The 72,089-nt window shown below is 34.0% G+C and overlaps 2 protein-coding genes and 1 long non-coding RNA gene across 5 annotated transcripts; 1 reads left to right on the plus strand and 2 right to left on the minus strand.

Moving 5' to 3' along the window:
* Positions 1 to 6,403: 6,403 nt before the first annotated feature.
* LOC126683003 (uncharacterized) lies at positions 6,404 to 8,914 on the minus strand. The gene is made up of 4 exons (XR_007641572.2): positions 8,826 to 8,914; positions 8,667 to 8,744; positions 6,992 to 7,065; positions 6,404 to 6,592 (listed from the first exon to the last, which is right to left on the minus strand). It is a non-coding gene; the product is annotated as an uncharacterized LOC126683003 (long non-coding RNA).
* Positions 8,915 to 27,492: 18,578 nt separating this feature from the next.
* On the plus strand, positions 27,493 to 31,087 carry LOC126681279 (uncharacterized). Its single transcript, XM_050376793.1, has 4 exons — positions 27,493 to 30,095; positions 30,184 to 30,385; positions 30,460 to 30,674; positions 30,762 to 31,087. The coding sequence occupies exons 1-4, from the start codon at positions 27,998 to 28,000 to the stop codon at positions 30,806 to 30,808; spliced, it is 2,562 nt and encodes an 853-aa protein (XP_050232750.1). The 5' UTR covers positions 27,493 to 27,997; the 3' UTR covers positions 30,809 to 31,087.
* A 1,646-nt stretch (positions 31,088 to 32,733) lies between these two features.
* Positions 32,734 to 40,437, minus strand: LOC126680185 (uncharacterized). 3 transcript variants are annotated; one of them, XM_050375243.2, is made up of 6 exons: positions 40,287 to 40,436; positions 37,407 to 37,495; positions 33,897 to 37,088; positions 33,573 to 33,815; positions 33,267 to 33,413; positions 32,734 to 33,173 (listed from the first exon to the last, which is right to left on the minus strand). In XM_050375243.2, exons 2-6 carry the CDS (start codon positions 37,479 to 37,481, stop codon positions 32,949 to 32,951), a joined length of 3,882 nt encoding a protein of 1,293 aa, XP_050231200.1. In that variant the 5' UTR covers positions 37,482 to 37,495; positions 40,287 to 40,436; the 3' UTR covers positions 32,734 to 32,948. The 3 variants fall into 3 exon arrangements, with proteins under 3 accessions (XP_050231200.1, XP_050231198.1, XP_050231199.1); XM_050375241.1 differs by having other exon boundaries at positions 32,734 to 33,413; positions 40,287 to 40,437; XM_050375242.2 differs by lacking the exon at positions 40,287 to 40,436 and adding an exon at positions 37,601 to 37,669 and having other exon boundaries at positions 32,734 to 33,413.
* Between the last annotated feature and the right edge of the window lie 31,652 nt (positions 40,438 to 72,089).

Consider the following 72,089-nt stretch of genomic DNA (forward strand, 5'->3'; position numbering starts at 1 on the left):
TACCCTCATATGTGCAGATACACTACACAATTGGTCCCACCAGTAGTAAGCCACATTGGTCAACTGAATAACCTTAAACACCAGCACTTGTAAACCAAAAATGAACGCTCAATCAAAGGGGCAATCAATACCTAGTCGAAACAAAAGCACAAGCACAAAGAGCAAAATAACATGGGTACAACCGATAGGTGCAAAGAAATGAATAATGTACGCATTCGGCATAGAATCCTACGTAGACCCACGTGCGTTATAATAGCGAACACATCTCTCTGGAATTTGACGCAACGAACCCGAAAAGTCCCAAAAAAGCTCGCAGCCGCTGGCTCGCCAACCGGAACTCGCCCAGGAGATCCAGGAATAGCCATCCGAGCACGACTGATATAGGTCCCACGCCTGCGTCCTCCCTGAGAAGACACCAGAAGAAAAAAATCAGATAACCATCAAAGCAAATCTCGAGAATTTAAATACCAAAGAAGTGGTACATACATGTGGCTCTATAGCAGCCTCCTCATCAGGAGCATTAAGAACAACAGGTACCGGACGCCCCGGCAAGCCAACCAGAGACAATCTACCCAAAAGACGGTATCTCACCAGATCATCCATGTAGCTCAACTGAAGAGCAGACATAAGCTCTGTGGAAAGATAACCTTTCAAGTACCTACGAAGAGCAGGCTACCCGATATCTCAACCACACATGATCATCAATGGTGGTTCCTTAGGCACCAGACGAGCACGGGGACCGACCCACTAGCGTAGCACATGCTCACCTAGAAACCAAGGCCGATAGTTTGGGCCATGCATCAAAATAACGCATACTGAACCAACTGATAGCTCCCTAAAGCCAACGAGGGCAGTGCTCCCTAGAAGGAGTATTCTTGGATGAGTGCACCTGTAAACAATTTTATAAATAAACATTGCAGTTCAAATACAAATTATTCAATAACGAGAGTGTCACTTACATCAATCCACACTAGGTTGTTCAGCCAGTTTCTGCACTCAGCTCCCTGACGATGAGTCAAAGTACAAGAAAAATTCCAAAATCACAATAGAGGGATGCCCAGCGGCGGCAGATCACCAAATCCGGTCAAGATGCCAGTCTGGATAGCCCAAATTTGAAGGGAGAGGAATACAATATTCAAATTCAAAATGGGCCACATCCCAAAAAGGCAGGATCTCCCATGGAACCTGGTCCATACTACTGTATAGATAAGCGAGGGCAGTAGATCCCCAATCATAGGACACGAACTGGTCCAAGTTCTCCAGCACCAGTAATACACAAAGAGGCAGAGTCGAACTCGAGTTGCAGAACATCGTAGTGCCTAACAAATAAAACAAAAAGACTCGGACAATTTGATCGACCTCGTGTCTGTTCCTCAGGACGCAGTTCTAATACCTGTCATACAACTCAATATACCAAAGGGAAAGTCCCTTCACATGTGATACAAAGCCCAACATGTCGAAGATATAGTATTTACGCAGATCATAAGTCGTAAGACCACTTTTAAATGGCACCGGCTGACCATCAAAAGCTATCCCAGTAATAGGCGAAAAATCTAATTGAGTCACATTCATCCTTCCCACCAGAAAATAAAAGGTATGGGTCGTATCCATCCACCTCTCCATCAAGGCATGTAGCTAAGCACTATCATTGACCCTCGACATGGTAAACAGAGCGCTAGCCAAGCGGCCAAAACCTACAGCGTCTACCCCAAATTGAATAACAAGGGGAAGAGAACCATACCAGGTCCGAGCATTGGCAAAGTTACCAGAATTACGGAACGTCTCTCTATCCTAAAAACATAAGAGCCTCAAGTTTTTTAATATCAGTAATAGAATCGCCCGTAAGTAGGCAAAAAATTGAAAACAAATCAGCCAGAGATCACGCGACAATGAGGATCCGGCGCCATTACCACATATGTAGTAGTACTAGAAACGACACTAGTTCATAGTGGCGGCGGCGCCACCATATTCTGGCATCGGAGCAAGCCTTCCCCCCCCCCCCCTCCAAGACACTTTTTGACGGGTGCTTGGCCCATTTTTGAGAAATTTCGAGCGGTAATTCGAACATCCAAACAACTAAAACATATTCTTAAGAGGAGAGTTTAGAAAAACGTACCTCAGACCAGAATTTGGTACAAAAATGTCGCTCCAAGCACAGCAAAAGCGGGACCTCCTAGCCCACCTCTAAGAACGAAGCATCCTGTGTAGCATATCATTTTGGATCCCAGCACGACTCCTTGAACCTCCATGGTGGTGCCATATTACAAATCAAACTAAACAAAACTTGCAAATTGAGAGAATAATAAAATAAGAGAGAGATAGAGGTAAAAAGTGAGTAAGGAAACTCCAACTTCCCATGACTTATAAGGCACAAGCCCACAAAAGTCAAAAACTGCTGTAGACACCTATTTTCCGGACATGTAAAAAGTGATTGGGACTAAAGCGTCCAATCATGATTTTTAGAGATATCTGTTCGGGTGACGAGCTACAAATTTGCTTGCTGGAATTCAAGCAGGCGTAATTAGTGTATACCTGCAAACTTGGAGGATTAAAATGTAATTAGTCATAAATAGCCTATAAAAATCCAAAGAGATTGTAGTCTAAGTCTAGAAATTGGACTAATTGCAATATCTTAGAAGTTTATGGGCCAATTTGCAAGTTTTACGGACTAAAATTGACCAAAATCAAACCCATAGGATCTTAGTAGCCCTTTTTGACACTTTTAGGCACCAAAACGGACTCTTAGCACCTTTTTAATTAGCTAGCAAGTCAAAATTCGAAAATCAAAGTTCAAATCCTAAAGTAAATAGTCAAAATTCTAATCCTAATCCTAGAAGCATATCACTTAACACTTCTCCAATCCCTAATCAAACTCTAACAGGACAAGACTGTAAATAGACAAGCGTAAACCCTATCCCTAATTAGACCACTATATATTCAACCTTAAGTCAGTTTAGCTAAAGGTGGCACACAGATCCTAGAAAAAACACAGAAAATTCGATCCCCCCGAGATACTAGCCCTGGACGAATATTCCATACACCACACACACAAAGTCGCACCAATTTCCAGTCCTAAAAACATTAATACGTATTAATTCTCCAAGAACGTAGCAGAAGCACAAGAATCGAAGCTAGATTCTGCATCCACTTCGCTAGCAAACGAGATAAGGACTCAGACCGGTAATTCTGAGGACCCTCGCATTATGTCTCTTTTATTTTCCATTCATATGCATCTCATAATCACTATTAACTGCTGAATTTATATGATTAGGGTGTATGTTAGCTTATTTGCCAATTTTAGCCATAAATTTCCATGCTAGGTTCAATAGCTAGATCAATAAATTGCCATGAAATCATTGATAAGCATATTAATTACCTGTTTTATACTTTTATCTGGAAAAACAATCAAGTAAAACCTCTAGAATGCATGTTTCTAGGTGTTTTTAGCTCTTTTTGCCATAAAAAATAGTTATTTTATGTTGCTGCAAATTTGCAATTTATGGGTTCAAATCACTTTTAAACAATTCCGGAAAGCTATTTTTGAATTTCTTATTCGATTCTATATGTTTTTAACTGTTTTTGCACGAAAATCAGAGCTGAAACGAGTGTGCATTAAGCTAAAAACGGAGTTGTGAACTGCTGAAAAACAGTGCTGCTGACCCACTGCCTACCTCCGCCGCCGCCAATACCAGTGGCGTTACCGCCAGTTGTAATCGGCGACGCTGCCGGTTGTCCACTTCCGAAGCCGGAAGTCCCATCGGCGCCAAGTTCTTCCTCCCTGTCTTCCAAAAAACACTTCCTAGATTCCAGATTTTGATCCCAAATCTTCAACTTAGTTTTACGAGCTCGTTTGAGCTTGGAATTAGGCTCAGTTTGAACCCAAAAGAATTGTTTTTAATGTACTTTATTTATATACAATAATGGGCCAAGACCGATGTAAAACGGACCTTGAAGTCCATTGATGTACCATAAAGTATAAACCGGATCCACGGGTCCGAGGCCTAGCAAACCATCAACTTTCAGATAGATTTCGGGTTAACCAGAACTCGGAATCGACCGTGGTTTGAATCAATAGAACCAGATCGACGAGACGCACAACTCTCGTGATTTGATCATGAGCTGGTTCTGACCAGACCGATGATCAAAACCCGTGCTAGTGCAGGCACTCAAAGTCAATGAGGTTAAAAAGTATTTCTAACCTTGTATGTATACCAACTGCACTTAGGTATGCCAGCAATGTTTACCACTTTCCCAAAGCATGTCAATTAACCGGTTAAAGGACTAATCAAATAAATTAGTTAAATGCAATTCCAGCCCATCATCAAGACATCGTAGGACTGCCATGAAATGAGTGGTAATGGTTGTATAGATTTTTCAAGATTACCTAATAAAATCAATCAATCAAACCTTTACATCCGAATTTAGGCTTTGTGCATGTAAAATATCTAGACCATCCAGATGTAATACCCCGTATTTTCAATTGTCGGTTTTGCCACGTATCGTGATATTCGTAAGCGATATTATGAAGTTTAAATATAAATTTGAACTAAAATAATAATAATAATCATTACTCGGATAATTTATTAAATTTATTGAAGTTATAGTATTGAATCTAAAATAATTTATAAATATTAAATAAGATTAAAGTGATTTATTTGGATATATTATTAAGGATATTTAAGTTAGTGGGAATAGTTTGTGAGCCATTTTAGGCTTTTAGCCAATTAAAAGAAAATAAAAAAAAATAAAAAAATATAAATATGATTCAAACCCAATTCATGAAGCCCACTAAATCACTTTACCCATTTCTTTCGTCACCTTCACCTTCACATTCTTCTTTTTCTTCCTACTATTCTTCTTTTCTGCTTAAAAAAAAACGAGAAAACCCTAGGATTTATCAATCCATACCCAAGCTTCAAACCTCCACCAAATCAATTAAAAATAACAAATTTATCATCCTCGCTCGTCAGTCTTCAAGCAAGAAGCTTCAAATCTTTGATCGGAGTGAGTAGACGACGGGTCGATCGGTGAATACTAGAAGTAATTGCTGATTTCAATCATTAATCCTAAAGAAATTGAAGTCTATGTAAGGACTTAAGGATTATTTGTTATTTTTGGATTGTAATCACTTAGGGTTTATGTTTCTTAAAATTTTATTTTGGTTTATAAGGCTATCGTGGATTTGTTGAATGAATGATTGTTCTCTTTTGCTGTTGATGTTGCTTAAATTAGGGGATGAATTGGTTAGGGTTATTTTGATTTGAGATGATTGTTAATGATGTTGAGTATTAATAATTTTGTTAAATTGATAATTTTGGTTAGAAACTAATCAAGACAATAGGCTAAAATTTGAATGTTAAACTAGAATTGAAAATAATAGCTGGATATATTTTGATTGATTTTTTTTAAGCCTATCGTGGAATATTAGATACAACGGGTGTCGGAATCGCACTCCGGAATCGGAGTGTGGCTGTGCTAATAGAGCTACTGCCGTGCATAAGCACAGCAGCCTGTGCTTGGCTGCAGCCGTGCTAGGCACACTGGATGATGTATTCGATTGCACAAGCAGAATTAAAATATATATACATACATATATACACACACACACACACACACACACATATATATATATACATGCACACACACACATATATATATATATATATATACACATATGATAATTGATGGATACCGAATCCTACAATAAATATAGTGGAGCCGAGTCACAGGAGATCCACTCTCGGGTGATACCGGACTCCCCACGAAGGTCTTAATATATGAAGGAGATACCGAATCCCTTGAGATTCGGTAATATGCCAACAAAGACCGAATCCCACAGGATCCGCCTAAAGCGCGTTAATCCGGGATTCGGGTAGATCGCCAAGTCTGGAAGTATTTTCCTATTCGGACACAAACACCGAATATGGAAGGATAAGCTCTACCTTAGGAAGATAAGACTATTTAGGAAGATGTTCCTAAATAGGACTCTAATCAGAATAAGGTAGATCTCGACAAATCAGGGTGAATCCCTACAATGTAGCCAGATCCCTATAAAGTAGGATTCACTTACATATTACGACTCTACAAGGTATATTCGGCTACTACAAAAGGAGCACGAGGTATGCCTAAAATCACAATTACATTCACATACTCTAAACGCTGCTCAAAGCTCTAAACTGACTTTAGCATCGGAGCGTTAATCGGACAACCACCGTCCGGTTAGCTTCTACCTTGTTTTGCAGGTCTTACTGTCACGACCCATTTTCATGAATCGCGACCGGCGCTAGGGTATGGGTAATGTAGTACCAAAACCCGTAGCTAGCCTTGCGGATAAAAATCAAACATACAAAGTAATATAACAACCTAAATGTAATTACTTACATTGATAAAAAGATAACCAGAGTTAAACAAATAAGTATGTCAAAGCATAAAATAAAGTCAGTCAGACAAATCTGACAAACATCTAATGTAATATGAACTTCTAATTTACTACTGCGGTCTAAGAATAAAAATCAGTTTGACAATCTATATAAAATAAAATAAGCCTCCGAAGAATAAAAGGATCGGAGTGGACCAGCTTTCAAATCATAACCTGGAAAATTTAGGAAAACAACGGGGTCAGATATACTGAGATGAGTTCGCAATACTATTTACATTTATTAAGTTTAAAACCCTTAAATCAAAACAGTTTATACTAATATAGTATGATTATGGAAAACAGTATTGAAAAGATCCCAGCGTAAGTATGACATAGCATACTGAAAAATAAACCCAGAGTGGACGGGAACAAATCCTCGTCAATTTACCAGCGTAAGCAAGACCATAGTCTGCCGATCCCAGAGTATATACTGGTGCACACAGTCTCGATACAAGCCTATCGAGTAGCTCGTTTCAATCCAGATCCATAATCGCTTAAAACAATTAAAAGCATTTATAATACTAAAATATGATGCGGTACTTAATAAAGCGGTAAATAGCACTACAAACTCACTGCTTGCTTATCCACGTGAATCTTGGCAAACAGCTAACCCTGCATAGACTCCGAAGCACGAGCAGTCGACGGGTCTAAAACAATATATAAGTTAAACTCCATTCAACCCCTAACTCTAAGAATACTAGACACCACATAGGACTAGCACAATACCGAGTCAAACATAAACGTAGCAAGAATAGAATGAACAATTAATCACGTAATGACCCGAGTCAAAATGAATCACATCGAGTAACACAATACTCAGATAATTAAGCAAAGTCTATTGGGTTTCCGCTTTAAAATCCGTTCCGAAAAACATTACTTAAATAATAAATAAACAATAACTTAAATCCATTTCCTCAAATATTAGGTTAGCCGAGTTACCAATAACTACCAAGCTACCTCACATGTCGGGTGACCCAAGTCTAACCCGACCCAAAATATTTTATCAAAATATAAACCAGAGTTTAAAATTTCCAAAATCACCTTGATAAAATAAGTATAATCATACCCAATTATAAACCATAGTTTATAATTATAAAATCAATTTTGATAAAATAATAAATCAATATTTAAAACGGAACCCAATATCCTTAACCTCAAGTAACCCGAGTTACAATCAAAAACTTAATCAAATAAGTTCTAAAAACGTTCAAGGACTAAATTGTAATTTAGCCAAAATGCCATATCAAAAGATATTTAAAACCAAATATAATTACCCGACTAATTATATAAATTTAGATTATAAAATAATCTTCGATTTCAATTTGACAATTTATAACTTGAAACGGAAACCAAAGGTTAAAAACATAATTTTAATCACATTGGTATTTAAAGGCAAAAATCTCAATTTGTCAATTAAATAATTAATAATTATTATTATTAATTAAATTTTAAATAACTCAAATATTATTTTTAGGTCTTAAAATAATATAATTGATTTGACGACCTTCAAATTAAAATGAAATCCCCAATTCTCATTTAATAAAGTCAATTTATAAAATCAAAAATAAACTATAATGAAATTAATATTAATTTTAATTTAAAAAATATTAATGCCCGAAGTAATTTCAAATTATAAATACTAATATTATTTAAGTCGCTAATTAATAAGTCGAAATCAATTTCGTAGATTAAAATTAAAAATCAATTTAAAACATTTAAAAGATAAATTTAGGAATCAAAAGATTTAAGGCACAAAAATTCAGTGACCAAAGTCATCAATTTGCCAAAACAATTTCAAAGTAACAAATCGTTCATTGACACGTCATTGCCTTCTCCAATTTATCATACAATTGAAACCCACCATGAACAGGAAAGCATAAACACGTATAACTCAGAAACCAAATCAAGCAACCACCAAATCATCAATTTCATGTCAATCATATTAAAATCAAAACAACAATCAAGAACAATTTCTCAAGGTTGCCGAAACTTAACAATTCAAGGTTCATCCTTTTTCTAAAAAAACGAGTATGGCAGAGACAATAAAATCTGAAACCGAAACCAAAAGCAACCAAACCAGAGATAAATTACCAACTGAGATTTAACACATAATAACCCATTAATCAATCGTCTATTAAACAACAATAAGCAACAAAATCAATGCAAAAGGAAAAGAACACCCAACGACAGTAACAAGAACACTAAGCGATAAACTAACGGCATTAAAAACAAAGAGATTTCAACGTACCAATTTCATAATCAAAACGTGATGTTAATCGAGGGTGATAAGGACCGACAAAATGAAGAGAACGATCTCAGATTGATACTAGTTCAATGAAAACATAAGTTAATAAGCCGCGATATGGTATCGTATTGAAATATGTAAAAAGCAACGTAAAATAGTTACCGGATTTGAGGTGAATGAATGGAGAAGGGAAGTTATGATTCCTGAGATTTGTTTAGAGAGGGATGGCGGCTAAGGTTTTGTAAAAGATAATGAAAGTTTAGGTTAGAAAAAGACCACGTGAAACAGCAAAATAGCATGTTTAAATAAATAGGCTTGGAGGACATGATTGCATAATTAGCATAATTAAAGTAACAAATTGTATGGACCTTTTTTTTATGGCCTTTCATGTTATTAAAAAAAACAATTGGGCCTAGTTACGTGAATAATAAGGCATGGGGTTTTATTTTGCATGCATGGATTATACATTCATTGATTTTATTAGTACAAACCAAACACGAATCGAACCACGAACAAATTAACGAACGACACAAATAAAATTAATTAAAAATATTTAATAATAAAAATAAATTACTTAAAGTTTGACGGAATGTAAAAATTATATTTAAAAAAAATATAAAAAAAATACGGGATATTACACTTACTCACCGGTTCAGAAGGCAGACTCCATCAATAATGTTAAATATCGTTAAAAAAAATGATTTTGAAACTTGAAAATTAGTTAAGTTTTTCAAAATCTTATTTGAAAATAAATAAAAGGGAAATGAGTTTAAAAATAATTAAAATCTCATGTTAAATTATTGTTAAGGAAAAATAATATTAAAATATAACTCGAGAATTTTTTTTTTTAAAATGACTTTTTAATTTAAAAAGTCTAAGTTTAATTTTAAATTATTGAATTTGAGCTCTAAACTTGATAAGTCGTTATACAAGTTCAAATTTTAATATTTTTAAAATTTTATTATGCAATTGTGATTTGTGATTAGAGTCTATTCTAGAGTTAGGATATCGTTGAATTGTTTAAATTTTGACGTTTAATTTATAATTTAGATCCAACGAGCTCGAGAGTCTCGGGATTCGAACGTCAGCAAAACTAAAAGTCATAAAGAGTTATATTTTTGGAAAGCGGTTGACTGTGAGTTTGCATTTTACTTTTGAATATTAATGCAACGTTGTTTAAATTTTTGAATATTTATTTTAAATCGCATTGCATTCGATATTTAAAACCGGTATAGGTCCGATGGAACATGCTTTCCTATTGAGAGGCAATAGGACTGAGTGCGCACCCGTAATGATCATAGTAGAAATAAGTAGTGATTATTTATATGTCTAAGGCAACGGGACATAGCTCACGGCCTAGACTTAACGGAAAAATCTGAGGCGACGGTACATAGTTTACGGCCCAGACCCCGATACAGATCTGAGGCGATGGTACAAAACTCACGGCCCAGATACTGTAAAATAATAAGAAAGTCTGTGATGATGGTACAAAGTTCACGATCCAGACTTCTTTGGAATTCGATTGAGGTTTATTTGGAATATTTATTTATTGAGGTTTAGGGTTTCATTCGGATATTGTATCTGGCTGCATTGCATAAATTATTTATCATGCGATTTATTTTATTTAATGTTCATTAGTAATTATGCGAACTCACTCAGTTTTTACTGACCCGTTATTTTTCACCCATTTCAGGTAAATAGTATTTTGGCGTGATCAGACTGCCATTCCTTTTTCCGGAAGTCAGTATTTTGTATGTAAAGAAAACTGTTGTTTACTTCTAGAGCCGCAGTAGTCTAGTAGTTTAGTAGTCTGGTTTTGCTGTACAAACTCTGATCTTGTAAATACTACTGTTTGTATATTATTTACGGTTACTGTGTAGTAGTTGTTTAACTAAATGGTTTATCAGATATCATTGATATTGTGTTTGTGTATCATGATATCATTATGTTTGTTATAGGATGGTTTGGGATACTTGTTACAGGTGGTGGTTGTAATACCCCAAAATATTTAAGTATTTAACAGGAACATGTGTCCAGTTCTGATTCGCCAGGGTGGCGATATCGGAAATAATTTTCAAGAAATTAAAGTAATTATGCAGAAATTAATGTTATATTTCAATTCTAAAGTTGGAATTGGAATTAAAAGAAAAAATGTCAAGAAAAGTCCCAAACTAGAGTTCAGGGACTAAAGTGGTAATTTAACCAGTCAAGTCCCAAAAAGGGTAATTATTTCGCCAAGGTCTGCGAAATGTTTCATAGTAATAGTGGTAAAAATTTCGGGTCAATTGGAGACCTTTTAAAATTTGGACGCGGATGCGTTTGGGCTAAATTGCAATTTTTGCAAAGTTTAAGGACTAAAGTGTAAATTGGCCAATTTAGTCTCGATAATAGCAATTAGAAGATTATTGTCGGAAAATAATAATTTTGGATTAGTATTATTTATTTGGATATAAATAATACGTATACGTTATTACTAAAGTGTTAATTGATTAAGCGATGGACTAAATTGAACAAAACAAAAGTTCAAAGGATAAAATTGTAACAAATAAAGAAAACAAGGATTTAAGTGGAACTTTAGCCATATTATATAAAGAATGAGATATGAATGATATGAAATCAGATGAAAGGAGAAGATTCCAGAGGCTACGGTCATCTCATCGTTTCTCACCGTCGTTCCTTCACGGTTTCTCCGTTCGGCGTCCGTTTCGGACGATTTTTGCGGCGATATCTCCGGAATTGAATGCTCTACTAATCTTAAGCATCATATCAAGGTAACACTTCAGTAATTGGTGGTGCAATGATGTTTTTATAGGCTGTTTTGTGTAAGAAGTTAGGTTTGAATCGATACGTCGGAAATCAAGTCGTTTTCATCGTTTTTGTTAGGATTCTTGATGGATTTTGTGTATAAATGAAGTGGGTATGAATTGGTACAAGGTTTAGGAGTTTTGGAGCTCCGGAAATGATCCAGGAATGCTGGAAAACGTCGCACACGTCGGTGCACGACGTGCTGCACTTCAGCACGTCGTGCTGGTGCGCGACGTGCGCCATAAGGGTGCACGACGTGCACCACTAGGGGTGCACGACGTGCACAAGGAAGGGCACGACGTGCCCTTCATGAAAAATGAGGGGCACGACGTGCCCTACTTCGATCGTGACCTCCGGGGGACTTCCGGGAGCGAAAATTGGCTTCCGATGACATGATACGGGTGTACAACTCTGACTAATGTCTTAAAATGAATATTAATAAGACATTATAGCAATGAACATTTGCATGATGAGTAATCAAGATATGAATAGAGATCTATAGAGAAAGATATGTTTAGAGCACGACGGTTATGTTTCGTGCTTTTGTCGTGTTAGGTATCTAGTGCAATTTTTAAGAATAGGATTCTCTAAGTATATGTTTTGACAATAGAATCCTATGATAGATGTGACGGACTATCGAGCTACCAGTATGACGAACCAAGAAGCTCGACGAGGATTGACGGACCAGTCTCCTAGAGCTTACGTTCGGATATAAGGAATAGCGGTCACTGTGAGTTGCATCTTACTTTCGCGTATTATTTATAAAAGCTAATTTCATATATGATAAGTACTTCTGTCAAATACATCGCATTTATATGATTTGTTTTGTACGGGATGTTGTTATGTTTGATTGCTTTGATATATCAACTTGGTGGTAATGTCTATGGTCTGTATGAGATATGAGAGATTAGTTCGTGCGATTCGAATTAAATACATCGGTTGGCTTCGCTATCGATGTCAGGCGTATCAGTTACATCGGTTGGCTTTGCTATCGATGTCAGGCATCTATGATACATTGGTTGGCTTCGCTATCGATGTCAGACATGTAGGATACATCGGTTGGCTTCGCTATCGATGTCAGACGGATGATGTTAAGTATGATCGTTATGAAATGAATACTCATAAATTATATTTTGAGTATGCGATGTTATAATTTTAATAATACCGTTAACAATTTGCAAACTCACTCAGTATTTCCCAAAATACTGACCCCCTCACTCTGATGTTCTTCAGGTAGACAGAGTTGGATCAGTCAAACCATCTTCGCTGTGCCAGAAGTCGATTGGCTTGCACAGAGTATGAGTTCCTAGAGCTGCAGTAGTCAGTAGGTGTCAGTAAAAAATTTGTGATTTGATTTCAAACAGTTTATTTTGAATGTAAACTCTAATATAATATTTTAATGTCAGAGTTTTCTGAAATTATTTTGTATATGATATTATATTTTTATTTGCGCAAACTTTATAGTTATTTTAGGCTTGCTACGGGTTTTGGAGTTACCACTCCCATTCCCTAGCGCCGGTCTCGGCTCAATAATTTGGGTCATGACAATTGTGGTATCAGAGCAGTTGGTCCAGTTACCTCTGCTAAGATGCGTTTGTCGGCTAAGTAATCTAGGAACTACTGCAGCTATAGAGTTGAACTTTGTCTGATCCCAGTCGTCTACGTAAAGTGTTTTGTGATTAGTATAATAGATTGACTTGCGAAATGTTTGTGTGCTTCTTGTGATACGTGTATATGAGATATATACACGTATTTTGTTTTCGATTGGATAGGCGCGCATGATATGCCTATTTAGATGAAACTTCTAGGAGATGTATTGCCTCCTATGAATAAAATATAATTGATATAATTGTGATTTGATGACATATATGTGTGCCTAGCATTAGATAATGCGAGAGATGCTATTAAATTCGATCGATCGAAATTTAGAAAGAGTATGAAGAAGGAATGCAAAGTGGTAGAAGTTGAAGAACTTTCTGGATACAGAGTTTAAAGGTCTAGAGAACTTACAAAACTCGAAGTTCATAACTTTTAAAAGTTAATTGTTTATCTGATTTTGAGAGCATAATTGTGCCTAGACCTGATATAGAAATGTGTGATAGCCACGACATTGATAGGAGTGCATCACTACACACATTGCTAATGAAAAGAATAATAAATGAATACATGCATTAATAGTACATGCATCATATGCATTATGCTCAGACGAAAGGTGAGTTGTGGCAACTCTTTGGGGATGAGAGACGTCATCACCCTAGTGCACAATTTTGCTAAGATTTAAACGGAGTTTTGATTTAAATCTCGAAATGAGATGTTTATTTGAGAAAGTTTTCAAAGAGTTTTGTTTTTATGTAAGTATACCTAGACCAGAACTCTGTGACAGAAGTGAAATGCTCGTGAGCAAGCTGCAATCAAGGCTACAAGATGATTGAATACGAGAACATAGGATTTGTGCCTCTAGTTAATGAACTTAGTCTTGATTGAACAAACTAGTACACGATTAGAATAGTAAATGTGTTCAGATAATAATTTATATCCGATTAATAATGTATAGAATATGTATGATGTGTTTTGATACTCATGAGGTTTGATTAAGTCCCTGTGAGCGGAATGCTCGCAAGACTTAAGATGCGATACGTAATCAAGAAAATCTAGGGGACACTGATTTTCTTGAATCCGGTCAACATAGATGCTTATAGCTACGATAGTAATATGCGTTTTAACATATACAACGCGAGTATATGTTTTGGAAATTGGCTAGTCTACGATGAGTCAGAAGACTCAGAAGACCTCCAATAAGAAACGTAATCATATAAGGCTTAAAGGAAGGAGACGTCCCTAGAGTTCAACTTACGTGGACAGCAGTTAGTTTTGATGACTAGTAGGTGTTATATTTTAAGGAATTCATTACGATTCCTTTATATAATCTCTATACGATGAATAAAGAACTACGCGAACGCGTGCTGTTGCACAGCAAGTGTATGAGGCGCGAGAAGAAGATTGAAGTAACAAAAGCGAATGCAACCCAGTCCATTTGGCCAGTGAAGGCAAGAAATGAGATGAAGATCAATGGGAACCTAGCAAGACAAGTGGGAATATATAGGTATCGGAAGTGCCGTAGTGACTGAACGTTGTTATGAATCAGTTAGCAGTAAAAGCAACTGATATAAGAAACTGTATGTCGGTAATAGGACGATTGATAAGTTAAGACTAAAAGAGTTTGGCGGATCAAGCGGTACGCTAGATCCTCCACGAAAAGTAAAGTAAGATGCTTGTACATATCAAGCGGATGAAGGACAAATAGTATGGTCGATCAAGATGTCAATGAAAGGTTTAACCCATGATTAGTTTCGACAAGCAATTAAAGCGGTAAATAAGTCGAATAATATGAAATAAGTTTGTGACCCGACTTGGGGAACTCTTTTTACCATTAGCTCCGATTAAGGATAATCGGGAAAGATCAAAGTAATTAGATCAGTAGATACGATGAAAATGAATAATTGAAGTATACGATAAGAAAAATTGAGACGTGAACGACATGTACTGCAATAGGTGGATTGAGAGTTGAAACTTCCACCTCAAGGTTTCAATTATGAAGCGGAATTGTAGGCTGTGAAAGGTACAAATATAATGAATTCTTGTGAAGTGCTAAACCTTAAAATTCGAATTAGATCAAATAAGAAGTAATGTGATTGATATAGAAGATTGATTATGATCCTTAAAGGATTAAGATGAGTAAGATACGATCAAACTTGTTTGATATATTCCCAGAAGAAGATCCTCATGGAGAGGGCTTCGGGGAAGAAGAGATATCAGACGAGTCCAATGTCGAGGAGTACCAGAGTGACCATTGCTAGTCCAGTGTATGGAAATATCGCAATCTGAGGGAGAATGCAGAGATAGCCAATGGTCAGGCATAAGTGGCCTTGAATTAGGTTGGGAAGCAAATGTGCTCCTTTTCATGAGGAATACTACCAGTAGGACTGTATTCCACTGACTTTCTGTATATGGTCGAGGAATGCCAAAGGTACATGACGTGTATGATAAAGTATAAGGATGCAAAAGTAGATTATGGATAATAAGAAATCAGTCAGAGTTAAGAAAAGTACAGATAACCTGCGTATGACGCAAGGAACTCGATGAAAGTAATCGAAGAAATGAAAAAGAGAAAAGTCATGTGGAAAGTTGACAAGGAGATTAGAGAAATGGAAATCTATGTAGTGGCTGACACATAGAAACAAAGAAAGATAAAGAGGACAGAGATATAGGGTCGAATACACTGACAGTTAAGATGCCAGTAAAGGTACAATAGTACAATATGTAGGTAATCGAGAGCGCACTACATCGATAATTCAGGCAAAAAGGGACTGCGACCCATTGTTTAATTGGTGATCGACATTCAGAGTGCTGAAACAAGAAATATCAGATATGCGAGACGCGATAAAGATGATATCAGCATAGGATCTGCTTTACAGACGGCCATAATAAGAGTACAAATACGATAAGACGATATGTATACGATTGAGAGCACACTACATCGGGAAATTCAGACGAAGAAGGCCACAACTCTCTAGTAATGATCGATGTTGTGGATATTAAGAGCAGTTAGTACACGATGTACAAGATGCTCTGAGGAGGAAAGTAAAGAATGTAATAGAAGAAGATTAAGAAATACGATAAGAGCGTGAACAAAGAACGCAAGAAGAATACCATAGGATCATAGCATTTAGACTATTAATCCTATTGGTTGACTAAGAACAAGAAGTATATCTACGATATGGACAAAAGTAGGAATAACAAGCGGAATAGTAAGACCATGAATAGTAATGAGAAGTAAGTTTAACGTTACATGATGATAAAGAGAAATAGTTTGGAAGCTAAGAGCCAAACTAAGATTGAAAATAGAATGGAAGATATATATAAGAAAGAGTTGGAATATGACGATAAATGCTAAAAGCATCTTTGAAGGTTAAAAGACGAATAATGCCAAGAAGATGACAGAGGAAATAAGACAGGATAATGAATAAAAAGATTAAACATGAAGTAAGTTACGACGTCATCAGAGGACATTCTGATGTAAGTATATAATTGGAAGAGGATTAAGATCCTCATTTAAGGATTATAAGCAAAGAAAGCTTACTTGAGCATAGGTCACACGCTGTCTTATTAAAATAAGAAGTCAGCGACCAATATAAAAATCCTATCTGGTTGAAAACCAGATTGACGAGGCAGATCGACATGAAGTAAGAAGGGACAAGGAGTTTCAAGAATAGCGTGTTACGCTAAAGAAAAGGAAGTAGGTCAATAAACATACGAGATACATTGACACAAGAAGAAAAGTAAATAAGCCCTACAAGGAAAGTAAACAAAGACCTTATAAGGATACGTCATGAGGATTCACCTCATGGATAATCATGATAAGCAGCGATAACAAAGGAAATTTCTTACGAAAAGTGAAGTAACGAGACCAAAGAAGATAACGGATAAGGAGATAAGTTCCTAGCACTACGATGACTAATAATTGGATGACAGCAACAGCAATACAAAAGAAACTACGTAAGTAAAGAAGCATGAGCTAATTGAGTATTCAAATTACTCGAAAGGGAATGATGATAGGATTAGACGTATTGAACAAAAGTAAAGAATCAAGAACAGAGAATCGTAAGTACAGATGAATACGACTAATGTCGTCATAAAAGGGAGATATCGAGTGACGAGGATTATCATTCTTAGTGATAAAGTATCGCTAGAACGAACAATTATTGGATATCAGTATTAAATTAAAAGTTTATAGTATTAAATGTCAGACAAAGGGAAAACACAAAGATTGTGTTATAGAATAAAGAGAAGAAATCAAAAGTAAGATTGTCAGTGATAATTGACATCAAAGTGTGAGAAGTACATAAATTGGAATGACGATTTCTTGCGCTGACCAGCGTCGTAAGACGCACACGGTATCCCTACTCTGAAGAAAGTTCAAGATATTAAAGAGATTAGGATAAGTCAAGAAGAATGTGAAAATTCGAGGACGAATTTTTATAAGGGGGGGAAAATGTAATACCCCAAAATATTTAAGAATTTAACTGGAACATGTGTCCAGTTCTGATTCGCCAGGGTGGCGATATCGGAAATAATTTCCAAGAAATTAAAGTAATTATGCGGAAATTAATGTTATATTTCAATTCTAAAGTTGGAATTGGAATTAAAAGAAAAAATGTCAAGAAAAGTCCCAAACTAGAGTTCAAGGACTAAAGTGGTAATTTAACCAGTCAAGTCCCAAAAAGGGTAATTATTTCGCCAAGGTCTGGGAAATGTTTCATAGTAATAGTGGTAAAAATTTCGGGTCAATTGGAGACCTTTTAAAATTTGGACGCGGATGCGTTTGGGCTAAATTGCAATTTTTGCAAAGTTTAAGGACTAAAGTGTAAATTTGGCCAATTTAGTCTCGAGAATAGCAATTAGAATATTATTGTCGGAAAATAATAATTTTGGATTAGTATTATTTATTTGGATATAAATAATACGTATACGTTATGACTAAAGTGTTAATTGATTAAGCGATGGACTAAATTGAACAAAACAAAAGTTCAAAGGATAAAATTGTAACAAATAAAGAAAACAAGGATTTAAGTGGAACTTTAGCCATATTATATAAAGAATGAGATATGAATGATATGAAATCAGATGAAAGGAGAAGATTCCAGAGGCTACGGTCATCTCATCGTTTCTCACCGTCGTTCCTTCATGGTTTCTCCGTTCGGCGTCCGTTTTGGACGATTTTTGCGGCGATATCTCCGGAATTGAATGCTCTACTGATCTTAAGCATCATATCAAGGTAACACTTCAGTAATTGGTGGTGCAATGATGTTTTTATAGGCTGTTTTGTGTAAGAAGTTAGGTTTGAATCGATACGTCGGAAATCAAGTCGTTTTCATCGTTTTTGTTAGGATTCTTGATGGATTTTGTGTATAAATGAAGTGGGTATGAATTGGTACAAGTTTTAGGAGTTTTGGAGCTCCAGAAATGATCCAGGAATGCTGGAAAATGTCGCGCACGTCGGTGCACGACGTGCTGCACTACAGCACGTCGTGCTGGTGCGCGACGTGCGCCATAAGGGTGCACGACGTGCACCACTAGGGGTGCACGACGTGCACAAGGAAGGGCACGACGTGCCCTTCATGAAAAATGAGGGGCAAGACGTGCCAAGCTAGCACGACGTGCCCTACTTCGATCGTGACCTCCGGGGGACTTCCGGGAGTGAAAATTGGCTTCCGATGACATGATACGGGTGTACAACTCTGACTAATGTCTTAAAATGAATATTAATAAGACATTATAGCAATGAACATTTGCATGATGAGTAATCAAGATATGAATAGAGATCTATAGAGAAAGATATGTTTCGAGCACGACGGTTATGTTTCGTGCTTTTGTCGTGTTAGGTATCTAGTGCAATTTTTAAGAATAGGATTCTCTAAGTATATGTTTTGACAATAGAATCCTATGATAGATCTGACGGACTATCGAGCTACCAGTATGACGACCCAAGAAGCTCGACGAGGATTGACGGACCAGTCTCCTAGAGCTTACGTTCGGATATAAGGAATAGCGGTCACTGTGAGTTGCATCTTACTTTCGCGTATTATTTATAAAAGCTAATTTCATATATGATAAGTACTTCTGTCAAATACATCGCATTTATATGATTTGTTTTGTACGGGATGTTGTTATGTTTGATTGCTTTGATATATCAACTTGGTGGTAATGTCTATGGTCTGTATGAGATATGAGAGATTAGTTCGTGCGATTCGAATTAAATACATCGGTTGGCTTCGCTATCGATGTCAGGCGTATCAGTTACATCGGTTGGCTTTGCTATCGATGTCAGGCATCTATGATACATCGGTTGGCTTCGCTATTGATGTCAGACATGTAGGATACATCGGTTGGCTTCGCTATCGATGTCAGACGGATGATGTTAAGTATGATCGTTATGAAATGAATACTCATAAATTATATTTTGAGTATGCGATGTTATAATTTTAATAATACCGTTAATAATTTGCAAACTCACTCAGTATTTCCCAAAATACTGACCCCCTCACTCTGATGTTCTTCAGGTAGACAGAGTTGGATCAGTCAAACCATCTTCGCTGTGCCAGAAGTCGATTGGCTTGCACAGAGTATGAGTTCCTAGAGCTGCAGTAGTCAGTAGGTGTCAGTACAAAATTTGTGATTTGATTTCAAACAGTTTATTTTGAATGTAAACTCTAATATAATATTTTAATGTCAGAGTTTTCTGAAATTATTTTGTATATGATATTATATTTTTATTTGCGAAAACTTTATAGTTATTTTAGGCTTGCTACGGGTTTGGAGCTACCACTCCCATTCCCTAGCGCCGGTCTCGGCTCAATAATTTGGGTCGTGATAGTGGTGCTTTGTTTTCAGATGTTATGTTGCCAGTTTTTCTTAAAACAGTTTTATAACTCATATAATGTTTTTAAAACGCGAAAAATTTATAGTGAAATTTAGGTTTGCTACGAGTTTCGGAGATACCACTCCCATTCCCTAACGCCGGTCTCGGCCCGAGATTTCGGGTCGTGACACCAGACTTCGCTACTTGTTAGAAACCTCTAAGGTTAGATGTCTGATTAGGAGTACCTGCTACTTGCCTCAAATGCCAGTCCAGATTGAGTCATATGCGGGTCAAACTTGTTTACACGCTTTCATACTTGTTTGTTTCCAGCTCTCATATCATGTGAATTGCATATAATGTTGAGATGCGATAATGCAAATATGTCTGGCAAATAAAACTGGTAACCGATAAGCCAAGCACACGAGTCTCGGGGAGGTCCACGAACCCGGTCTTTTGGTGTAATGTACGGTAATCTTACCCATAAGCAAGTAAAGTTACCTAGTCGGTTTAAAAGGCATTTCCTAGTTGAACTAGGTGGCGACTCCATTTTCAGATCGAGAAATCAGCCATAAGCCTTGGGCAAGCGGCCCCCAAACCCCGCTCCGCTCACAACTACCTAGAGCCATTCTTACGCCTGAAAGAGGTCATACTAGAATTCGAACTTTCAAATCCTCAACATACCGGAGATTAGAGTTTTCAATCCTCAAAACGCCAGAATTCATATTTTCAGATTCCAAACAGACTAGACTAAGTTTTACCCTCAACCGGGCCGGACAATCGGACATCCCAAGTACAAACGACGTAGACAATCAAAGAACCGGATCACTTCACTATTAGAGCACTTCCCCAGTGGACTATCTATACCTTCTTAGTGGAACAGACTATTTGCACTTCCCTGGAAAATCCGAGCAGACTACATCCTCAGTAGATGTACCAGAATATCCTTTAGTAAATCAGAGTAGAGTACCTCCTCAACGGACGGACACGAATACTTCCCCAGACTACACCTACGATCAGACCAGCCAGAATACTAAGATCATATTTCATCCTCGATAGAGTAAGAAGACGAGATCAAATTATAACGACTAACGGTAGAAAGACACCGCCACACCATTATTTGCGGAATGCAACACCCAAAACAACATAACAGCGGACGACCCTACATGAAAGAATCCGAATGGAGGAGAATCTAATGTCAACCAAACATCCAGATATTGTCTGCAATAGTTCAAATAAACTTCAGACATTTTTGATAGTTGTGGAATAACTATGGAATCAGGACCTATGAGGGTGGCCCTAGAGACGGCCAAGGGGATGTAGTTCCCTTTACAAACATAAGAGGCACCAAACAGGATAAATACCAGGCACCTACGTAATAGGGTGCCCTTAGGACGGCCAAGGGAATGACATCCCTTTTATAAACCTAAGAAGTACCATGCATGCTAATTACTAGGGGTCCAAGCCATTGGATCACTCTCAAAATAGCTGAGAGTTTATAGCTCCATTCCACGGGGCACACAACGGGAAGTCCAAGCTCAATGGATGACCTTCAAGACATCTAAGAAGACCTACTTTCGAACATATGCAGAGTAGCCCAAAACTAGAGGGCATTGGACCAGGTGCATGCGCCTCAACCAGTAATGCTCAGGCTAGGGCATTACTAAACCACCGACGAGCGAGTACCTCATGTGGTGGGCAATATCCTTGTTTTCTGTCGAACAACGAGTTTCTTCTTTGATAAGAATTGACCTACTTTGTTATTTCCTGTCAAAGAGGGGAAAAATGTAGACACCTATTTTTCGGACAGGTAAAAAGTGATAAAGGACTGAAGTGTCCAATGATGGTTTCCCAGAGAAATTTATCCTAGTGACGAGCTTGTGGTCCACTTAGTTATATTAAAGCTGGTCAGGTCCCTGCACAATGGCAAACTTGAAGGATTGAAACGTAATTAGATGTAGGTAGCCTATAAAAATCTAAAGAGATTGTGAACTAAGTCTAAGAAATTGGACTAATATCAATATCTTAGAAGTTTTTGGGTCAATTTGCAAGTTTGAAGGGCTAAATTGACCATATTCAAATCCTTAGAGTCCCAGGAGTCATTTTTGATATTTTTTGGACACCAAAACATGTTTTAACGCTCTTTTGCTTAGCCTATAAGATTTAATACAAAAGATAAATAAATTAATCCTGATGATAATTGTAAAAACTAATCTTATTCATAATACTCTATCACTTCATAGACTTTCACTATTCATATACATGTACAACTCTAACTAAAAGACTCTTAACGTAACCTAGACTTTAGCTAGCATCACCCATAATCTAACCTTTATAAATAGGACCCTTAATTGACCTAACCAGAGGTGGCACACATAACCCCCCAAAACAGACAATAAACCCTACGAATCACAATGGTGGCCGAACCACTCTAGCACACACACACAAAATTCGATCAAACAAAGCTGAAACGCTTCAATCATTCAAGACGCGTTGCTGCACATAGATCCAAAACTGGATTCCACGTCCAGATCATAGTGGTGGCCGAACCACTATAACACACACACACACACATCATTCGATCAAACAAAACTAAAATGCTTCAATCATTCAAGAACACATTGCTGCACATAGATCTGAAGCTGGATTCCACGTCCGGATCACAAGCTCATCACCCGGATAAATTTCTCTGGAAATCATTATTGAACGTTTCAGTCCTTATCACTTTTTACCTGTTCGAAAAATATATTTTCTAAATTATATGTATACTCAAAATTATAACATATTCTAAATTATAATAATTTCTAATATTTTACTAATAATAAAAAGATTAACTAAAAACAATAATACAAACTCACCTCTTGTCGTCCTCGTAAAATAATAATAGTATTCCGAAAAATAATTTCCATCTAGTTTCGAAAAAGAAATCCTCCGTCTAGCGCCAAAAAAGAATTCTGGCAAACTTCGAAAAATATCCGTCTAGCTCAAAAAAATGATTTCCGTCTAGCTCCAAAAAAGAATTACGTCGAACTTCGAAAAATTATAACGACCAACTAATAATAATAGTTTATAAGAACTTTTTTTTATTAATTTGAGTGTGAGATTGGTGTGGTGAGCATCCGGCTCACCACACCAATTTATAGCAAGCACAGTCCGCAATATCATATTGCGGGCTGTGTTTGGTCAAGAGATTTCCTGCCACAGCAGGGACTCACTGACGGCCTGTAATATGATATTGCAGGCTGGTGTTAAACTGGGTGATTAATATTAATCACTCAGTTTAACACGAGCCCGCAATATCATATTGCGAGCTGGCCCTCAGCCTGCAATTTCAAATTGCGGGCTACATGTGCCTATGCACAAAATGGGAAGTATTTCTCCATTAGACACAAATCCGAAAATACATAAGGAACGGGGGCACAAAATATTAAAAATCTGTCAAAATCCATTGTAAATTTACTACTAGGCCATTATTATATTCATCAATATATTGCATATAAATTATAATACAATAAATTCGATAAATAAAACAATTATAAAATTTATTAAAATAAATATTATATTTATGTAGAAAATATAAAAATAATTCTTCAAGTTTTTTAAAAAGGGTACATAAGTCATTTTAGTTATTTTCTTACCATTTTAGCCCTCAATATTTTTAAATAATGTAAATAAACCCTTGTATTTGAAAGAAAATAATTGAAATCATCGAAGGACTAAGTGGCAAAAAAACAAATTAAAAGGATTAACGTGGTGTATTTAGTCTTTTTTTTTGCACCTTTTAAGAATTTCAAGAGTTTAAATGACAAAACAACAACTAAAAAGCCTAACATCCTCTTTCTAAAAAAAAATTAACTCTTTATAGATCTTTAACCTTACACTTAATTTAGATTAGAATGTTGTACGTACTTAAAAAATGAAATAATTATGTAATTGAAAATATGAAATAGTATGGAATACCCACATAATTAATCTTCTTATGGTAATCCAATTTCGAAAATTTCGAATTCCATCATCTTCATCATTATATTGCTGCTCATGTCCTTCCATTGCCAGGTTTAAATTTTAACACTAAAAATATATATTATTATATTTTAATCTTTTAATTTTATATATTGTTATTGATAATTACAAATATCGTTTAACGTCATTATTTTTATGAGTTTTTTGATAAGTACGAAACTTCATAATTTTTTTGATACGGCTATGAAAATGTTTAGTAACCGTTTTTTTTCTCTTGCTTTTTGCTAGAATAGTAACTACTTTTCCTTAGCCGCAACAAGAGGGAGGTGATTTTGGCCATTTTTTGGTTCAAAATCACCTCCTTACTTTCTCGTTTTCTGTTCAAATCTCGTATTTAATTTATTTTGCGTCAATAATCACAGATCTGAGATCTGTTGTTATTTTTCTTTTTTTCTTTATGGATGTTTTGTCGTCCTTTGTGAAGTTCTGGCTCTTACCCTTTATGGGTTTTGCTATTTCCTTGATGGAATTATCTACGGAGTGTAGATCTGAAATGATATCAGTAGAAATCTTATTTTTAATATTCTCTCAATCGGACTCATTCAAAGACCAAAGAGTCGATTTGTGGTTTAAAATAACCTTCGAGTGGAGCGGACGGATCGCCGAGTTGCATATTAAAAGAGATTCGTCAATGCAATTGAAGAAATTAGATATGATCTTCTGTTATTTTACTGATGTTCTATTATTGTACTTCTTGAATGTATTGATTTATTCAATATTTGATCAAGTTGTATTTTTATTTTTCTATTAATGAGATTTTCATCATTCTCAAAAAAAAAACGTAACTACTTTTCCTTCATTATTACTTTAGTTTTTCCTTCAATTTTTTAATTTCGTATTTGCTTTTCATGTTTCAGAGTTTCAATTACCATTTTCACAAAATTAGAATTTTAATTGACTCATTTTCTTCTAAAAATAATAAATATCAGAAATTTAATTATTTATTTCCCTTTCTCGTAATTCATAAATATTACATTTTTTTATTTCTACCATAGAGATTATAATATTGAATTCTGCAAAATTTTAAAAATTGAATTTTTTGTCATGTATATCATAATTTGTCCTTTTTTATAGACAAACGTATTCCAAAATCATTTACATAACTGCTAAAAATATATAATTTTTTTTATAGTCTTCCTTTCTTGAGTTTGTTTTATTTTTCTTTATCTTTATTAAAATTATTTGTGGCTTATCTTTTCGTATAGATAAAATGATTAATTGCAAATTAATACACGAACTTTACCCTAATTTGCAATTACAACACGAACTTTGAAACTTGGCAATTTAATACACCAACTTTCATTTTTTTGGCAAATTAGTACACCGATCAATCATACAACAACACGTGGTTGTATATGACAATGTCCACGTTAATATTTTTTCAGTTCGGTGTATCAATTCACCAAAAAATGAAAATCGGTGTACCAATTTGCCAAGTTTTAAAGTTCGTGTTATAATTGCAAATTAGGGTAAAGTTTGTGTATTAATTTGCAATTAACCCTAGATAAAATGATTACATTCTTGTCATTTTTAACCTTTTTAAAAGCAATAATTTCTATCACTGTTATTATTTTGGCGTGATTTTATATCACTATTTTGGCATAAGAATCACGGATACTAGAAAACACAAATATTTTTAAATTTTTAAATTTTTTTATTCGGAAATTGAAAACAATTGAAAACTCATTCGAAATCTTATCTATCATTATAAAATTTATTATTCAAATTACCTACTAGATATTTCATGTTTAAATATTTGTAAAATTACATATTTTTTTACTCATTCGATATCTCATCTATTATCCATAAAGTTTATCATTCAAATTATCTACAAGATATTTTATATTTAAATAGTTGTAGAATTACATAGTATTTTCGTAACATTTATAAAATATTAACTTCAATTTTTCAATAAAATTTAAAGATTTTTATTCTTTATGAACTTAAATTATAAATTTTCATAAATGCTAATTTCAGTAATTGTCGTAAATATATAAACTAAATTTAGTATATATAAAATTTGTAACTTTTAATATTTATAATAATCCTTATATTTCTATTATTAACACATTTTTTCATATTTATTGTCTTTTGTTTTTGTTTATTTTTAAATGTCATTTGACCTTACCCGTTTTATGTCTTTTTAGTATCCGTGCTATCTAGTTTTTGGCGTGATGTTATATCACTACTTGACGTGATTTTATATCACTATTTTGGCGTGATTTTTTTTTCGTGATTTTATATCACTAATTGGCGTGATTTTATATCACTACATGGCGTGATTTTTCATTATTATTTTAGCGTGATTTTATATTCATTATTTTGACACTATTCTTTTACATGATGAAGTTGCCATTTTTAACACTTATATTCTATATTTTTTTAAAACATTAACAACAACGATAATTTACAATCAAATGGAATGCATTGATTTAAAATTATACTATCTCAACATTTAGAACTAAAGGACGATGAATCAATATTTTATGGATATTATATAGTTATTTTATGAAAAGTGGATAATGTAACTATTATATTATTTTTTTACTAAAACACATGTTACTTGTGTATAATTATTTAATAGTTTATTAAATCATCAATAAGTATTAAAATTAAATAAACAGTTTACTTGTACGTATTTAATGGCTTTTCTATAGTTACTTTATTTTATCTATTTTACCATGAGATGAAAATGATTTCATTTAACGGGGAAAAATGGATAAAGTAACCTTTAATTTGTTTAAATTAATAAAATAACTATAGACTATGTATTGACAAGTTGGCATAATTTTTTTTAGGGTTAAATCCTAAAAAAATTACGAACTTTACACGAAGTTTCATTTTAATCATGACCTTTAAAAGTTGCCATTTAAATGCACAAACTTTCATATTGTTTCAAATTCATCATTTCAGTGTATTTTTATTGACTAAATTCTTCACTAAACCATTAACGAAAGACTCAAATTATTAATCAACATCAAATCTTATTATCTTTCAGATAGAGTATCTAGGATTAGAAAATTTTAATTAGATAAAATACACCGAATTTTAATTTGGTGATAGATTTGAAATAAAATGAAAGTTCGTGCCTTTAAATGACAACTTTTAAAGGTCATGATTAAAATGAAACTTCATGTAAAGTTCGTGATTTTTTTAAGAATTAACCCTTTTTTTTATCTTGGCAGGAGTTTGGCTTTTTCAATTATGGCCGAAGCATTGAGATTTCAAACGTTGATGGAGGATCTGTTATTCAGACTATCATAATTTCATGATGTCGGAAATTCTTCTTTTAATGATAATAGATTTATTTGGGTGATAGCTTTTCTTAATACGTTGTTACTATAATTGAGTGGTCTATTCAGTGGCTAAAAAAGCCCATTGTCGATGACTGCATTTGCAGCTCTCATCATTTGAGTTTGGAATGGCTAACTCGATAGTGTCGATGAGTCGTTTCATTGATGTATATTTTCATATTTTATTTAATAAAGTTTACTCTATGACAAAAAAAAAACAGTATTTTGAAGGTGTAAAATACTGTTACTTATGGTTATGATATTATATTTATACAGTTAAGAGTAGGTAAAAATTATGGTGGAAATTGAGGGTAGAAAAGAGAATGAGAAAAAGGAACCAACCTTTCTTTCCCATCATTTAACCTAAACAGAAAACCAGACCCGATCAATTGGTTGGCTCACAACTGCTCGCTGGTTCATACTCCCGCCCACCGTTAAAAAGGCTTCGGTTGCAATTATCAGATTTCAGATCACCGGTGAACCCATAACCAATTGGCTCAACTCAATCGACTCTCGTCTGCCCTAACCGGTTCGCCCAATTTTCGGTTTCATATTTACTGTTAATTTTATTTTCTTTGAAAACAAAAGCAAAGCCAAATATGATGAATTTCTGTGTTAATTTGCTCGTCTCTGTTACTCAATTTGCTTAGAATTATGGTATGTATATGTCTGCAGTGTATTCATAATCATAATGCTTCTTTAGGGTTTTCTTTAAAGATTTTACATTGTTAAGAAAACCCTGAATTTTGTATCTGAGTGTTCAGCAGAAGTAAAGAATTTAGGGTTTGTGGTGTACAATGGAGTCACCAAGTTTAGGGCATAAACGTGACTCAGGGTGGAAGTATTGTGAAATGCTTAAAGAGGGTGAGAAAGTGCATATAAAGTGTATTTATTGTGGTAAAATCTTTAAAGGTGGTGGAATTTTTAGGCTTAAAGAACATCTTGCTGGTCGAAAAGGCGGTGGCCCTATATGTCAACGGGTTCCGCCTGATGTTCGGGTATTAATGGAACAGGCTCTTGATGGTTCTGCCTCTTCAGCTAAGCAGAATAAGCAAAGGGTGTCTCAGGAAAGGCTTTCTTTAGGTAATAATGACTTTGATAATACTCCTGAGCAGCCACTCACCACCACTAAAGTTACCCGTCATAAGAAGGATTTGGCTTGGAAATATTGTCAAGCTTTGAAAATTGGTGACAGGGTTCAGATTAAGTGTAATTATTGTGATAAAGTATTTAAGGGTGGTGGCATTTACCGATTCAAGGAACATCTTGCTGGTCGAAAGGGTGCTGCCCCGGTTTGTGAGCGAGTTCCGTCTGATATTCGGCTTTCCATTCAAGAGTGTTTGCATGAGGTTGTACCGAAACAAAAGAAGAAACAAAGGATGGTCACTGAGGACGGTACTGATGTTGATTCCCCAACTGTTCATGTTGATACTGACGCGTTTGCTAATCCTTTTCATTACGAGGATGATGAAAATGGAGTCCCTGTTCCAATTGATCCTTATTCAAATTTTCCACTTGACGAAGATGATTTGATAAGTCAGGGAAATACGGATTCAAGGAAAAGGGGAAGAGGTAAAACTCCCTTGGCAGTTGTTGATAATAGTGGTCCTTTGAATATTTTACATTTGAAAAAGGTAGACAATGCTATTCACTCGACAATGGGAAAGTTCTTGTATGACATAGGAGCAAATTTTGATGCGTTGGACTCCACCTATTTTCAGAGGCTCGTAGATATGCTTTCTTCTGGAGCATCAGGGATACTAGCACCCTCTAATCACGACCTTCGCGGCTGGATACTGAAGAAGTTAGTTGAGGAAATTAAAAATGACATTGAACACTTTAGGACTACATGGACTAGGACTGGCTGTTCTATCATGGTTGAAGAATGGAACTCTGAACGCGGAACAGTCTTACTAAATATTTTTGTGAATTGTTCTCAAGGAACTGTGTTTCTGAAATCTGTGGATGCATCACACATCATATATTCTCCAGATGATCTATATATGTTGCTTAAACAAGTGGTGGAAGAAGTTGGACCTGGTAATGTTTTGCAGGTGATTACACATGGTGAGAAGCATTATATTGCCGCCGGAAAAAGATTAATGGATACTTTTCCTTCTCTGTATTGGGCTCCTTGTGCAGCTCATTGCATTGATTTGATACTAGAGGATATGGGAAAACTCGAGTGGATCAATGCAGTAATTGAACAGGCTAAATCTGTCACAAGATTTGTATACAACCATAGTACAGTGTTGAATTTAATGAGAAAGTTTACGGGTGGCAAAGATATTGTGCAACAGGGCCTAACTCGTTCTGCTACTAATTTTACAATGTTGCAAAGGATGGCTGACTTTAAGCTCAGCTTGCAAACTATGATAACTTCTCAGGAGTGGATAGACTGCCCATATGCAAAGCAACTTGGAGGATCGGCAATGCTAGAAATTATAGGTAATCGATCATTTTGGTCTTCATGCATCTTGATAATCCGCCTTACAAGTCCCCTCCTACGAGTTTTGGGAATAGCTAGTAGCAAAAAGAAAGCTGGAATGGGATACATATTTGCGGGAATGTATCGAGCAAAAGAAACAATAAAGAGAGAATTTGTTAAAAGAGAGGATTACATGGTGTACTGGAATATCATAGATAATAGGTGGGATCAGCAACGGCAACCTCCTCTCCATGTTGCAGGTTTCTTTCTTAACCCAAATTTCTTCTATAGCATTGAAGGAGATGTGCATAATGAGATTACGTCAAGAGTGTTCGACTGCATAGAGAAATTGGTCCCTGATATAGAAATCCAAGATAAGATAGTCAAAGAATTACACATCTACAAGAGTGCCGCTGGAGATCTTGGGAGGAAGATGGCAATTAGATCAAGAGAAACTCTGCTTCCTGGTACGTAGTGTTGTATTGCAAAAAGAACACTTCTCCTGTTAAATTTGTTTTTTTTACCTGATCTCGTAATGGCATTTCCTTGTATTAGCTGAATGGTGGTCTACGTATGGCGGAGGCTGTCTGAATTTGGCACGTTTGGCACTTCGTATACTCAGTCAAACATGCAGCTCGATTGGGTGCAGGCGCAATCACATCCCTTTTGAAAAGGTACATGCCACGAGAAATTTGCTGGAGCGCAAACGACTCAATGATGTTGTTTTTGTGCAGTGCAACTTGCGTCTCAAACAAATGTAAGTATGGTTTTAAAGATATTTACGGGTTAACAATAACAATGTTGCTATATTGCTAATTGACTTCATTGTAGTGTTGATGAAAGCAAAAGTCAGGTTTCTGTGGACCCTATTTCATTTGACGATATCAGTGCTGTGGAAGATTGGATCCTGCAAAATGACGTTTGCATGGAAGATTATGAGAGTTCAGATTGGATGGCTCTAGTTCCCCCTTCTGCTAACGCCGCCCAAGTAGCTAACAATATGCCAGCAGGATCTGCAATTGATGAAATTGAAGACTTGGGTGTTGGTAATTGCACTTTCTGGATTTCAAAACATTCATAATATCGACACTTTTCTTTTACTTAATTGATTACAACCTTGGTTCAATTTGCAGGGTTTGCTGACTTCGAGATTTTTGAAGGGCTGAAAGAATTTAAGTAAGACCACGAGTTATAGCGCAAATAGCTGCGTTCATTGATGTCTCACTATGCTTGGCTGACGGCCCAACTGCAGAAAGGTTTATGTTTGAAGCCGTAAAACTCGGATGAAGTAGTGTGTTGAAAGGTGAAGCTTGAAAGTATGAAAATCTTTTGTACTCTGTTTTACATTATTAGAATTTGTTAGTGTTGCTGTAGTCTGATTAGTTCTAATCTGAGGTGTCCAAAAATCTTAACTTGTTGCTAAGATAAAAATGAGTAGAAGTGGTAATCTAGATTTGATTGTGTTGGTCAAGCATTAATTTCACTTAAACCAAAATAAACAATCAAACCGGCTTGGTTTAAGATTTTTATAAATATTTACTTTTACTTTGGTAATTGACCAAAATGTTTATTTCATATAAAATTTATAATTTTATTGGTTTTAACCAAATTAATTGAGTAAAGCAACTAATTTGATCAGTTTGGTTATATATTATTTAGTTTTTCGGTTTGTTCAGTTAAAGGAATCTGAACTGAACCAAATACTCTTGTGATTGCTAACAAAGCCTTGCTTAAAATTAGATTTGATGTTGAATAACACATTCTGAAGTAGTTTTCTAGTTCCAAGTTGTTTTTTTGTATTCCCAATTTTGGTCAAATCATATTGTATGTATGCAGCTATTCAGATGCACGTTTCAAGGTTTTGATTACAGGAAACGATCATCGGCGAACAGGAGATGCAAATTGTGAGTACTCCCTCTACAGACTTGTACTCCATGGATAGCTTTATCCTGAACTGTCTTTCTAATCACAGATGACAAACTTTCTATACATAAGATTAAAAGATATGGTGAAACAATATCCCTTTCCCCGTTTAAGGTAGAATGTCGCTTTACCGTGAAAGAACTGCAAAAAATGGAATTGGTTACCATGAATATTTCTTAATTCTTTTGGACGAAAAAATAATTCAATTATATATTTTCACGAAAAGTAAACATGAGATAAAAAATTCAGTCTTGCGTACTGCTTATTCCGATGAAATACCAGACAAGAAAAATACAACTTGATCACTAGCTAAGACCCCTAAATGAGCGACTTACCTATTTTAATTGTAGAAATTATCAAAATCAATGGCTGACTAGATGAAAGAACATGAAAACCTAAGATGTAGAATAATCAAATTTCGACTTTTTTTCTCTTTATTTAAGAATTTGAATTTAATAAGAAGACGGCGCGTCTAAAATAAAATGGTCGGACTTTCTTTATTATTAATTGATTTTCATTTTATTAATTTTAATCTTTACAGAACGAATCAGTCCTTACAACTAATAAGCATTTTTAAGAAAGAATGAGATTCGTTTTTTTATCCATTCAAAGCTTTCATAAGGAAGAACTTATTAATTCGATCCTTTTCGGCTAAACATAATTCTTTAGATTGCTGTTTCTACATTGCCTCCTCTTTTTTAGAGAGTAGTTATAAAAAATATTATGCTTTTGAAATAATTGCTAAAACTACTTAGAGTTTGAAATTTTATTTTTTATTCTTTTTCTTCCGAATATACTATATTTACTTTTTTTTATTTAATAAAATTTACACATCATTTATCAAATTAACCAAAAACCAAAGTTTAGATTTTTTTTATCTTAATTTCCAGATTAAACTTAATTTAGTAGTAGATTGAACATTAATTTTGTTTGGGTTCCTAGGCCTTCAAATTAGTACTTCTAGCTTTGACACTAGTCCTGTTTAAACCTCTAGGTTTCCGGATTAGTTTCTACCTGCGAGTAAATCTCGTCTGAACTTTAGGTTACTGCATTAACTTGTACCTCGTGACACGTGAGCTACACCTTATTTCCTTTAAACCAAACTTAGGTAAACCGATTAAAGCATTACACCTAAATGGAACCTATCTAGTTCCGAGTTTGGAATTATTTTCTTGCAAACAGTATCAAACACTCTTTTATCTTTGTATTCAAGTAATTGATAATACTGATAAACAAAGTACTTGACCAAAATCAAGAACCTAACTAGAAAGTGTTGAAACAAAACTTCCAATCTGCTGTGCAAAAACTCACACTACACAAGGAATTGATGATAAGCCCAGAAAAAAAAAGAATGAAAAGAAATAGAATAGGCAAACCAAAATAAGAAAACATGAAAACTAATAACGTTTTCCCAGAATGATGCCAAGGATGACAGAAACAAGGGCCACCCCCAAAATAAACTTGAAGTGCAATGCAGGAGAAGCCTCTGCAACTGCAGTAGTAGAAGCAGAAGCAGATGCAGCCTCCACCGCCTTTTTCTTACTCTTCCTCTTCGTCGGAGTTGTAAATGTTTCTCCGATGTCTCTTGATTTTATTTCTGTGCCGTCCTTCACATCATCAACCTGCACAAATTTCAGTGAGATTATGTCAAACTTGGTTATATATTTATGCAGTCTTGGGGGCCCCATAATGAATAATGGAGTGCATGAACTCACCTTTTTCAACAACTTTGCATCAGCCAGTTCTAGTTTCTGCTCAAGCTCCTTCACTTGGTTAACTAGAAGTATGGTTTCTTTTTTCTTGGCTTCAAGCTCTTCAATGGATTTCTTCAGGGCTGCTTCCTTTTTAGCATCTGCTTCTTCCTGTTTGATTGGACATGGCAGACAAGTTTCAGAAAATATAAAACCACAAGGACAGTAAGAACTAACACACACCAAGAAATGATACTTCCTTGAACTTCATTGAGCTTCCGTTTTTAATACTTTTGTTAAGCATAAAGGTACTTGGGATTATATGATTACCTCTTCTTTCAGTCGAGCTTCAGCTGTTGCCAATTTTCCCTCAAGTTCCTGGAGATGGGATTGCAATACGGATTTCTCATCCATAGCAGCCTTTAGATTTTTAATCTCGGATTTTAGGATATCATCGCTTGCCTTCTGCTCTTTCAGTTGCTCTTCAAGCTGGACGATCACAGATTGGAGTTCCTTCTTGGAGTTTTGATATGAGTCATTAAGCAGGTTTTTCTCTTCCACAGCAGAAGATAGCTGCATATGCACAGTTTATCGAGTCAGACGACCATATCAACTAACTCGTTTTACAAGAATTCAAAAGGAAGTGTATCAAACCTGAGACTGCAGTCTTTTCCCTTCATCAGTGAGCTGCTGGGTCAAATCTTCAATAGCTTTGTTTGAAGTGTGAAGCTGTTCTACTGTTTCATCCTTCTCAGAATGGGTTGCAGACAGTTTTGCCTCTAAACCACTCAGTTTTGACTCGTTGGAGGCCAGTTCTTGTGTGAGCTTCAAATTTACCTCAGCTAGTCCTTCATTCTCCTTCTCAAAGTGGCTAGACTTGGTTTGCAATTCCTCAACAATACTTTCCAATTGTTTTAATTTTATGTGAGCCTCTTCCAACTCAAGTTTTCGGGTTTCAGCTATGGAAGATACTTCACGAGTTTGCTCTCCATGTAATTTTATTTGGCTTTCATGTGCATTGAGCTTGTCGTTCAAATCTTTTGTTTCAGATTCCCTCTGAGCCAATCTCTCAATGGCCTCTTTTAGCTCCTCTTCTACTTGTAACAGCCGGGCTTCAGTTGAAGAATGGAGTTCTAAAGCCCTCGAGTGCTTATCTGATATTTCTGAGATAGTGCTTACGTGAGAAGCAAGTTGTTCAGCTGAGGCCTCCTTCTGAGAAACTTCAGAATTCAGCAAATCCTGAAGTTCATCGACCTTGCTTCTGAGTTGATTGTTTCTCTCGATTAAGAGTTCATTCTCTGCTTGAGAGTTAGAAGCCTTATTTTCTGCTTCCAAAATCTGCTTTCCAAGTTCTTCATTTGCGGTTTCCACAGAAGCCACTTTTAGCAAACACAAATCTAATTCTTCCTTCAAAGTTGCAGATTTTCCAGCTGCTTCTGATACCTGGTCTTCATATGACTTCACTTGGTCTTGGAGAGTCATCAGTTTGTCAACCAGCAATTTTGCCTCAGAGTCTTTGTTGGTGAAGTTTGCTAAAGTTTCTTGAAGTTTGAGTTCTGAATCTCTAGCTAAAGATTCATGCAATGTTTCAAGCTCTGATTTTCTCACAGTAGCTTCCTCTAATAGCTTCACTTGTTGCTCCAGTTGCTCCTCGGTAGACTTGAGCTTCAACATCACATCGCTTTCTCTCAATCCAGCAGCTGATAGATCTTTTTCAATGGACTCCAACTTCTCTTGCATCACATTCAACTCATTGCGCAAGACTTCCACAAGATTCTCGGCTTCAGACAGCTTCTCAGTGGTACTGCTTGAAGCATCTTCTAAGATTTTCTTTTCGGTAGTTACTGAATTAAGGCATTCTGTCAGATCTCGCTCCTTTTCACTGGCTGCTTGCATTGCAATTTCAAGGCATGATGCTTTTGCTTGGAATGCTTCAAGCTCCGATGAAAGTTCAGATGCCTTGTTGAAGTATTTGTTGGACTCTGCTTCTGCATCCACAGATTTTTTTTCTAATGTGCTGATCTGCTCTTCTAGTTCCTGAATCCTGTACTTCTCTGCTTCAAGTAACAGCTCTAGTTCATTGACCTTTTTGCTAGCGTCCTCTACTTTTGAATGAGACATCTGGAACAGATCTTCAAGTTCAAGGCCGCGCTGATGGCTCATATTTGCTCGGTCCTCATGTTCAGCAGACTTCTCAGTAGCAATTCTTAACTCCTCCTCAAGCTCTGCAGTTTTCGATGATGACTGATTTAGAGAAGATTCAAGGTTGGTTATCTTGACCTGGTATTCCTGTATCTGATCGCTCAACTGTTTCTTTTCTTCCTCCAAATCTTTTAATGCATTACTTAGTTCAGATACTTTCACAGAGAATTCGTTTGCTTCTCTCTCAGCATCACTGCATTTCAGTTCAACTAAATTCAGTTGTTGCTCAAGCTCCACATTCTTCTGCTCTATTGCAATAGAACGTGTCTCAAATTCTCTCAGTTGGGATTTTGCATTTTCTGCTGCCTCATTTGAAGCTTTAATTAAATCCTCAAGGTCCAAATTCTTTTGAGTAGCTGATGCTACAGCAATTCCTGACTCGCTGTGAAGCTCTTCCAGAGATTTCAATTTTTGTTCAAGCTCTGCATTGTTTGATAAAGCTTGAGACAAAAGCGAATCCGTTTTCAAGAAATTCTCATCTGAAACTTTCAACTTGTTCTCAACGTCACTGCATAATTCTTTCATTTGTGCTGCATTACTAGTAAGATTGGTTACAGTTGCTTCAAGAGCTTCTTTTTCTTTCACTACTTTAGCCAATTCGTCATTTAAAGTTGACACCTCTGCTTCCTTGTTTTGAATCTTGGCTTCAGCGGATTCCCTTGCATCAACTTCCTCCTTCAGCTTCAATTTTATGGCTTCCAACTGAGAAACCTTTTCCTGAAGATCTTCTTTGGTGGCACTGACCAAGCTCTCCAAGGACAAGAAATCTTCCTTCATCTGAGTTTCCGAAACCCTTTTCAATTCCAAATCTTGTGTTAATTCAGTTACAAGAGCCTCCTTTGAAGAAACTCTTTCTTCCATGTCCAGCAGTTGTGATTTTGAAAGTGCCAATTCTTCCGTAACAGCTGAAAGTTGTGTGGTAGCGTTTTGAAGGGCTTCTTCGACCTTCTGGTTTTCGGCAATCTTCTCATAGAGGCTCTGAACTTCCTTTTGAAGAGTAGTCATCTGATTTTCCATTTCGTTTGCAGTTACTTTTGCCTCCTCAAGCAGCCTCTCGAATTCCGAAGCTCTTTGTGTCGCAGAATCAGCATGAGAACCGCTTTCTTTGTGCAACTCCTCAAATCTCTTGGCCTCAGCTGCAGAAACCTGCAGTTCCTGTTCCAACTCTTGCATCTTCTTTTTGGAGCTGTCAAGATCAAGGCTGAGGCCATCGAATGACTCCTTCACTTGCATCAATTCCTTGTGCTTCGTTTCTTGCACCTGCAGAGCTTCTTGCAAAGAGTTGAGCTGCAAACTGTATTTCTCCTCGGCTTCAATTATCTGCTCTTGCAATTTCTTGTTAGTTACTTGAAGCTCCTCATACTTCTTTTCACTTCCCTCCAGCTTCTCCTTTACAAGCAATACCTCTTCCCGCACCTTGGCATTCTCAGACTCGGACAGCTTTAAGGATTCAGCTACTCTTGTTAATTCGAGTTCCAATTCCTTGGCATTCTCTTGAGCTTCCAGTAACTCCCTGCTTAAACTTCCTTCAATCGTCGACACCTCTGCAGTTGCTTCATTCGCATTAACCAATTCCTTCTCTACCTTTATGAATTCTCCATCAGTCTCTCCTTTTTCTACCTCTGCCAACTCTCCGTTTGTTGCCTGTTTCAAAGATAAATCGAATATTTTTTATTTTCCCAATTTCTGGGATAGTTTTCATTCATATTGCACTATTGAATCCTATATTTCGGCGTTTCAATTTTGTTTATCTAACTCCAAAACCACCTATTCCTTGTAAAATATTGTTTTGTGATTTTCCATTTCAATATTTCTTGTGTCTATGTTTTCATTACAAGGAATCAAAAACACAATCAGTGACATCCTTGGTTCATAACAAGCATCACGGAGAGAACGACGTCGGAAATTTTATATTGAAAGAAGAATTAACATTTGTATCACAGGTGATTGTCAAAAACTTACCTTGATGGGCTCAGCTTTATCCTCACTATCACCCTTCATTATTGGCACATCTGAAACTTGGGTGGCTTCTTCCATGTTTAGATTTGTATCTGTGAAATATATACAAAGTTAAGCATGAGTTAAAATTTGAAAATACTTAATTGAATTAATAATTAAGAAACATTGGAAAATGCTACACAAAGCACAAACTTAACTGAAAATCACTCTCAACTTTCACATGAAAAATATAAAATCTAACCACAGAATTACATTGCCATTCTGTTTTGTGGAATTCATTTCAAGTCATTACATTACATTATTTACAGATAACATTTAATTTAAATATGAAAAATACATTTCATTCTAGATATGAAATATCAACTATACTGATTGGTTTTATTCTAGTTTTTTATTTCCTAAACAATTCATTAGATATGTGTGAGCATGAACAAGAATTTGATGTTCACAAGTTTTTAAGCTTACACATATTTAAAAACTATATATTCGAAATGCAGAATTATAAAACAAAATATCTAGATTTTTTAAAACTAAATATTCTAAATTTTATCCCTATACAGCCTCATATATAAAAACATTTATTTTATGTAGACTTTTACATCAACTCAGGAAGAATATAAAAAAACTATGATATTGACAGAGTGTATTAGCTGACCTGGCAGCTAGATTTTGTAATCTATGGTGTATCGGTGACAAAAAGACACATCAGATAAATAAATAAATGAATTAATTAGTTCAGTAGCTGTAAAATGCTCAGACTTTAACTGAAAACTGTTTCAATTTGAAAAGAAAACTGAAACCAGTACATTTCTTATTACAGAAAAACTCATTTAAGTAAAGCATTTAATATTTCATTAATTTTAGGTGCGTTTGGTTAAATTATCTTTTCAGTTTTAAAATCGTAAAAGAAGAAACTTAAAACAATTGAAATAATCAAATTAATGTCTATAAGAGAAATAAATAAATCAACCAAATACTAAAAAAGTCAGAAATTAATATACATTTTTTTATTACAAAGTACTACTAGCAGATTTGCACATGAAAATTTCAGCCTCATCATAATAAGTGGATGGATCATGATAACATAAATTTATTATTATCCAACCAACTATAATTGTATACCCTGGCCACCGCCCAGACCCAATTTTTTTTTAATTCAATGAAAATAATTTAACCAATAAACTATAGTTCAAATGGTATAAATACTGGGCATCAAACTGTCAAAATCGAAAATTCATTTTTCCAATTATCAAAAAAAAAAATTAATTCGTTAAATTACGAAAATATTGCTCCAGCGACAACATGAAAGTTTCAGTTATTCCCCCTAAACTCCAAAAAAAAGTTGTAAAATATTTATTTGGTGTTTCATTTTACAAATTACAAGTCGGCTGAGGAGATTAAAAAATAATACTATATAAAAACAGACGTTGAAATGTCATATAAATAAATTTTGCTTATGCTATGTTGATTGATCTTCTAATAATTTATTACTTAAAGAGGATTTTTAAATTAATTTAAAGCGGATTTTTAAATTAATTTAAAGAGGATTAATGAGGCCTAAATTGCACATCAACACCCCAAAATAAATATTATATTGCACATCGGGGCCCCCTAAAGGAAATATTATCATATTAAGATAAGGGTGCGTGCAGAAAATTTGACCCACCCTCTAATTTTGTAATAATGAACAATAAACTAAGAAAAATTTGAAATAAATAAATGAACATGCCTACCATGATCACATATATACATGTAAGGCAAGACCTGAACAGTAGTAATTGTGACAAAACTTACAACCCTGCATTATTGTTTTATTCATTTGTTTGGTGACTTTTGTTTTTTTTATTGTATAAGCAGGACAAAAACTATATTAAGATCTAAATCATACATCTGACCCATCATGTGAAACTATTAATTTCTATTTGTCCTTTTAATTAAAAAGAAAAAAATTGATTCCATGACATTTGAGCTATAGTTTAGTAGTAAACTATTAAATATATTACAAATTATATAATTAGCTAATAACAGTACTTGCCACTCCAAATCTGAAGCGATTGAAATTCTCCTTTTGTGATAAAACGTTGAAAAGTAATGCAATCTAGGCCATCCATTTGAGAAGATGAGATGCATCAATCAGTCAATTTTGTTTTAAATAAACATTATATAAATGGAAGAACCAAAAAGGAACCGTAGTGGGTGGGCCCTGTCTTCTTTTCTTTTGTTTCATTTTCTAACCTCAAAAGTATAATTATAAAAAAGACGGTGACAGCTCAATTCTCCTATTATTTGCAATTCAATCCCATAATTCCCATATTTTCCTAGAATAAACAAAATGCATTTAACATTCAATTTTTCTTTTATCAGAAAAGATTCAAATACAAGGGACTTCTAATTAAAGGAAAATTAATTTACCAATTTCACACCATTTAAAATTAATTCAAATGAAATTGATACACTTACATATATACTGCTTTTAGCTAGAAAGGAATTCTTAGCAAGTTATAGTTCTTGTTTAATTTCAACAACTAATAATTCTATTTCACCAGTAAACTATAATTCAAACAGTATAAACGGTATACAATATTATATTAAACTACAGATTCAATTCTTCTTATAAGCACTTCTCTTCTCGATTATCAAAAAATAATATCATTTCACTTCCGATCAACTTCAACTAAAATTGATATAGAGGTGGAAAACTAATTTTTTTAAGTTAAAATTAGAAAAAAAACAGAGGTTGTAAGGAAATTAATTTTGTGTTGATCTTTTGAAAAACTAGAATTAGAAGATGATGATCATGTAAATAAAGGATGAATAGCCGATGAGTTGAGATAACAAAAACTAAATAAAAAAACTACAGAAAACAAGGAGAGATGTGATTACCGTGTAAGAGATCGAGAGCTGCCTGCCTCTGATTTCAACAATCCGATTCCTTTTTTGGTTTTCAAAAATTCAATCTCAAATTTTAGAGTAAAGTTTTAAGACAAAAATGAAATATTGTGAGAGAGTATCTTTGGAATATAAGAAAGAGTGTGGACTCCCACTGCAAAATATTGGGGTGGGTTGGGTCCCATTTGTCAAACAGCCAATCTTTACTATGGGTTTGGTTTGGTCCAATGCTGCCGTTTTGGTTCTCTTCTTTCCTTTTTGCCCTCTCTATTTCGTTTATTTACTATCTTATCATAACTCGTAAAAACTACTTTATCCCGCCTCAACTTATGTTATGTGCCCAATTGGCTCATCAATTTAGCGCTTGCTCTAATTAAACACAAACCTATCAGTTTTTATCCGTTTTAAGGCAGCATGTGGCCAATGTGGGCCTAGCCTGAATAGTTAAGTGGAAATTAGGCCCAGCACGTTAAAAGGCCTAAATAATCTCATCAGCACCGCGCGGCCCATCCTCCATCTTTTTTACGATCTTATTGTTTTTGTATTGCAGATTAGTACTTTTCGTTTCTTATTTTACCGTTAATCTCATTTCAATTATCTCTCAGCTATTAATCCTTCGCTATAATCTAGGTGTTTTGTCTGTCATTGCATGTTTAAATTTCCTTCTTTTTCTCTTTTAACCGCTCCATTTCCTTACTGACTTTGTGTTTTCTTAACTGCTCAACCACGATTACTTAGTGTTCTTTGCGTTCAGTTTTTTAATTTCATACTCTTCACAAAATGGTTACTACTCGCTCAGTTTCGAAAAAAAATCCTAAATCTCCCTCTAAAATCCCTAAACGAAAGAATCCAGCGATGAAACGGAAGATTGATTTTGTGGAGACTGAAATGAGAGTTTCAGATGATCATGATGACGATGACGACGATTTTCAGGAAGTTCCGATGCAAGTTAAGAAAAAAATGAAATCAAACTTTTCTGTTGGTGAAAGTTCTAAAGCTATTAGAAATGTTAAGGTATTTTGTTTGTTACATTTTTTTATTAATTGCATTTTATTTGTTATTTATTAGTTAATAATGTGAATATTGTGTGATTTGGAATTTTTAATCAGTTTATAAATGCTTATGTGGTTAATTTACTCGTTTATTTAATATTGTTAATTTATATTATAATTATCTTACTAGTTTCTAATGGTTATCTGTTTTTATTTTTGTTTTCTAATTTTGTTATAATATACATATATTTGTATATAGGTTTGTTTTTGTGTTACTATGTGTTAGTTAAGAGCTTGTTTTTCATTCATTTTTTTTATTACAAATGTTTTGTTTAAATTTAGTTTTAATCATAGTTTACCTAATGGTTGTTAATGGGAATCTAGTTTTTTACTTTATATTATTGTAATATTTATATGGTTTTCTATATGTTTTCTAATGATGTTTTTTCTTTTTGCTATATTATATATTTTACTATTCATATGTTTATCAGTTTTAATTTTACTTTTCAGGATTGGGACTATTTCATTAGGCCTCATGAGCATTTTCCCCACAAGATTCTTCATAATGCTGGTGTTTCTGTCATTTCTAATATCAAAAAACTTTTACAACCTGAAACTTTAGAAAGGTTTTCAAAATCTGTTTTTGGATATTTTTTACGCATGAAAGAGTATAAACTTCAAGGGCAGTTGATTCACTGTTTACTGCTTAGAGAAGTTAAACAGCCTGTTAAATATGAGTTGTGGATTAAGGTGTCAGGAAAGTTTCTTAAGTTTTCAATCGACGAATTTGCTTTAATAACCGGTTTGAAAGTTAATGGCAGTGTTGATTTTAAGTCTCAGAATACTGTGTCTTCTGACTTTAGAAAAAACTGTTTTGGAAATGTAAAAAAAGTTTCAAAAAAGTTTTTGGAGGATAGCTTTGTTTCTAAGCGTTGGAATAATGAGGAAGAGGCTTTTCAAATGGCTGTTTTGTATTTTATTGAGAATTTTCTATATAACAACAAAGATGAGTCAAATGTTCGTGATAAGAATTTTGATCTTGTTTGTAGTGGGGAATTTGAAAATTTTCCTTGGGGGAAGGATTTGTTTCATTTTACAGTGGAGTATTTGAAAAGTAAACTCAGTACTTGGAAAAATTGTGATTTTTTAAAGAGAAAAAGTTCAAAAACTGGTCATCCTAATTCCTCTCGATATGATGGATTCCCTTTGGCTTTCCAAACTTGGTTTTTTGAGTGTTGCCCTACAATTGAAAGCGCAGTTGCTACTAGTTCAGGAAATGAAATTCCTCGTATACTGCGTTGGGAGGTGTTAGAGGTCCAAGAACGCTCGTATTTCTTGCGAAACCTATTTGATAAAACTGCTGACCAGGTATTTTAATATATTAGTCTAACTATTCATTAAATATCTATTTGTGCAATATAGTTCTGGTAAACTGGTGGTTCACTTTTAGTAACCATTAAGTTAACTGACTCAGTTTTATCATTTATATTTAGTTGAAATTAAGCAATTTACATCCCACTGGCGAGGAGAGGTCAGCGCTGGATTTAGAAGGTTTGTTTGTCAAAGGAAAGCGGAAAGTTGAGAATGAGCCAGAAGCAAGTGAAGGGATTTCAATGAAAACTAAAATTCATAAATTGTTTTGGGATCAATCTAAGTTTTACCATGAGTTTCAGAATTTCAAGATATTTGTAGAGACTCAGTTCTCTGGTATTAATACTCAGTTTGGTGAACTGAAAGATTTGATAAAAAATGGTGTTGGTGGACAACCTATTCAGGTAATCACTTAGTTACTATGTTGTATACAGTTAGTAAACCAAATTTGTTCATTTAGTTTTAATTGTGTATTTACTTGTTTTTTATTGAAATGTTTTTCAGGTTGAAGATGATGATAATGGTGTGAATGATTTTCATCGTAATGATAACAACGAGAAAGAGGAGGATAATAACAAAGACGAAGATAATAAGAAAGAAGAAAATGACGATGATGAAGAGGACGATGGTGCTGGTAATTTCGCTTCTGATTCTGTTTTGAGTGAGAGGTTCAATTATGAATATAAGTTGGAAGATGATGATGCTGTTGGTAGTGGTGAAAAAAATGATGATGAGGGTCACAATGTTACAAAAGATAATATCAAGGTAATTTTAATTTTAATTTATAATTTTAAGTAAAAGGTCTAATATTATATTTTTACTAATAAACTTTATTTTTTAAGGCATTTTCACTGCATGATGGTTCAACTTCCAATGTTGAAGAAGTCAACACTCAAAGTACTATAGGTGTAGCGACATCTTCGACGTTTGATTCCATCGATCTTAGTGCCCTTGAGGAAGCTGCTGTTCTGAAAATGGAATCTGAAAAAGAAGTTGTTGTTCCTCCTGCTGAGGTTTTTACACTATTAGCAATTTACTTGTAGTTTACCAGCTGTTTGCTAATGCTTTACTAATTTTTGAATTTATTATTTTATGTTTTAGTTTACCAATAATTTACTTGTAGTTTTCTAATGGTTAACTAATTTTGTATTTTTAATCAGGCTTGTTGGAAAGATGCAAAGAAAGATGTTGCTGACGACAACAATAAAAATGAAGATTCTGAAGATGACGATAAAGATAGTGACGGTAATGACGATGATAATGAGAATGATGACGGTAAGACTAAAGAAGATGGTAAGAAACCGGATGAAGACGAGGATAATGAGAAGAACGATGGTTCAAGTCATGGAAATGTCGCTGATGATAGTGGACATGAGCAGCAGGATGATGTTGATAGGGGCGAGAAGAAATATGATGAGGGTCATATAGTTTCTAAAGTGGTTGACACAGCTGTGAAATATAGTGGAAGGGTACTTTTACTTTTTAAGTTTTTAATGTAAATTGTCTGCTGCGTTTTCTATATTGTTATTAATTTTTTTTTCTTCAGGGTTTCTGTTTTGATAGCGGTCCAAGTTTTAAGTTCGATGAATTAAGTAGTCAAAGTACCGTTGGGGCAGAAACCTGCTCTACATTCAATTCTAGCGAACTTAATGCCCTTACAAAAGCTGTAGAGCTTGCTGAGAAAGAAGCTGCTGATAAGATGTTGGGCCATGGCGTTGATGAGGATGTCGGATATGATGATTCCTTACTGACTGATATGGTCAATAAGATTGAAAAGGAAGCTACTGATGCTTTGTTGAAAAAGGAAGCTGCTGGTTCTGTTGAAAAACAAGAATCTGAGGTATATTTTTTATCTTACTTTTTTAAAATTTTTGTTTTTTTATTATTTGCATATTAGTACTTTACCAATACATTTTTTTATGCTTTTTATATAGATAAAGAAGGCAGCTTTGAAAGAAATTGCTGTGTATCGAGGCAGTCCATCTGAGGTAGTACTTCTATAGATTTTTTTATGTTGTTGTTTTACTTTTTATTTTCTAAGTGTTTACTAGTGGTTTACTATTTTTCTAATTGTTTTTTAACAGTTTACTTTTCATTTTTTTCTCTAATTTGTTTGCTAATGGTTTACTAATCATTACCATATTTATTTTGTAAATATAAATATAAATAAAAATTACCTTTATAGTACTTCTATAGAATTTTTCATGTTTTTGTTTTACTTTTTATTTTCTAAGAGTTTACTAGTTGTTTACTATGTAGTTAACAGTTATTTTTCTAAGTGTTTTCGAACAGTTTTACTTTTCATATTTTCTCTAATTGTTTGCTAATGGTTTACTAATTATTATCATATTTATTTTAATAATAGTAACTATCATTTATTCATTGCATTTTTCTTTTTCTTCTCAATTACAACAAATTGAAAAGATTGCCTCAAAATTCAAAGTTGCTGATGTGGTGCCTCTAGCATTTGTTAAGGCTAAGCCGGATGTGGTTCTTAAGAAGGGATTGTATCCTCTTGATGATGATATTTGTAGAGATATAGGTTATGCGGGACAGATGGAGTTTAATAACTGGGTTGACGAAAAGTTTAAGTAAGACTATAATTGTGATATGTTATATTTACCCTTTTTTGCTAGAAGGATTGCTTGAATGTTTTTTTACCTCCTATTTGTTCTTTTTTTGTAGTCGAAATGCTTATGAAGCAGGTTTCGACATTATCGAAACTCCATTCAATTATGGCGTGGATCAGGTGGATAACAAAAATTGGTTTCATTCGCTTAATTACTCGGGTGAATTATTACAGTGTCGTGTAAGTATTTCTATTTTTACCATTTGATGTTATGTTCTACTTATCTACTAAATGTTTACTAATTGTTATAGTTATTTATAATTCTACTTTTCTTTACAGCATATCAACATTGTTATGTACTACATTCGTAAAAGAGTCAAGTATAGACCTGTTGGTGGTGTGCGAATTACGACAACTGACTGCCTCTTCGATGATAGAATGACTTCATACTATGTGGCATACTTGAAGAGGAAGAAGCCTGAATCTACTTCAGTTACTGATCGTAGTCTTATTGCAAAGTATATTTGTGGATACAAGATGCTTTGCAATACACATTGGGAGAATGTAGATGAGGTGTTGTTTCCAATGAACATGAAGAAGCAGAAGCACTGGATTTTGGGGCGTTTGGTCTTCAAAGAAAGATGCATATATGTGTATAACTCTATGAGTTCAAATGTGGCGAAGAAGTCTGCAGTTGAAGCAACTACAAAATATTCTGTTCTAATTCCACTTTTTTTATCTCAGATGAATTTTTATGAGTTGCGCAGTGACATTGATCTGACTTCTCAGCCTTATTTGAATAAGAATTCAACTGATGCTTTCCGTATTGAAACTGTGGATGATCTTCCAAATCAAAAGGATTGGTATGTTTTCAAATTTACTATTTGTAAAATTATGCAGTTTTGTTGAATAATTCATTTTTATGTTTTTTATTCAGCGATTGTGGTGCGTTTTTGCTTGCTTTTGCGGAGTTTTTGTGTCTGCGTAAAGAAATACCTTCTGAATTTAATATTGAGAATTATCGTGAGCGTGTTGCATTTCTTCTGTACCGCTATGGCAATATGAAGATAGAGAAAAATATTGTTAGCGATGAAGAGGTTGAAGAGGAGGTCCCAAATCCAAAGAGGAAAGGGAAGAACAAGATCTGAAGCTTATCATTTTAGCTTAGTACTTTTAAGTTTTTTAGTGTTTTGTCTGAACAAGATCTGAACAATATTGTTTTTTTTCCTATTATGACTTTGTTTGTATGACTTTGTTTGTATGACTTTGTTTGTAATGGCTACTGTTTTAGTTTTAGTAAATGGTAATTGACTTATACTGTTAGTAATGTTTTGGTAACTGGTTAGTAAACTTATAATATTTTTTATAATTTTATAGATATTAACTAAATTTCCTTTATCAGTTGTATGTTGTAGTATACTTTTGATATTGTTTTGGTAAATTAATAGTAAGGTAGTGCTTTATAGTTAGTAGTCTATAAAGAAATTTTTAAGATTATATCATTTTAAATATCAAATTAAATATATTAAAAAAGTTGATAGATTTAAATGAGATTATAAATATTATTAATATTTAAGTAAAGAAAATAAACTATAAATAAAACTTTTTAATAAAACTTTATAAATAGATGCTACGTAACTTATTAGTAACCTATTAGGAAACCTATAGTAACTTTATAAATATATGTTAAGCAACATATTAGCAAACCTCTAGTAATTTATAAAACATGTAGTAATAGTTTAGTAATTTATTATTTATCACTGTCTTAATATGTAAGTAATTTATTATTTATCACTGTCTTAATATGTAGTGACATATAATTTTTTGATATATCTCTGGTAACACAGTAGTAAATAATTGGTAAATGGTTAAAATTATAAGAAACAAATAAAAAAAAGAAGGAAATCCTTTAATTGAGCCAAAATTCAATGAATTACAAATCATTTAATCAATGTATTTAGGAAATGTATTTGAAAACTAAATTTTATTATTTTGGTATATTTTTACATGTCTTCTTATTATGTCCTCTTTGTTTGCATCTTCCACACTGATTTGTCTTCTTTATTTCATTTGGTGCCGTGATTCTTCTTTTCTTTGGTCTTCCTGCTGGAATTGCTCCTATTGGCGGAAGAACTTCCATACTTTCAACATTGGCAGGTAAATCCCAATTATTTTGGCTAGGCATTGGATAGACAACTCCTTCATATGTGGCAAGCACATTTTCTTTAGTGAAAAAGTCTGAGCAGTATTGATATGGTTCTTGGTGTAGTTTGCTTAATATAGCAATAGCATGTGGACATGGCATTTCATCCAATTGAAATCTGCAGCATGTGCATGTTCTTTCATTAAGTTTTACTATAAAGGTTTTATCACCATCTTCCACACTGTGCAAACCTCTAACAGATGTTGAAGCCTGTTGTGAAAAATATATATTTGACAGTTAACTTACTATTAGGCAACTCTTAGAAAACAGTTAGCTAATATAGTATAGTTGAAATTAAAATGTACTGTAATTGAAAATTTACCTTCATTCTTAAAGATGATGCATAGTGATTTCTGAGTTCATGTTCTGCTTTGTTTGTCAGCTTAGTAAATGTACAAATTGCAATATTTCTGTTAGCATAACTCCATTCTTGCATCAAACGCCTCAAACTTTCAAGGAGCGTTGTTATTGGTAATTCCCTAGCTGCTTTGATTGCTGCATTCAAAGACTCGGCGATATTCGATGTCATTGTCGAGTACCTAATATTTTATAAATTATGATCAAACTTGTTGTAATTTATATAACAAACTTACAGTAAATATAAAGGAAACTGTCAGTTAACTATATAAAGAATAGTCATATCAAACTTATAAAGAATTATCAGTTAACTAATATAATTTTTTTTTAGTCATACCTATTAGCTTTACAATGTGCTCTTGCCCACTTCTCGATCCCAATATCTGTTAGGTACTTTCGAATTCCGGCATTAATGGCATCAAGCTCTTTCATGTAGTAGTCAAATCCCTTAGTTGTGTATGATCTTGCAGCTCCATAGAAACAGTCTCTCAATGTATCCGGATCGTGTTTGAACTTTGATTTGATGTTACTTAGCAAATGGTACATACATATTGCATGACTTGCTTCAGGAAAAACCTTTTTGACCCCATTCAATATACTCAAATGCCTATCTGAAACAATACACAGCCCATTTCTTCCACCAAATGCTTCTTTCAATTTTAAAAAAAAATATTCCCAGGAATCATCATTTTCGGAATCAACAACTGCAAAAGCAAGGGGGAAAATCTTACCATTTCCGTCTTGTGTACTTGCTGTTATTAATGTTCCACCGTAGTTCGACTTCAAAAATGTTCCATCTACTACAATTATTGATCTACAGTATCTCCAACCTTTAATAGAAGCATCTAGAGCCATAAACATATATTCAAATTTGTTTTCATCAGTTGTATGAAGATCTACAACTGACCCTGGATTAGTTTGTAGAAGCATGTGCAAATATCCAGGCAAAATTGAATACGAGTCGCACGGACTACCTCTAATTTGGTTTAGTGCCTTTACTTTTGACCTCCATGCCCTATTGTAACTCAAAACAATCCCAAAATCTCTCTGAATATCTGCAATAATATCAGCTGGAGTATAGATTGTTTTTATATCCAAGAACTTCATTTTTATATGTTCCCCTATTATTGAAGCTGTTGCTTGCCTTTTGTCATCCATTCTTATATTTGGTGGGCATGTGTGGATGTTTATCATTCTTCTAATCACAAACATATTTGTCTTTCCATCTCTTGAAGCTCTCACTGTCCACCTGCAATCTTCATCAATGCAAATGACTATATATTCTCTTTTGCAAGACTTACTAACTTTATACTAAAATTGGTTAGCAATCGTGTAGAAACAGAAACTTGTCTTCATAGTTTCTTTGTCTTTGAAGATCTGTCCAACATAGATTTCTGTTATTTTTGGATCAGTGACGATGTTGATTTCTTGTGTTTACTTTCAGCTTCCTCATCTTCTTTTCTTGTCTGGTTGTATAATATTTCTGCATATTTTATAATATCAATTGCAGTGCCACTACTAGACGTTGTATCCACAAATTGTTCTTTAATAATTCCAATAGAAGCTTCACTGTTGATATTTTGTATTTGTGGCTGACCTTCAAATTTGTTTGTTGTAACACATAATGGAAAACTGGTTACTCGCGGTTCATCTTTTTTCATTTCAATGTAGAATTGCAGGCTGACATTATCTTCAATTTGTAAAGTTTGGTAGTTGCTTTCTAACTGAAATCTGATTTCCATTTTGGTTTCCCAACTGTTTACCTCTAGTTTACCTGCTATCAATTCCTTAATTTCTTCAAAGGTTGTGTTTTCCCTTATCAGTATTCCTTTCATCTTGTAGTTGGAGTAATTAAAATGCTCATCCCATACTCCATCATAGTGCACAAGAGCCTTCAGTGTTCCTTTTGCTGCATTTTAATGATTTAACATTAGTAACACATATTAAACCATTAGTAAACTATAAACAGAATAACCATTAAAACTACTATAACAGCTTTATAAAACTAAAAGTACACTAACTATCACAAACTTGAATGTATATTCATTCAATCTATTAGTAGAGCCTTATTTACTATTTAGTAAACTATAACACATCATTAAACATTAAAACTACAATAACTCCTTTATCAAACTAAAAATACACTAACTATCACAAAATTGAATGAATATTCATTCAAACAATTAGTAGAACCTTATTAACCATTTAGCAAACTATAACACATCATTAAACATTAAAACTACAATAACAGCTTTATCAAACTAAAAATACACTAAGTATCACATAATTGAATGAATGTTCATTCAAACTATTAGTAGAACCTTATTAACCATTTAGCAAACTATAACACATCAATAATAATTAAAACTACAATAACAGCTTTAGTAAATTCAAAAATCACTAACTATCACAAAATTGAATGAATTATCAATTAAGAACTGCAAAAAAAAAAATTCAATGTATACCAGTTATAAAATCATTCAATTTAAATTTGAAAACAGAAACCTATTTATGCGATATATCAGATATAACAGTTGAATTTGAGTCGCGATTTATCAATTTCAAAATTGATAAAGAATGAGTTGAATTTGAGTCGCGATTGATCAATTTCAAAATTGAAAAAGAATTTGTTGAATTCGAGTCGCGATTGATCAGAGACTAACCTGAATCACTTAGTAAACTCATATCAGCTGTGATTCCTCGATTTTTATCTTGAATCGCGTACTGCGTTTGATTTTGTTGGAATCGTCTCTGAATTACTGATTATGAATGGAAACTGTAAGTTTGATCTTGAGAGAATCTTGCGACATGGAGATTGATTCAATTTTGGAAGAGAACAGCTCCTATTTAAGAGAGTCGTAATTTGGCAAATCAGGAAGCTTATTTATTATAAGAAACTTATGACAAACGGTATTATGGTTAGCATTAAATTGTTGTGGTAGCCGTGAGATTATTTAGCCGTTTTAGGTGTATTTGTCTAAAAAACTCAATAGTTAAGGAGTCTCTAAGTGCATCGAGAGGTTGTGGGTGCGAACCACGCCTCGGTAACTAACAACTAACATGAGACTCTAAAAAGTCGATTTCCACCTTTGATAAAAAAAAAAGGCAGCATGTGCTCCTTCTCCGGACGGAGAGTCGGAATTTTTTTTTAATTTAATTTATTTTTATTTTTACGGTTTGTATTTAATAAATTATTAATAATTAAATAATAATTAAAAGTTTTATTTTATAAAAAAGAAGGTAATTTTGTACCATTAATAACATTAAAGTCTAATTAGAATATAGCTTAAAAAATGAAGGACTATTTTAAACTTTGTTTTAAATGAAAAAGGTTCAATTTGATGCTTTAGGGTACAGTTGAAAACGAAAAATCAAAAAAAGGGTAGAAATGAATTTTTTCCTAGGTCGTGGTTTAAACGAAAAAATGTTATAAGGTGAGGGTTTTTTAATTAATTAGACCTTTTAAAAATGTCCTAACCTAAAAAAAAATGTTGATGTGTCGCTGACATGAACTACTATATATTTTTCATATGTGAAAAACATCTTTAAAATTTAGATAGAAGGAGAGCTTTTACTAAACAGTTGGCCTTTTAGATCATTATCTGAATCTTTTACTTAATATTTTTCATAAATGGCAAATATGTGGCAATTCGCGCGGTGACACCTTAGCATTAACTGTTGGAATAATTGCTGTAAATGAACAGGAACACGATGACGCTGAATCGCGCACTAGGTCGCTCTCCTTTATACGTTCCGCGGCACAGTTCAGTGGTGCAAAGCTGACTAGCAACCGCGGCGTTCCTAGGATAAAACATCTGAAATACTACTTTCACTGCATTGTTAAAACAATATCGGATTGCTCTATATTTGTGTATCCTAACAAATGAAAAATGCATCAATATTTTTATTCTAAGAAAATAGAGCTGTTAAGAAATGAGTAAATATGAAAATAAATACTGAAAATATTTTTGATAATAAATTATATTACAAGAGTCAAAACTGATATTATAACGAAGTTACGGATTGAGAATGAAATAGAATTATGATTTAAACGTTTAATTGCATAAATATAATTAGAGTACGAGTTACTTATAAACCAATTATAAATATTATTGGAATGGGATTATAAAAACAAAAGTATCAATATATTATAATAAGTTACAGGATTTGATGGTGAAATATTATTTGTTATAAGTGTTTAATTAAATTGAGTTAGTTAATTGGAACTATCTATATTGAGCTATGAAGAGTTTATTTATATGTTATGTTAAAGTAAAATTTTACATTCAAGAATGAATTATAACAGTGGAATATAAATAATCGGGTCTGGAGAGTGTGAGGTCTCGGCCTACAGGTTATAATTATGATTATGATTTATGTTTATTAGTAAATCAAGATTTAAAAATCACACTAAGAAATTATGAATTTGGTCGATGAAAACGTGAAAATTGTTTTAAAAACGGAGCTCAGATTGATAATAGAATAACTAATTATTAAAGAAAATAAAATTTTAATGATATGTGTTGTTTGATAGTAGTTTGAGTCAATAGTAAACTCTAGAGTTAAGCTTGATCTATTTTATAATTATTAATCAATAATTTATATTTAGATCCGACGAGTTTGCTAATCTCGGGGTGGAAAGTACAGCAGCAATAAGGAAGTATTATTTTGGATACAGCGGTTGACTGTCAGTTTACATTTTACTTTTGAATATTAATACAAAAATGTTTTAAATCTTTTAAATGTTTATTTGATTCGTATTGCATTTGATATTTGAAACCGATATAAATCTGATGAAACAAGCTTCCTATTGAGTGGTAATAGGACTCTGTGCATACCAATATTGATCATATTAGAAGTAAGTGATGATTATTTATATGTCTAAGGCGACTGTACATAGATTACGGTCTAGACTTAAAATTAAGGATAACTGGGAAATCTGTGGCGACGGTACATAATTCACGGTCCATAACCCGACACTGGTGCTACCTCGACCCATATCATGAAGTGCTCGATAGCTACGATTAAGAAATTCATTTGAGTTTTCCCTATTGGAAAAGGTCCAACTATGTCTATTCCCTACATGGAGAAGGGCCAAGGACTCTTCAGGGATCCTTGTGGTACTGTTGGCCGATGGCTGACATTGTCGTGTTTTTGGCATTTGTCGCATTTTTTCACAAGTGCTTTTGTGTCTAACTTGATGGTTGGCCAGTACTACCTCTGAAGCATTATTTTCCTCGCAATTGTGGCTATGCCCTCGCGTGCCCCGCATATAACCTCATGAATTTCTTTTAGTATTAGGTTCCCGCTCTCCGACGAAACACATTTTGCCCATGGATGAGTCAAAGAAGTTTGGTAAAGGACCTCGTTGTAGTACGAGTAATTAGCCAATTTTCGGATGATTCAGATGGCTTCAGTGCTATCTAGTGGTAGTTCTCTTCGGTCTTGTAATACCCCGTGTTTTCAAACTTGATTTGTCAGTTCGGTTATCCGTTAGAAATTAGTTATTTTCTTGAATTCTTTGTTCTTTTGTATTTCAGCATGTTCTTGTTATGTTTCCGACTTGATTATGGATTGTTATACGTTAGAAGTAACACTTATGATACCTTGATAGTGTCTTTTTGAGTGTCTCATATGTATCTCATGAGCCCTTATGTGTTCGATGTTCATTCAATTTATTTTTGAGTATTAATCAAAACAACATTCACTTATTTTCCAAAACTGTCATGTGTTAGTAAAACGTTGATATCTCACAATTGAACGGTCGGATCGGGTTCGTCTTTGGATATGTTGTTCCTAAGAGGATTTAATAAACTCTGGTCGGTTGGATCATTATTTGGAGGTCCCTAACTCTAAATATACCTATTAAATCGTGGGCTTTAATCGAAGCCCATGTAAAGCCCACAATAGTCTATAAATAGACCCTCTAACTAATGTGATTAGCCCCCTTTCGAACCCTAAAACCTAAAAACGATCTATTACACTTACAGACCTATATTTCTTCATTCCAAAATGTTCGGGTTCATTTCATTACGCTAAGTGTGTGATTTTACGTTCCTCTTGCAAGATTTAAGTGCGTTCTTTGTCGCGTTCATCGTGGGTGTGTTGGTGGCTTCACTTAGTTTTGGTCCAGACCTTTATTCTTGATCTATTTTCATCATACATCAGTTCATACATCAATCTTAGGTATCTTATCCATTTCCTTTTGATTTATGATTCACTTGTTACGTTTGATGCGTAGAAACATGTTATTTAGGGTTGTAAATGATTGGATTTAATTGATTGTTGGTTGGTGTTGTATAATCTGAGTATATTAAGTATTATAAAGTTATTCATGAATATAATCTGATCCTAATTGAATTAAGAACAATTTGGTGTAATTAATCAACGATTTGCCGAAATTTAGACTTGTACAAATTTGATTCGATTAACGATTTGTTGAAGTATTGAATCTGAGTTATTTGAGTTGTTGGGTGTTTTTATATAAATAGCTACTGATCTAAATATTTTTGATTGAAAATAATAATTAAAATGGAATTGGTTTGTAAAATCTCTGCGGTTTGCGAAAATGGCAATTTTAAGGAAGTTGAACGCTACGAATACAAAACGGGTTTGAAATGCTTTACCTACTGATCTAATATGTTCTAAGTGGTGTTTTAAATGTTTTAGATTAGTAGTAACCTGATTTGATTCAGAGAATTCTTATTTGCTTCAGTTGGCTTATTTAGGCAATTTTTGACAATATTGTCAATATTATTGTTTAAGTGTTTTTGGCTTGTTTTAAAACTGATCTTAAGTTCTTTTGTATGTACTTATGGGATATACTACTGATCTAAATGAATTTTCGAGTTAGTATCTTATTTGTTTTGGTACGTGTTGGCGTATTTTGTAAACTAGCTAGTTTTACGCTAAAAAGCTATGTTTTCAGATTCTTTGATTTGTGGTGACTTACGATCTGATTTGAATTTATATTATATGTTAAGGAAAGTTCATAATCTGATCTAAGGTGTTTTGGTTTGACTTTCACGATTGGTCTTTTCTTGAGCTAGGTGGTATGAATGCTTAATTGGCTTAATTTATGAAAGGTTTGATTAATTGATACCAAATGTTTTGATATGACATGTCTTATATCAAATATGATTATTAAGCATGCTAGGGCTGTTGTATATTAACTTTTGACTTATTTGGTCGTGTTTATCCTTTGAGGACTTTTATCGAACACTTTATAATCATGATGCTGTACTTGGATTTTAATGTTTGATTTGAGTTCCCTTGTTTTATAAATTTAGACTTTGGTATATTTAAATGATTCCGGACTTTAAACGAATTGTTTTACTTTGGTTGGATGTTTGGTTTGGGTTAGACTTGGGTCGCCCAATTTGTGAGTATAGGCTTGGGAGTTGTGATAACTCGGCTAGCTCACCACTTTGGTTTAAACTTAGTTTTATGATTTTAACTAAGTTATTGAAATGATTTCCGGATTATGTTTTTAAAGTGGGAACTCAATTTGACTTAAATATCGTATGACTTCGGTTATGTTCAATATGTATGATTACTCTACTTTGGTTTATGCTTTGGCTATGGATTAAGTAAGTGTGTTTGCTTTGTCTTGACTTGTTGATATTTGTGCTAGTTATATGTGTTGTCTAGTACTCTTTAGAGTTAGGACATGTTTTAATTCTGATTTATATTGTCTAGACTCGTCGACTGTTCGTGCTTCGGAGATGAGTCAGGATTAGTTGCTTGCCAGGTTATCATGTGGATTTGCAAGCAATGAGTTTGTACTTACTATTTACCGCTTTATTAAGTAAATTGTTATTTTAATATATAAATATATATTGTATGTATGTTTCGAACTGTTTTTCCATTATGGCTTTTAGTTGGAACATGCTACCTAATGGGCATCATTAGGACTGCGTGCGCACCGGTATTGATCTAGATAAGGTATGTGATATGTGGTGGTAACTCGGTGTGAGCATAGCTCTCGGGACCAGTATAGAGTAACTCGGTGTAGCTCAGCTCTCGGGACTCTTGTAATGGATTAAGAATGGTCGGTGGTAACTCGGTGTAGCTCAGCTCTCAGGACCAGGCCCAATCGTATTATGGTTATATTTAGTATTGTGGATTAGGGTTCCAACTATTATACGTAATGTAGTTATTAAATGTTTTAAACGGTTTTAAAAGGTTTTCCACTTGATAAATATAAATAGTGGTATGAACTCATCTCAGTATATCTGACCCCGTTGTTTTCCCAATTTTTCCAGGGTTATAAATGAGCGAGTCATCTGCTCTCCGATTCTTTATTTCCTCGGAGGTTTTACTTTATTTAATAAAGTTAATTAAATTAATTTTATTCTTAGACCGCAGTAGAAATTAGAAGTCTTATATGTCTAATATTTGTTATAAACTTATTCAATGATTATCGTTGTATTTGCATTCTTTAATTAACTTTGGTTAATATGTACTTTTGGCATGTTTAAGACTCAGAGTTGACTGAGCACTTTCAAGAAATGTTGAATATTATAAACTGCTAGAATTAGGCTGAAGTCTCGGTTTCCCCTAAGCATTGGTTTTCTTGTAGGTTTATCTAATTGTTGTTTATGTGCAAGGCTGGTTACGGGTTTTGGTACAACCATACCCATACCCTAGCGCCGGTCGCGATTCATGAAAATGGGTCGTGACAAACTTGGTATCAGAGCCTGGTTTCAAACCAAGGCCTTATGCATGTTATTTGTTATGTGTTTTTGGCATGATAAGTTGATGCGGTTTTTTAGGAACTACTGCGGAATTAGGATTCGTGTCTTGTCTTTTTAAAACGTCATCATTTGTTTTCAAACTTTCAGCCTACATCCTATAGGTGATGTCAGTCTTTATTTGGTATTGATGCTATGATTTTACTAAAACTCATACTTGGGTATGATGTTGTTTGATAAATTTTGACTTTATGCCACTAATGAATTAATAACGATGGATTATTTGGTAGTACATTTTGGCTTTGGCCGTAATTGTTGGGTGCTATATACGCTAGTACATATGAGGATATATTTGGGCGTTAGTCTTGTTTCCTAATAAAGAAATTTTGGGTTAAACTTTTAAACATGTTTTATGGTCATATATGCTCTAGGACCACATGTTCTTTAAGGGTTTTCATTAAGAAAAGTGATTTTTCTTAAATTGTGTTTTGACAGAGAATCAATAGAGAAGTTTGAGTAAATTCTTTAAAAGTTTGATTTTTGGTTAAGTTGCTAGTAAAGAGGATTTTTATTCTACTTTGAATTTTGGGATTTACGGAATGGATGTTTAAGATTAAAGATTTCTCACTTGAGTTTTAAATTACCGTTTAGCGGTTGGTTTGCGTTGAGCTCTCAATTTTGAAAGGATGAAAATTTTATTAAAATGATTTTTCCGGATGGCAAATATTTTGAATACGTTTAATAAACGTTTGTTTTGGGGTTCGACTTGGGTCACCCAAATTTAGCAGTTAAGCTTAGTAGTTGTAATTTTCGGCTAGCTCGATAATTTTAATGATTTGTGATACTTGGGTATCCGTTTTAAAGCAATTGGTTATAAGAAGAGATTTTTACAGATAGTGATTTTGTTTAACCGTAGGGCTGAACTAAAAGTTTGGAAATTTTGTAATGGAAATTTTGTAATTGACTTTAAATTTCAAAATGAACTTTGAAGCGTATTCTTAAAATATGATATCATTGCAAGTTGATTTTAATACAAAGGTTCAAGCTTGTTGTAGCATGTCCTGATTTGGTCTATAAAATATGTTGGGGTTAATTTTATTTAATGGCATGCTTACATGGTTTATAGTTGTAAAAATCATAATAATTTTTGGTTTAATTGTGTTGAATATCTTGCAAGTTTGGTTGGACTAAGTTAATTGTATTTGTTTCTCTTCGTGTGGAGTAGCACGTGAGATGATTTATTCACGTAGTCAAGGTTGACTTACCTTGATGTATGATTCGTGGATCGAAATCTTTGGGTTTCGATATCGAGAAAGATGAGGGAAATATTCCCTTGATTTGGCTGATGATTTCTGATTATCCTAAAACGGATAGTGGAAACTCTGAACCGAGAAGATAGACCGGTGTATTAATACATTGGTGTTTCCATCAAGTCTGAGGGTGCGATGCAGGAGCTGGCGGTAAAAAAATTAACGTATTTTGATGTGCTATTTTCTTTGGTTATGCTCAGTCTGGATTGAGGTTAGTTAGATACTTTTTATAGTAGAGTTGTAATGAAGTTATTAGGAGGAGTTGTTGTATAGCATCGAATATTACTAGGTTGCAAGTAAGGAATTAGAGAAATATTTTTAGGTTATCGAGTGCACATCTCACAAAGTGTAAAGTCTAACAAATATTTTTTTGAGAAGTTGATTTCAAAGGTTGAATTGTTAAAATATTTGAAATATTTTCAACACGTAATTGTGCCCAGACATATCATGAACATGCATTTTGAATGTCACGAATAGGATTGCATTGAGCACCGAGTATGTTCACTAAATAAAAGACAAATTAATAATTGATACATGCATAATAGTACATGCATCACGTGCATAGAAATGATTAGGGTTGGATGCAACTCTTTGGGGATGAGAGGTGTCATCACCCTGGCGCACAATTATGTAAAATGGATTTTATCGATAAAGTGTTTTGAGAAAGATGTTTTAAAACGAACTCGCGAGTCACATTGTGATATATTTATTTATAAAGTTGTTAGATTTCAAATGATTTTAAAACTTTTACCGAAAGATAGTTAGACAAATACTCTGTGATGATGGTGATGGTTATTGGACGTTTACGTTGTGGGTGATTGGTCTGTAGAATCAGAATCTTATGGTTATGAGTAAGAATGATTTTGAGGTTGCGCTCGAGATATAGTTGTGCCAAGTGCGGTTTATGGTTAGATTCAGATTAGGGAGTGTTCATGATAATTTTCGATTTGTGATTTAAGGATTTGTGGATTAAGGATGTTGGTTATGCTCATGTGTGTGTATACACTACGTTGTTAAAAGAAACTTTATCTTTCCAGATTTGAAATTGTCCAAAGTATTTTGGTGTATTGATATAAAGGTATGTTTATAAACAAGAGATTTACATTGCTGATTTTACCTTTCTGAGGAAAGGGAGAAATTTTGTCAAAATTGATTCAAAAGGGATAATAAATTTTTCGCTTGAGCGATTTCTTCAAATTGTGTTTTTGTTTGAGAGGATTTAGAAGCGACTTAAAATTTTGGGATGTTTGAAACATCAATGTGTATTTTGAATACGGAGGATTTTGCCACAGTTAGCTTTTAAAGTATAAACTATTTAAAAAGTGTTTACAAGTTTGATTTTAAGAAAACATAAATTTTAACAATTGAACTGTTTTATTAATTTGCAAATGTATTAAAAGTAAGGAAAAATAATTTCAGATTCAAATGTGGAGGTTTTGAAAATTTTCAAGGGTTTGCAAAACTAATGGTTTGTATTAAAAGATTGTATACCCCCTGAAGTTGGTTTTTAGCATAACTAACAATCTGATCGTAGTAAACTATTCGTAGTGATCTCTCGTTGTATACGAGGTTATAGTCAATTGATTGAATAATTTTGAAAATTTGAGTTTGATTTGGATATATGAGATGATTTGAGAATCAGGAATCACGGTTAATAGGTTTCGACAACCATGATTGGTTGATCAATTTTGTTAATGGATGGTATTATTGTAATGTTTGTATATCGTTTTGATCATTGTGAGAGACAAAAAGTTTTGTTTAAGTTGTGAGATGCAGTCAAGGTTCAGTTTAGTTGGGGCATAATGTTTCTAAATGATTGGAGGAATCATTTTAATTGAGATTTTTATTACCAATCTGGAGATTCAATTATTATGAGTTAAGTTCACGTTTTCTAGGAAAAATGGTATGTGTCTTGGTGTTTTATGATTCACAAGTTAATGGTATTATCAAGTTGGTATTAATCGTTAGAATTGGATGATTATTATAGTGTTTGTTGTGGAACCGAAATAGTATCTGAAGTTTATTGGGTTTTGTTATTGATTATTTTGTTATCGAGATATTATAAGTGGAAGTAATTAAGTGTTGTAGAACGCAATAATTTATCAACTTGTGTTTTTCAGTATTTCTATTTTGATGATAGGATTTGGAGTTGTAAGAAATGTAGTCGAGCTTAGTGCTTGATCTTGTATTTTATATTGAGGATTTTATAATAGATGAGTTTCGAGCTGGTTTTGGAAGCCACTCCGGTATAGAATAATTGTGACTCTCAGTTGAATAATTGTTATTTCTCGTTGTGTTGAACGAGTATTAGTTGGAGCACCAAATTGTTAGGTGCAGAATTTGGTGGATATGTGTGTTGTGATCGCTTATATTGCGAATCAGTGTCAATTTTGAGATTCGAGATTTCGTTCTTAATTATCCTTAGTATTTCAGTCGAGTTTTATGCGGGAGAGTTTGTTTTTCCTCCTTTGATTTCACCTATGAGGGATGTTTTTATGTTAAGAGAAAGTTAGTATTGAGATTATTGTTACCATTTAAGTTTAAAAGTTGGCATTGAGATTATTGTTACCATTTAAGTTTGAAAGTTAGCATTGAGATTATTGTTACCATTTAAGTTTGTTGATTTATATGTGTGGTGGTTTTGAGTTATCATTCGAGGAGCAACCTGTTAAGTTTGTGGTTACACAAATGCGTAAGTTGATGAATAACGGAATTCCTATGATTACAGTTTCGGTTGTTTACTTGGTTGAGGAATGTTCTTAAGAGACAGAGTTTGTTATGCAAATTTTTTATTTTGCTTTCCTTGATTTCTTTGGATATCATGATTATGTGTTCTTACGTTGGTCATGTACGTTTTGTTTGGCTTGCTATTTAGTTTTATGTTATGTTTAACTTCAGTTGTTTTTGTTTTAAATTCGCGGACTGATTTTTTTTTTAGTTGGGGAGAATGTAATATCCCGTGTTTCCAAACTTGATTTTTCAGTTCGGTTATCCGTTAGAAATTAGTTATTTTCTTGAATTCTTTGTTCTTTTGTATTTCAGCATGTTCTTGTTATGTTTCCGACTTGATTATGGATTGTTATACGTTAGAAGTAACACTTATGATACCTTGATAGTGTCTTTTTGAGTGTCTCATATGTATCCCATGAGCCCTTATGTGTTCGATGTTCATTCAATTTATTTTTGGGTATTAATCAAAACAGCATTCACTTATTTTTCAAAACTGTCATGTGTTAGTAAAACGTTGATATCTCACAATTGAACGGTCGGATCGGCCTCATCTTTGGATATGTTGTTCCTAAGAGGATTTACTAAAATCTGGTCGGTTGGATAGTTATTTGGAGGTCCCTAACTCTAAATATACCTATTAAACCGTGGGCTTTAATCGAAGCCCATGTAAAGCCCACCATAGTCTATAAATAGACCCTCTGACTAATGTGATCAGCCCCTTTTCGAATCCTAAAACCTAAAAACGATCTATTACACTTATAGACCTATATTTCTTCATTCCAAAACGTTCAGGTTCATTTCATTACGCTAAGTGTGTGATTTTACGTTCCTCTCGCAAGATTTAAGTGCGTTCTTCGTCGCGTTCATCGTGGGTGTGTTGGTGGCTTCACTTAGTTTTGGTCCAGACATTTATTCTTAATCTATTTTCATCATACATCAGTTCATACATCAATCTTAGGTATCTTATCCATTTTCTTTTGATTTATGATTCACTTTTTACGTTTGATGCGTAGAAACATGTGATTTAGGGTTGTAAATGATTGGATTCAATTGATTGTTGGTTGGTGTTGTATAATCTGAGTATATTAAGTATTGTAAAGTTATTCATGAATATAATCTGATCCTAATTGAATTAAGAACAATTTGGTGTAATTAATCAACGATTTGCCGAAATTTAGACTTGTACAAATTTGATTCGATTAACGATTTGTTCAAGTATTGAATATGAGTTATTTGAGTTGTTGGGTGTTTTTATATAAATAGCTACCGATCTAAATATTTTTGATTGAAAATAATAATTAAAATGGAATTGGTTTGTAAAATCTCCGCGGTTTGCGAAAATGGCAATTTTAAGGAAGTTGAACGCTACGAATACAAAACGGGTTTGAAATGCTTTACCTACTGATCTAATATGTTCTAAGTGGTGTTTTAAAGGTTTTAGATTAGTAGTAACCTGATTTGATTCAGAGAATTCTTATTTGCTTCAGTTGGCTTGTTTAGGCAATTTTTGACAATATTGTCAATATTATTGTTTAAGTGTTTTTGGCTTGTTTTAAAACTGATCTTAAGTTGTTTTGTATGTACTTATGGGATATACTACTGATCTAAATGAATTTTCGAGTTAGTATCTTATTTGTTTTGGTACGTGTTGGCGTATTTTGTAAACTAGCTAGTTTTACGCTAAAAAGTTATGTTTTCGGATTCTTTGATTTGTGGTGACTTAGGATCTAATTTGAATTTATATTATATGTTAAGGAAAGTTCATAATCTGATCTAAGGTGTTTTGGTTTGACTTTCATGATTGGTCTTTTCTTGAGCTAGGTGGTATGAATGCTTAATTGGCTTAATTTATGAAAGGTTTGATTAATTGATACCAAATGTTTTGATATGACATGTCTTATATCAAATATGATTATTAAGCATGCTAGGGCTGTTGTATATTAACTTTTGACTTATTTGGTCGTGTTTATCCTTTGAGGACTTTTATCGAACACTTTATAATCATGATGCTGTACTTGGATTTTAATGTTTGATTTGAGTTCCCTTGTTTTATAAATTTAGATTTTGGTATATTTAAATGATTCCGGACTTTAAACGAATTGTTTTACTTTGGTTGGATGTTTGGTTTGGGTAAGACTTGGGTCGCCCAATTTGTGAGTATAAGCTTGGCAGTTGTGATAACTCGGCTAGCTCACCAATTTGGTTTAAACTTAGTTTTATGATTTTAACTAAGTTATTGAAATGATTTCCGGATTATGTTTTCAAAGTGGGAACTCAATTTGACTTAAATATCGTATGACTTCGGTTATGTTCAATATGTATGATTACTCTACTTTGGTTTATGCTTTGGCTATGGATTAAGTAAGTGTGTTTGCTTTGTCTTGGCTTGTTGATATGTGTGCTAGTTATATGTGTTGCCTAGTACTCTTTAGAGTTAGGACATGTTTTAATTCTGATTTATATTGTCTAGACTCGTCGACTGTTCGTGCTTCGGAGACGAATCAGGATTAGTTGCTTGCCAGGTTATCATGTGGATTAGCAAGCAATGAGTTTGTACTTACTATTTACCGCTTTACTAAGTAAATTGTTATTTTAATATATATATATATATATATATATATATATATATATATATATATATATATATATATATATATATATATATATATATATATATATATATATATATATATATATTGTATGTATGTTTCGAACTGTTTTTCCATTATGGCTTTTAGTTGGAACATGCTACCTAATGGGCATCATTAGGACTGCGTGCGCACCGGTATTGATCTAGATAAGGTATGTGATATGTGGTGGTAACTCGGTGTGAGCATAGCTCTCGGGACCAGTAGAGTAACTTGGTGTAGCTCAGCTCTCATGACTCTGGTTATGGATTAAGAATGGTCGGTAGTAACTCGGTGTAGCTCAGCTATCGGGACCAGGCCTAATCGTATTATGGTTATATTTAGTATTGTGGATTAGGGTTCCAACTATTATACGTAATGTAGTTATTAAACGTTTTAAACGGTTTTAAAAGGTTTTCCGCTTGATAAATGTAAATAGTGGTATAAACTCATCTCAGTATATCTGACCCCGTTGTTTTCCCAATTTTTCCAGGGTTATAAATGAGCGAGTCATCTGCTCTCCGATTCTTTATTTCCTCGGAGGTTTTACTTTATTTAATAAAGTTAATTAAATTAATTTTATTCTTAGACCGCAGTAGAAATTAGAAGTCTTATATGTCTAATATTTGTTATAAACTTATTCAATGATTATCGTTGTATTGGCATTCTTTAATTAACTTTGGTTAATATGTACTTTTGGCATGTTTAAGACTCAGAGTTGACTGAGCACTTTTAAGAAATGTTGAATATTATAAACTGCTAGAATTAGGCTGAAGTCTCGGTTTCCCCTGAGCATTGGTTTTCTTGTAGGTTTATCTAATTGTTGTTTATGTGCAAGGCTGGCTACGGGTTTTGGTACAACCATACTCATACCCTAGCGCCGGTCGCGATTCATGAAAATGGGTCGTGACAGGTCTAAGTATTTGATTATCGGAGTCATCCAAGAGTCAATCTCATCAATCGCCATTATTTCTTCTTCACTAATGCTTGGTTGGTCAAGGGTTTCTTTTAGATGCATTTTGCTGAAGAGGTCTCCGAGTTCGGAAGCAGACTGTGCAATGGCGTCGGCTTCAATGTTTTGATCTTGTGGGATTTGTATGATTTCCCATTGTCCTCCTTGTGTTTCTAATCTTCGGAGCAACTTCATGACTTTTGCCAAGTACTATATCCTTCATGTTTCTTTTATTCGCCTTTGACTTGGTTTACTAGCAGCTGGGAGTCGCTATAGATTTTCAGGATTTCAGTTTTTACTTCCAATGCTAGGCCGAGTCCAGCGATCAAAGCTTTGTATTCTGCGACGTTATTGCTTGTACAAAGTTTACGGCCCAGAACCTAATACAGATCTCAGGCGACGGTACAATACTAACAGCCCAAAAACTGTAAAGAAATAAGTGCAGGTCTGTGACGAGGCTACAAATTTCATGGTACATACTTCTTTAAATAACGTTTGAGGTTTGTTGGGATATGTACATTTTGAGATTTAGGGTTTCATTCGGATAGCGTATCTGGCTGCATTGTATAAATTGTTTAACATGCCATTTGTTTTTATTTAATGTTCATTAGTAATTATGCAAACCTGCTCAGATTTATCTGACCCGTCGTTTCCAAATATTTTTATAAGTTTATAGAAGTATTGCTGGAGTGGACTTCCACGTTCTTTTTCCAGAAGTCTGAATTTGAAATATATGTAAAATAATATTTTATTTAGTGTCGCACCGCAGTAGTACTAGAACCGTGTTTTTTTGTGTGCTAAGCCTTGCATACTCTGATGATATTTTCTGGTATATACTTATGACGTTGAAATGTTGTATACCTAGTGTGGTAAAATGTTATATTAATGGCAGGTTTGACCTCGATGTCTATATTAACACCAGTTGTAATTCTGAAGTAGTTTAAATGGTTAAGTGTTTCAAAGAAAAAAATTTATAGTGTTTTTCAGGCTTGCTACGGGTTTCGGAGCTACCACTCCCATTTCCTAGCGCCGATCTCGACCCCAGATTTCTGGTCGTGATACACACACACAAAAATATATATATGCTAAATTGGTTGATGTTGAATTAAAAGTGAGTGTAAATGTGGAGATCGTAGAAGTGTTGTTGTGTGATTGAAATGAATGAAAGGTTGTTGTGGCTCAGTCTAAAGGTCGATTCTAGAGTTAGGATCGCTAATCCCACTAATATCAACATACGCTTTAATCCCTCATAGGATGCTTTAGTCCTCATCACTTTTTACCTATCTGAAAAATTGGTGTCTATGTATATACTATAAAATGAAGAAAAAAAGAGTATGATTTGATGATTAGGGTTTCATTCAGATCTCTGATTGGTTAAAAGTGTATATATATGCTTTCCATATTAACTATTGTATTTCAGTTTTATTAACTTAATACTTATTGGTAAAAGTATAAATTCACTTAGATTGACCTTTTGTTTTCTCCCATTTTTCAGGAAAGCAATTATGGTCAAAGTTGACTTCCGTCATTTATTTCCTCGAAGGTCTTGTTTTATCAAAAGTATGTAAAGACTGTTTTAAATTCTAAAATTCTGCAGTAGTCTTAGTGTCTTTGTTTTGTAAATGATGTATGAAATTGTATATGCGTTTCACATGTTAATGTTATAAAGTGTATGGCTTGAAATGCTTAAAGGTGTGACCTGTGAATGAATAAAGAAAAGGATGTCAAAAGCTCATATAATTGATGAGGGAACACATAAATGATTACTTTGATTATAAAAGTGAAAATATTTATGATTTGATACGGGTTTTAGAGCTACCGTTTCCATTTCGTAATGGCGGCCGCAGACAGTGAAATCGGATCGTGACAAAGTTGGTATTAAAATAATTGTGTAGTAATCCTAGGACATTAGCTATAAGTGCTTGATGTGAAGTGATAAAAGAAGATATGATACCTATGATCAATTAAATAAAATTAGGTTTAAAGTCATGTCTTCAAAACGTTTTCACCTGTTCTAAATTTGGCTTTATGAGCTAGAGTCATATACTTGCGCAAGACCTGATTTTGTTGTTGTATTGGCGTTTAGACAATCTTGCTTGAATATCAACCACAATGTATCATGGGAACTTATCGAATCCGTTTGAATGTAGTAAGGGGTAAAGGAACGTCTTGCGATATGTAGTTGATTAATTTTAATCTGTGGAGGCATAAATAATGTTTGGGATTGATGAGTTAGAATGAGATATGGATTGATATTATTTTTCGGCGAGTTTAACTTTAGAGGAACTTATAGAGTTTGAACATTATATAAACCATTGTATTTAAATATGGCTATTATTTTAAATGAATAATTGTCACGACCCGATTTCCGCCTCGAAACTTGAGCCGAGACCGGCGCTAGGGAATGGGAATGGTTGTTCCGAAACCCGTAGCAAGCCTAAAACCTCTATAAATTTTTCGCCTCCTAAATATAAATATATATAAACCTAGATCGTACCTCGCATATGACCCGTTTTCAGAAAACACCGTTAAAACATTTTTCCGTTTAACGTGGAAATTACATTCTGAAAATATTCATATAGGCGATATCGCGTTTTCAGAAATGCTGGTTGAATAACCCTAGTTATTCTGACCCACGCGCATTTCTGAAAACCGGTGCGGTGGTACAGGGACTTGGCTCACGTGCCTTGCCTCGCAGGCAGCCCTGTCTCAAACCGCGCACCCGAACAATATGTTTAATAAAATATATCGAACACTTTTCTTTTCAAAGCGTTGTATCAAACATATTTAAAAACATGCACAGCAGGCACACAAACGTAAGGCCAGCTAAAACTACACACAGTGTCTTTACAGACCAAAGACACGAAGCTTGGCCCACCCGTAGGGGACACCATAAAACACCATATGCCTATTAAGTAGCCACTTATTAGAGCTAGACAAAGTCAGGTTCCTATCAGAGTGTATAGACAGAGGAACCATGACGTGGCCACAGGCATATCAAACCTATATACACTATTGCAGCATCTAAGAGTTTAAAGTGTTATTTACATAACAACAGGATAAGCTTCCCTGATGGAAAAAGGGTGGAAGCTCGACCAGACCCGGTAGCTAGGTACCTGAAAATGATAAACAACAACGGGGTCAGAAATATAAATATTTCTGAGTGAGTAGATAGGTTTACAGTTAAATACCAAAATCGCGTATAAACAAAATGTCGGTATATAAAAATATTACCAGTCCTCGATCCAAATGAAACCCTAATCCTGATTACGTTATAATGCTATCATATATATAATGCATATGCACAACTCTTGTTTAATACAGGATGAGCTGTATACATATGTATCACAGCCATCTTGACTCTGTATAGGGTTGCTGGGCCGGAACTTAAATCACTGCCACCTCAGGACTACCCATTAGATTTAAGCCGCTTAGCAAGCATCTGGCTTAAAACCTAATCTCAATATGTATGCTTATAATATTTACCTCTCATCTAGTTCAATAACACCGGTGATCACACAGTCCTATTGTTGCCCAATAGATAGCTCGTTTCAGTGGATCTTCCTTGGCTAGTTTCATACTTAGTGCGATTTATGGAGTTAAAACAATTGAATACTAATATTCAAAAGTAAACAAATGAACTCACAAACACCGCTAGGTCTGGAACTTAATCCTGTGGTTGTGGTCAGACTGCTGGCTAGCTGGTCGGACTAAACACACAAAGCAAACAGGATAAAATACATCAATATATGTTTCCTATAAAACTTCTAGGTCTTTAAACCCAGATCTAGGTCGAACATATAATCATTTAAACATATAGCACTTATGGTCTGTTTTCTTTTAAAACCATATTATAGATTCTCGTTTTGAGAAAACTTTCTAACTTCTCTCTGGAAGTTATTTTAGGTATCACAATACCCTAAGAAAACCATTTATAGTTTAGACCTAATTGTCAAAACAATTCTCGGTCATATACTAAGTATTTAGCAAAACTGATTGCTAAATCTTTTAAACCGTTTAAACGTTGACTTTAACTCTTTTAAAGTCCATTATAAACGTTTAACTTTACTTTTAAAATCTCCTTTTAAAAGTCTTTAGGTTTACGTTATAAAACCTTTTCACTTTCTTCTAACACAAGTTATCATTTTAAAATATCTAACTTTGATTTAAAAACATTTATTAAAAATGTTTTAGGTTCGGTTGGAAAACACCTCGGGTTATTAGGCGAAAGCACGTCGGAATCGCCCCCGGAAAGTTCCCCGAAAAGCCCGAAAGAAACGAACCCCGACAACCCGTCAGGGTTGCTGTGCGCCCGCACAGCAGTACTGTGCGGTCGCACAGTACAAACTGTGCGGTCGCACAGCTTGGCTGTGCGTCCGCACAGCTGATGCTGTGCGCTCGCACACTATGCTGTGCGGTCGCACAGCTCGCTGTGCTCGCGCACAGCGGGCTGCGCACCCGCACAGCCCCGGAAACGACTTTCCGGGACCTCCCGTCCTACTTAAAACGTCCAAAAACACTATTCTAACGTCCACAATCACATATACACAATTCAAAATCAATACGGACGTTTAAAACGATAATTCGATACGGTAACCGTTTATAAACGAGTTTATATTCGAAATAAATCGAAATAAACGTTTAATACGGATATAATACCTCGATTACGTGAGTAACCGTTGAAGAAATGGAGTTAGAATCGAGAAATGGACGAAGTGGTTCGGAAACCCTAAGTCGCCGCACTGTTTGAGAGCAAGCTGCTCAATTTTTCTTTCTGAAATGAAAGAATGAAGGAGATGGCCTTCATTTTGTGCATATGTTGTATATATATAGTATTGGCTAAAGTACTCTTTAGTACTAGCTCAATCATGCACTTTAAACCAACTTCTAAACTAGTCGTTTGTAGCCAAAACGGAAACGACTTCCAAATTTCGTGAAAATTTTACCAAAAATCAAATAAAATATAACAAGAATAAAAATATAATTTTTATTCCCATCCGACTTATATTTTATTCTTAATAAATCATTTTTCATTTATTAAGCCCGCATTGACTGGGCTTGATAAAATTTCTGCTTCCAAATTTTATCAAATTTTCACGATAACCTTTTTAAAATATTTTGCGAATATTGGCACCAAAAATATTCGCTAGGGACTTATGAATTATTCTGCACCCAATTCATAAATCCATATTCTCTCCGTTAACTATATAACTAATCAAATTTAAATTCTAAAAATTTAAATTTGCAATCCTATAGCCATAATAAAAATTTAGGGACACTTGTAAATTAAATTTATCTTTAAATTTAATTTACCTACTCCCGTCTAATAAAATATTAGACACGTGGCTATGTTTTAACTCTTAAATTTCCGGGTTATTACATTCTCTCCCCCTTATATAAATTCGTCCTCGAATTTACATATACTTACTTTTCACTTATAATCCAAATTTCACTTATACCTAATCTCACTTCATGCTTCGGAAAGCATAGCACCATCTTGTCTGGCGTTCTCAATCATATCCCTATTCCTCGTTATTGTTCATATCATCTGTTTGAACTTTCATTCCGCAACAGATTATCCACTTTTATACTTCTCTTGATCCTATTATTTGTATGGAATATCTTTTACTCCTTAGCTTAGCGTCCTTCAACGCATTCCAAGAATTAATCTCTAGTCTCTTTCTTCCTAAGCGACCCAAGTAGGTAGGTATAAGTTAATACCATTTACCTTACTCCAGGGTTATCATAAAACTAGGTTACCTTTGCTAGCTTTCGATAACTCCTCTTTTAATATACCACCTTTGTTATACATATCTTTATTTATTTTATTTTTCTTTAACTTTTCTTTTCAATCTTAATTGTTTGTTTATGGCTCATCTTATTATTGAGATGACTTTTAGTATGTTTTATGATTACTGTTTCATAAACTACTCATTCATCTTTTAGTTTCCTTACATTTCTATACCTTGTATAGAATGTCCTTTATTTACTCCTCAATCTATAGTAACTTCCTGTTACAGATTGGGTAACTGATCTCCTCTCTTTCCAGAATGTGGTTGCGTAGGTGTGGTTGTGGTTATAATCAAACTATCTTATCGTAAAACACCTTTTAACTTCCTTTACAATCACCGCAAAACTATATTTCCATTACTAGTTTTCGGGATATCCAATGTTAATTAGACTTCTTAACTTCTTCTCCATATACATATCTTCCTTGTTCACAGCTAACAGTTTTCATAACTGTGCTATAGCTGTTACTATTATGTTTAATTAACTGACTATCAACTGTAGCTCCATTTTCAAAACATTTTACATTAAAACAAAATGTTCATTAAATATTTTTCAATTTTAGTCGGCCATGCTTTACGCATTTTTGGCCCGACACTCAAAATACATGTACGTTACATGTATATTCCGTTACCAGTCAGCCTAGACTTCACAGTCATATGGCCCGGTTCTCGGAATTTATCTTCTGAAATTACTGTCTCAACACAGTTTTCAAATTCATTTTGTATACATATATGGAGCTTATGTTGACAATTCCAAGCTAACTAAAGTTTACACTTATTATCGTGATCACTTGCGCTTTTGGCTCACTGCCAAAATTTACGCAAGTTTCACAGCATCACCTCCATCTTCAAGCATCATATACCTCTCCGTTCGTCAATCGCAACGGTTAAAACTTAGATAACCGTCCTGGGATTATCCTATCCCAATATCAAACCGATCTAACGGTTCGATTACTAATTACTGGGGTTTTACTATACTCTGTTAGTTCCAGATAACATCTGAAACTTACTCCTTTAATTCACTATCTTTTTCTCTTTCTTACCTTGGTAACATTTCCATCTTATGTTAATCTAAGGTTTATTATACTGTTTAAGTATATTGTTTATTCATTAAATAATTAATAATCATTTATTAATGAATACCTTATTTGACATGACTTCTCAAAGTCTGCCAGTCGTTAGCATAATCAACGACTCTCTTTATTCAGATCAGAACTAGTAGTGTAACTACTTGGTTCTGAAAATTATTTTCCTTTTCATCATCTTTCTTTTAGTTGATTATTGTTTACTGGGTTTAAGTGCTGAGGTTTACTCCTCTCAGACTTATGAGTTTTGGTTTATCTAACCACTCGTTTGGATTTAAGAGATATGTCCTTTACTGACATCTGCTCTGTCTGTAAGACCAATCTCATATCCATTTTAATTAAACACATGCGTATGACTTTGTTCACCGACAGTTACTTGAAGTCAAACTAACCGAGTTGTGTTTAATTAGATCCTACTCTCTCTTATCTTAATCGCAATTATCTTCTATTATCTACTCTTGAACTTTTATTTATCATAAAAGTCCATCACTAGACTTACCTCTTAGTCTATCTCAGAGTAAGAATGTAAATTCTTTCTTCCTACTCTTCTCAATCCTTAATAATTTCTGATGTTTCGGAATGAAACATTAGAATCCAGATCTTTATTGTTTATTATGAACAATAAAAATCACGACATCTTATCTTCGCTATCTTGTATCCTATCTTGACATTATTTCAGAGTTTTCGTTTGAGTATGCTTACATTTTAAAACAAATACAGTTTTTTTTTTTAAACAAATTGTTTCTCAACAATTTATTTTCACAAAATTTTATTTTATAAACAAATGGTTTCTCAAACCAATCGTTTCAAACATATGTGCATATACACATATTCACCCACATATATAAGTATATGTGTGTACCAGCTGGATTTTCTTTAACTTTATCTCTTTAAAACTGTGAATCTAACAATTCACATTTTAAAACTTTTGTACAATTGTGGCTCAGGGTGATGACATCTCTCATCCCCAAAGAGTTGCTATACAATTCTCTTTCTCTTTGATATACTAATATACATGATGCATGTCCTATCAAAAATCATTTTGTATAAGTATATGGAATTCAAGTATTCCTTTTTCTATAGTGATTGTTGCTATATGCATTCATGATGCATCTGAGC

Source organism: Mercurialis annua, linkage group LG5 (genome assembly GCF_937616625.2).
Source record: "Mercurialis annua linkage group LG5, ddMerAnnu1.2, whole genome shotgun sequence".
Classification (NCBI taxonomy): domain Eukaryota; kingdom Viridiplantae; phylum Streptophyta; class Magnoliopsida; order Malpighiales; family Euphorbiaceae; genus Mercurialis; species Mercurialis annua.

Coding starts and splice junctions, on each gene's coding strand:
- LOC126681279 (XM_050376793.1), top strand. CDS start 27,998: ATGGAGTCACCAAGTTTAGGGCATAAACGTGACTCAGGGTGGAAGTAT. Junction 30,096..30,183: donor AAGAGAAACTCTGCTTCCTG/GTACGTAGTGTT, acceptor TCCTTGTATTAG/CTGAATGGTGGTCTACGTAT. Junction 30,386..30,459: donor AACTTGCGTCTCAAACAAAT/GTAAGTATGGTT, acceptor ACTTCATTGTAG/TGTTGATGAAAGCAAAAGTC.
- LOC126680185 (XM_050375241.1), bottom strand. CDS start 37,481: ATGGAAGAAGCCACCCAAGTTTCAGATGTGCCAATAATGAAGGGTGAT. Junction 37,089..37,406: donor ATAAAGCTGAGCCCATCAAG/GTAAGTTTTTGA, acceptor TCTTTGAAACAG/GCAACAAACGGAGAGTTGGC. Junction 33,816..33,896: donor GGAAAAGACTGCAGTCTCAG/GTTTGATACACT, acceptor GTGCATATGCAG/CTATCTTCTGCTGTGGAAGA.